This window comes from Crocuta crocuta, unplaced genomic scaffold (assembly GCF_008692635.1).
Source record: "Crocuta crocuta isolate KB4526 unplaced genomic scaffold, BGI_CrCroc_1.0 scaffold282, whole genome shotgun sequence".
NCBI classification, from domain to species: domain Eukaryota; kingdom Metazoa; phylum Chordata; class Mammalia; order Carnivora; family Hyaenidae; genus Crocuta; species Crocuta crocuta.
The window spans coordinates 1,584,613-1,656,701 of NW_027529174.1; the positions used below are offsets into that span (position 1 = coordinate 1,584,613).

The 72,089-nt window shown below is 40.4% G+C and overlaps 1 protein-coding gene and 1 pseudogene across 1 annotated transcript; one reads left to right on the top strand and one right to left on the bottom strand.

Moving 5' to 3' along the window:
• The first annotated feature begins 22,286 nt into the window (after positions 1-22,286).
• On the top strand, positions 22,287-33,297 carry SPINK2 (serine peptidase inhibitor Kazal type 2). The gene is made up of 4 exons (XM_077757688.1): positions 22,287-22,429; positions 23,497-23,549; positions 30,981-31,090; positions 32,971-33,297. Exons 1-4 carry the CDS (start codon positions 22,375-22,377, stop codon positions 33,014-33,016), a joined length of 264 nt encoding a protein of 87 aa, XP_077613814.1. The 5' UTR covers positions 22,287-22,374; the 3' UTR covers positions 33,017-33,297.
• Positions 33,298-68,958: 35,661 nt separating this feature from the next.
• On the bottom strand, positions 68,959-69,311 carry LOC144226319 (nucleoside diphosphate kinase B-like; annotated as a pseudogene).
• Positions 69,312-72,089: the final 2,778 nt, after the last annotated feature.

The window sequence follows — 72,089 nt, forward strand, 5'->3', positions numbered from 1 at the left end:
AAGTTAAGCAATTTACCCAAGGTCACATAGCTAGTGAATAGCAGAGCTTTGAATTTGGGCAGTCTGGCTCCAGATTATGCTCTTAACCGCTGTGTTTCCCTGCCTCTCAGGTGAAGTGGTTCAATCCTACCAACCTCTATGCAGGCTCTTGCAAGTGCTCAACACCCACCTCATATGCTGGTCACTATGGTCTGCTGAATGCTGGCCCCCAAAGATACCCAAATCCTAACGTCCAGAACCTGTGAATGTTACCTTATACGGCAAAAAGGACTTTACAGATGTGATTAAATAGAGATTATCCCAGATTATTCAGGCAGGCACTAACTCTAATCACAAGTGCCCCTATAACAGGGAGCCACAGGGGGATTGAATTAAAGAGAGCAAGTAGGAGACCTGAGGATGGAAACAGGAGGTTGGAATGATTTAAGGAAGAAGTCAGGAGTTAAGGGGTGAAGGCAGCCTTGAGAAGTTAGTAAAGGCAAGAAAATGGATTCTCTCCTACACCTCCAGAAAGAGCCACCCTACCTCCACCGTGCCTTTAACTCATTATCAAATCAGTTTTACAACTGATTTCAGACTTCTGACTTAAAGAAGTGTAAGAAGAGGCACCTGGGTGGCTCAGTCAGTTAAGCATCCGACTTCAGGCTCGGGTCATGATCTCATGGTTAGTGAGTTTGGGGCTCGCATCAGGGCTCGCTTCAGATCTTCTGTCTGTCTGTCCCTCTCTCTCAGCCCCTCTCCTATTTGAAGCCCCCCCCTCAAAAATACATTAAAAAAAGAAAAAAGAAACACCATATTGCAGAAATGATGAACAAAAAAAAAAAGAATTGTATGAAAATAAATTTGTGCTTTTTTTAAGCCACTGTGTTTGTGGTAATTTGTTACAGCAGCAATAGGAGACCAATACAGTCACCAGCTTCGAGGGTACTTCATTTCTGAGGTCACAGCATTAGGGCAGGTATTATAGGCAATTCTACCCCTTTGACCCTGCCTCCTATCAGTCATCTGTCAAACCATATGGCAGCAGCTTCCATTCCTTCATTCACATATTTACTGAGTGCCCCTTAGGGTTTAGGCACTGCCAGAAGTCCTGGGCCTATAATCAGTAGTAAACAAGACAAAATGTTACCTCACAGCTTCCATTCCATTCCAATGGAAAAGGAGACCAAACACGCACAAATGAAGAAATAAATTCTCTGAAGACAATAAATTGTTTAGCTTAGGCCTCAGTCATCACTCACCTGGGTAACTTCACCTGCCTTTCCATGAAAGACATCCTTGTCCAGTTTCTTTGCGAGTCAGAACCTGTGTGAGGCACCTTCACTCTTGGGCCCCCTCGTCCCAACCAATGCATTTACCACACCAGAGTTCTTTCCTTTTTACCTTTTTCAATTTTTAAAAAGTAATCTCCATGCCCAACGTGGGGCTTGAACCCATGACCCCGTGATCAAGAGTCGCATGATCCACCAACTGAGCCAGCAGGTGTCCCCAGTGTTATTTTCTTTCTTTTTTAAATTTATTTCTGAGAGAGAGAGATAGTGTGAGCAGGGGAGGATCAGAGAGAGAGGGAGGCACAGAATCTGAAGCAGGCTCCAGGTTCTGAGCTGTTAGCACAGGGCCCCATGCGGGGCTCAAACCCATGAACCATGAGATCATGACCTGAGCTGAAGTCAGATGCTCAACCGACTGAGCCACCCAGGTGCCCCGCCCCCAGTGTTATTTTCTTAAATGGCCCATCAGCTCTGAGGGATCAAGACCAAATTCCTCAGCTTAGCTCAAAAGATCCTTCTGGCTTTGGTTCTTTCTCCCCACTCCAGCCTCATCCAACCCTCCCCTTGCCCTGCCTGACCTTGCGGCCCAGCTCAGCCAACCCACTAGTGTTCTTCAACTAGGCCAGGACTGTTTTCTAGGCCTTTGCTGGTTTACTCACCTGCCTAGGATGCTCTTCCGCATTGCTCTTTCAGAAAGCCTTACCAGGACCCCCAAGTCTGGGTTGATTTTCCAGGGTTGGTTTCCTCCTTGGGGAACAGGACTGTCCACTTCATTCATCTTGGAATTGTTACTGTGCCTTACAAAGCCTCCAGGCACACAAGAAGCCCTCATAAACATTTCCTGAATGAATGAGTGTGAGTGAGGAGCTTTCGCACATCTAACCATAGGAGTGAAGAGAAAGAAGTCATTCATGAGGGCTAGGTGTGCCTTTCAGAGAATGTGAAATTTCAGACATGCTTCGTGGAAGGGCCAAGGCTTGGCAGGTCCCCAGGCTGGCAAGCTGGAGCGGGTTTTTGGAGACCAAGCTGAGCTTAGAAGGTTGGGGAGGGAGGCTGAGGGGAGGAAGCTTATTACTCATGACTGCAGGCAGGAAGTTTGAAGAAAACCGAAGGGTTTTAAAAACCACCATGGTGAGGTGCATGGGCCTTAATTATTTAGGTGTCAGAAAATGGTTAGGGGGGCAAGTTGTTGGGCTTCGATGTGCTGGACCGTTAGGAGGCCCTTCTCCAGGCCTTGTTACAAAGAGTCACTTTTGAACCCACGTCTCTGCCTGGTAAACCACCCATCCCTGAAGGAAAGAACTGGAATTGTTTCCTTTATTTGGGTCAGGCTGCTTTAAGATGGCTCAGACTGCCCCCTGGGAAGGGAGAGGAAAAAGGTAGAAGGAAGAAGTCTGGGCTAGGAGGCAGTTAAGCCCCAGAGAAGCCAAGTTGCTAGATGATCCCCAGAATCTCCACCAGTCTGCTGATTCCTGATCCCTAGGCGCTCTTAAAGCTGGGAGTGGCATTGTCTTTGTGTCTAAAGCTTGTTTACTCCCCTGGGGCTGGTTCTTTGATTGCTGTGCTTTAGAATATTTACATATCAATTAGACACAATGGGACGATAGTTACGCAAACCCCCAGGTGGGCTGGTCTCCGGACCAGAGCTGAAGGAAGATTGACCTTGAACTCATCTGGGAATCTCTACAGCAACTTAATGGACTAAAGAGTTTATTCAGATGATAGGCTGGGTGGGGCCCAAACTTGTATTCTCTTTTAACTGTTTTTAGGCTAAGATGAGATAGGAGAGGATGATATTTCTCTCTTGGACCAGCTCCCTAGCTCCGCCTCACTCCAGCCCTTCGAGCTGCCACTTTATTCCACATCCTCCACGTGCTGCCACTAAAAGGGCAGTGCCCCACCTCCAGTTGCCACCAGACGTAGAATTTTCCAAGTGGGCTAGCGAGTAATTTCTGGTGGTTCTTGATCTGTGGCTGAATCCTGATGCCAGTCTCTTCCCTGTGTCTGTGTCTTGATCTCTTCACCAACCTCACATGGTATCATTTCGCTCGACATTTCTTCAAAGACCTAGTGGTGTACCCTCCTACTGAGGTGGTTGCTGCTAATGACACTGTGGAATTTTTGCTGAAAAATAGAACCCTTCAGTGATTGAGAAATAAAAAATGCTTAACCAGCATTTCCAAAAAACTGAGGAACGTATATACGTAGATATCATGCCTCGTGTAGAAAAGACTGCTCATCACTAATCCATGCTTGGTTTACTGCCTTCTCAAAGTTTCACCGGAGAGGCATACAGGTCCCTTAGTAGCCAAGACTGTGGGATCCTTGAAGCTTGTGGCCGTGTCATTTATTCCGGGAGCTGACATTCAGTAAACACACTCGTATATTTAGGAGCGAAGCCACCAGTATTCTCTGGGCTGACTTCTCCCTTGCGCCCTGCCTTTTCTGCATAAATCATTGACTCAGGTCTCGGCCCTACAAAACCAAACCAAACAAGTATCTCCATAACCTATCCCCCACCTGACCCCACTCCCCCACTTTCCCCTGCCATCCACCTTAGCTACTGTCTTTTCCCTTTGTAGGAAAAAAGAGCATGCTTAGCTCCACTTCTATTCACTCCCTATCCCCCAGTATTATGAAATCTGCCTTGAGTGTTCATTACTCACAGAAACTGTACCCAGTATATTCGTCGGTAGCCTCTTCGTTGAGAAACCAGTCGGGCCTTGTTGACTCTCTTAGTGTGTGCTGCTGTTACCTGGTGTTACCTGGACATGCATCCATCATGGCTTCACCAATGACATGCTATTCCGGTTCTCTAAGGACCCTTTCAGGCCACTTCTCCCCTCCTCCACTTCAGAGCCTCTTGTAATTTTTACTCACTGCCTCGTAAACACAGGAGTTGCCAAGGAGTCTGATGCTGATCTCTCCCTCCCTTTCTCTCATCTAGACCATTGCTCCCAAATGTGCTCCACCTGGACCAGCAACATTGGCATCTTTGAGAGCCTGTGAGAAATGCAGAATTGTAGGTCCTACCTTCGGCTTCCTGCATCAGAATCTGCATTTTTACCAAGTGACTCATCTGCACCTTAAAGTTGAAGAAATGCTGGTCTATAGCAGCGCTGTCCAATAGAAATATCAAGTGGGCCCCATGTGTAATTAAAATGTCTAGTATCTACACTTAAAAAGCTGAAGAGATACAGGTGAAATTAATCGTAATCATATAGTTTATTTAACTCAATGTAGCCACAATATTGTAACTTCAACATGTAACACATATAAAAGTTATTGAAATATATTATGCTCCTTTTGTGGTAAGTTTTTGAAATTCAATGTATATTTTATACTTACAGCACACCTCACTTCACCCCACCACGTTTTTTAATGTTTATTTATTTTTTGAGAAAGTGAGGGACAGAGTGCAAGCAGGGGAAGAGCAGAGAGAGAGGGAGACAAGGAATCCGAAGCAGCCTCCAGGCTCTGGGCTGTCAGCACAGAGCCAAATGATGCCCAGGAGCTGAAGTCGGCTGTTTAACCAACTGAGCCACCCAGGTGCCTTCATTCTACCACATTTTAAGTAGTTTACGGCCAAATGGCTAATGGCTACAGTATTAGACAAGGCAGCTGTAGAGTTAGCATGAATATAAGAACTTAGGGTTTAAAGTGAAATAAATCTGTTTGTGAATCTAACTTCAGCACGTTCTGGCTTTGTGATCGTGGCAAATTTCCCTCTTTGCACTTTCTTTCCTTGTGTTAGCAGGGAATAATATTCAATGTCTCACAGGGTCTCAGTGAAGATTAGAGAAAAATGCATATAAGATATATGCAGCACGTGATAAATGGTGACTTTCCTCTATTTTTGGAGCCTTATCTAATTACAGTAAAACCGTGGTTTATGAGCATAATTCGTTCCACAAAGATGCTTGTAAACCAAAGCATTCATATATCAAAGTGAATTTCTAGAACCATTGGCTCATGTGACATTCGGCGTCATGTACTACTCGTATTGCAAGACATCGCTCATTAATCAAGTTAAACTTTATTAGAAATGTCTGCCTGTCTTATGGAACACTCGCAGAATAAGTTACTCACAATCCAAGTTTTGCTGTATCTGCAAGGTTTGCCTCCTTGATAGGCAACATGTTAATTATTACTATTTGCAAAAGGCTTTTTATAAATGTAATGGTTACTAAAAGATTGTTTTAGTGCTTCTTCATATGATTCTTAGTAGCTGATTCAAAATGTAAGCAATTTATTTTTTAAGTTTTTTATTTAAATTTCAGTTAGTTAACCATTCCAGTTAAATGTATACAATTTAAATCAGGTTAAATCTTTGCTTTCCAAAGTTATATAATGGCAGACTCTGGAGCCAGACTTCCTAGGTTCAAATCCTAGCTTTGTCACTTATCAGCTATGCCTCATTTTTCTCATCTAAAATGGGACTTTTGATAGTCTCTATACCATGGAGTTATTGAAAAGATTAAATATATAGAAATTCCTCACACCAGTGCATGACCCATAGGTGATGTGGGATTGTCGAGCCTACCAGTCCAAGAATTCTTGAGATGGTTAGGGGCAGAATGGTGGTTTGGGACACCTAGGTGGCTCAGTCAGTTGAGCGTCTGACTTCAGCTCAGGTCACGATCTCACAATCTGTGACTTCTACCCCCATGTTGGGCTCTGACAAGTTCAGAGCCAGGAGCCTGCTACAGATTCTCTGCTCCCTCTCTCTCTGCTCCTCCCCCACTCGTGCATGAGTGTGCGAGGGCGCGCGCGCTCTCTCTCTCAAAAATAAACAAACATTAAAAAAAAAGAATGGTGGTTTTATTATAGCACAGGGACAGGACCCATGGACAGAAAGAGCTGCATTGTGATTGTGAGGAATGACTGATAATATAGGGTTTTCTATCCTATGGAAGTGAAGACGACGTTAGGGCTACAGGAAATGAGTCTAGATTTCCTGGAGGTCTATTATTGTGTTTTTCTTGTAAATCATTAAGACAGTTACAAACTCTACTGGAGTTTCATGTCCTGCATGAGACTGTGATCTTTATCAATTGGCCATTTGTTTTTCAACTTCCTTTGTTCTTAAGCAGTTACTAGTGCCTGGGGAATGTTATGTGTGTGTGTGTATATATATATATCCCACCTTTCCCACCTTACGCGGGGAGGGGGGATTGCAGGTGTCAGTTCCTGTTTTGCCCTCAGCTTGCTTTTGCTCTCTCATCAGTAGGCACTACACATTATAACAATAATAAAGGACCGATTAACAAAAACAATTATGAAGAGTTTGGGGATATTGGAAATGCCTATGTTATGACGTTAAATAAAAGAAACAACACAAAATGGTTCTTATAGTATGATCACAACTATATTTAAAACAAAGTAATTTAGGGATTCCTGGTTGACTCAGTCAGTTAAGTGTCCGATTCTTGATCTTGGATCAGGTCATGATTTCACAGTTCGTGGATCTGAGCCCCGCATTGGGCTCTGCGCTGATGCTAAGAAGCCTGCTTGGGATTCTGTTCTTCCTTCTGCCTCTTTCCCGCTTGTGCTCTCTCTATCTCTCTTTCAAAATAGATAAGTAAACTTAAGAAAAAAACAAAAACAGGGGCGCCTGGATGGCTCAGTTAGATGTCCAACTTCGGCTTAGGTCATGATCAGTCTGTGGGTTCAAGCCCCACATTGGGCTCTGTGCTGACAGCTCAGAGCCTGAAGCCTGCTTCAGGTTCTGTGTCTCCATCTCTCTCCACCCGTCCCCTGCTCATGCTCTGTCTCTGTCTCTCAAGAATAAATAAGCATTAAAGAATTTTTTTAAGAAAAAAACCCAACAAAGTAGCTTGGAATTGTGGCTAGGGGTGAGACACTAAATGTTAATTGTGGTTGTATTTGGGAGATAGAATTTTGGGTGATTTTTTTCTTCCTGGTTTTTACAATATGCATTAATTTTATAACAAGGAGAACTAAATTAACTTTATTTCCTAAATTGCTTACTGGTTGAGAGAATGGGCTCTGGAAGAAAACTCCCTGGATTCCCTTGAGGGCATTATGTTAAGTGAAATAAATCAAACAGAGAATCAATGATCTCACTTAAATGTGGAATCTAAAAAAAAGCCAAACTCATAGTAAAAGAATAGAATAGTGGTTTCCAGGGTCAAAGAGTACACATTTCTAGTCATAAGATGAACAAGTTGTGGGGATCTAATTAATATTCAACATGGTGACTATAGTAAACGGAATAGTACTGTGTTATACACTGGAGAGTTGCTAAGAAACTGGTGCAGCCACTCTGGAGAACAGTATGGAGGTTCCTCAAAAGCCTAAAAATAGAACTACCCTATGACCCAGCAATTGCACTACTAGATATTTACTCAAAGGATACAAAAATACCGATTCAAAGGGGCACATGCACATGTTTACAGCAGCATTATCAACAATAGCTAAATTATGGAAAGAGCCCAAATGTTCATCAATTGATGAATGGATTAAAAATGTGATATATGTATATTAATGTTAATATTATTAATAATACTAATAAAAATCAATTACACATATATGCATATAATGAAATATTACTCAGTTATCAAAAAGAATGAAATCTTGCCATTTGCAACGACGTGGTTGGAGGTAGAATGCATCATGCTAAGTGAAGTAAGTCAGAGAGAAAAAAACAAATACCATATGTTTTCACTCATATGTAGAGTTTAGGAAACAAAACAGACGAACATATGGGAAGGAGGAAAAAAGAGAGAGGGAAACAAACCATAAGAGAATGTATGGTAGAGAACAAACAGTTGGAGGGAGGTGGGTGGGGAATAGCCTGGGTGGGTGATGAGTATGGAGAAGAGGGCACTTGTAATAAACACCGGATGTTGTATGTAGGTGAATGGTTATTAGATTCTGCTTCTGACACCAGTATTACACTACATGTTATCTGGCTGGAATTTGAATAAAAATTTGGAAGAAAAAAAAGTTGTTGAGAGAGTAAATCTTAAGTGTTCTTCACTACATACACAAAATTGTAATTATGTGAGGTGATGGATGTGTTAACTTTATTGTGCTAATCATTTCTCAATATATACATTGAGAATATATATGTATGTATCATATATATGTATATATAGCACATAGTATACATGTATCAAATCATCACACTGTATGCCTTAAACTTATACATGTTATGTGTCAGTTATATCTCCATAAAGCTGAAAAAACAAAATAAGAAATGGTGGATAAAAGTTTCATTTCCTAGATGTCAGAGAAGCAAATTTTAATTAAATAAAATATTTTTTAAAAAACCTCACTAGGCTCCAATTCTGCCTATGCTTTTTTCACTACTGATGACCTTGGATAACTTGCTTAACTCCTCTGTGCCTTGACTGATTTCCTCATCTATAAAATGGGAATAATAATTATACTTAACTCATAATAATTATAATAATTAAATTATATGATGCTTGTAAAGCATTTAGGAAAATGCCTGGCATAAAATCACAATGCATTGTGATGAAGAAGAAGGAGGAGGAGGAGAGGAAGATGGAGGAGGAGGAGAGGAAGATGAAGAAGAAGAGGAAGAAGAAGAGGGGGGAGTGTTGGGGTAGGGGAGAAAGTGATGATGATGGTTTGTGTTAGTGATGTGTGCCTTCTCTGGGTTTGAATCCTGATGTTCTCATTTATTAGCTCCTGGGGTATGGGCATGTTTCTTACATTCTCTAAGCCTCAGCCTCCCTCATCTGTAAATGAGAATAATAACACAGGTAATAGTATCACATAAGATTGTTATGGGTCTTAAAGAAAACTGCAGGCCCAAAACTGAGTCATTTTTACCAGGCCAAGCCAGCAGTGTTAATCCCTAATTTAACTGCAGTTTCAACCTCCCCCAGAGATGTGATATCAACTGGTCAAGCAGGAATTTTCTTTTCTTTTTTACAAGTTTATCCATTTATTTATTTTGAAAGAGAAAGGGAGCAGGGGAGGGGCAGAGAGAGAGGGAGAGACAGAGTCCCAAGCAGGCTCAGCACTGGTCAGCACAGAGCCTGGCTCATCACAACCTGTGAGATCATGATCTGAGCTGAAATCAAGAGTCAGATACTTAACTGACTGAGGCAGCCAGACACCCCAGGAACTTTCTAATCAGCACCAGAGAGGTGATCTGTCACATGGACCCTCTCTACCCCCCACCCCTTTCTGCTAAAGAAGATGAGGCAATCAGCATTATAAGACCCTTGCCCTTCCCCTTAAGCAAAGGTGACCTTGCCTAGAATAATCCTTTCTTTTCTTTTCTTGCTACTAACTCATTGCACCATCTGCTTCCTATACAAACCTTTCATTTTGTACGACTTTTCTTCTTGCTAGATGGGATGCTGCCGGATCCTGACTCACTTAATTAGCCAATTAGATCTTCAAGTTTACTCCAATGAATCTTTTAAAAAAGTTTACTTTGTGTGTGTGAGAGAGAGCAAGGGAAGAGCAAAAAGAGGGGGAGAAAGAGAGAATCCCAAGCAGTCTCCACACTGTCAGCACAGCGCCTGACACAGGAGCTCAATCCCATGAATCGTTAGATCACGGCCTGAGCCAAAATCAAGAGTCGGTTGTCCAAGCTCCTGGGCCACTCAGGTACCCTTGAATTTTGTTTTTAACATGGGGAATAAATAAGATTACTCATGCATTGTTCTTAGCTCACAGTAAGCTCTTTTTTTTAGATTTTAAGTTTATTAACTTATTTTGAGAGAGACAGATACAGTGCAGGGAGTGGGAAGCGAGTAGAGAAAGAGGGAGATGGAAAATCTCAAGCAGGCTCACACTGCCAGCGCAGACCCTAAAGCAGGGCTGGATCCCTGGAAACCATGAGATCATGACCTGAGCCTAAACCAAAGGTTGGACGCTTAACCGACTGAGCCACCCAAGCACTCCTACAGTAAGCTCAATATTACTTTTAAAAAAATGTAAACCAATTGAATAACCATATCTCCCTCCTAAGTTATTGTGAAGATAAGTGAGGGCATGTTGAAAACCACTCTGTGAGGCACTATTTATGTCAACTCATTTCCACTAGATGGCAGTAGACACCGCAAATGCAGCTTAGCTCAACTACAGCCCTAAGGGAGTACGAATCCAGGACAGTTTTCATGAAATTACTTACCCGGTCTCATCTCACTCATGTGATTATACTGGGATGTAGTGAATGCATATAGTATTTGAAATGAGTGAACTACCTGCTTGGGCTTAGGAATCGTTTTGTTTGACGTAGACTGTGGGGGAAAAAAGTGATTATTTTTAACCTTATAGACAGTCTGTTCTAGTTCTACATTCATCTCCCTCAGTTTCCGTTTTCACCTCTGGACATCCCCACATGCACCTAGGCGCTGGCCTAAACCCTCGTTCCTCCACGTGTGGTCCGTGAACCAGCAGCATCCGTTTCAACCGCGCTTGTAGAAGTGCAGAATCCTGGGCCTCAACTCACCCTAGATTTACTGAAGAAGCAAACCGAACTCTTGGATTTCTCTGAAGAAGTCATGCTGGCCGTTGAATATTCTGGTCTTGCCAAATCAGAAACACCTCCTTCCCCATCTGCTGGGTGAACTGGCCTCTTATATATTGTTTTTACTTAACCCATTAGTGAGGGAATCAGCGGGACAGTAAACCTAGTTCAAAGGAGGATGGAGGAGGCGGTAAATATACAATCTATGGAAAAAAGAACTTCAGAATAAGACTGCAAAATCTGCAGTAGATGCAACACTGCTTTCTATCATCAGAGCAATAAAACAATAACTTTTGGAGTTACCTTTCCTACCTGACAAAAGCACTTGCCACTTATCTGCCGCGAGTTAATATCTAATTTTGCAGACTCTAGTCCCCATCAACAGTAAGTAACCAAGCCAAATAAGATGACAGCCCATAGAGTCAGATGATCCTCACACAGGCTTTCTTAACAATACTCTAATATGACATTGAAAAGGCACACAGTAATATTTTGCCTTATTTTTAAGTTTTTAATAATTTTTCTTAAAAGTTTAAACTTGATGACAGAGGAGTAAGGAATATACGTGTATACGTGTTGGGTTGCCCAACTTAATATAGTAGAATATGTTCATTTCAAAGGATGAAGTGAATATCTACATTACAGAGCTGAATGGAAAGGAAAACAAGATAGGCTTGCCTTACAGTATATATATATAATATATATAATGGGATAATTCTCAGCCATCAAAAAGAATGATGGTGGCTCAATCTTGGGGTGCCTGGGTGGCTCAGGCAGTTAAGCATCCAACTACAGTTCTGGTCATGATCTCACAGCTTGTGAGTTCGAGCCCCACATCAGGCTCTGTGCTGACAGCTTGGAGCCTGAGCCTGCTTCAGATTGTGTGTCTCCCTGTCTCTGCCCCTCTTCTGCTTGTGTTCTGTCTGTCTGTCTCTCTCTCTCAAAATAAACATTAAAAACTTTTTTTAAAAAAAGAATGAAATTTTGCCATTTGCAACAATGTGGATGGAGCTAGAGTGTATTACACTAAGTGAAGTGAAATAAGTCAGTTAGAGAAAGACAAATACCATATGATTTCACTTATATGTGGAATTTAGGAAACAAAACAGATGAACATTTGGGAAGGGGAAACAAAGAGAAGGAAATAAACCATAAGAGACTCTTGATGATAGAGAACAAACTGAGGGTTGATGGAGGGAGCTGGGCAGGGAATGGGTTAAATGGGTGATGGGTATGAAGGAGGGCACCCAGGTGCCTCCCAAATNATTAGAAATTAAAATTGAGAAATTTAGAAAATATTCTTATTTAAATGATAATAGTAAACTTATTATTTGTTAACATTAATACTTTTTATGAAAGAAACTGTTTTCAAAACTTCACAGAGATTTGGCTTTGATTCAGAGGACCCAGTAAGTTTCCACAGTGCCTTTGGTGCTGCAGTAATTGCCTTTTTATTTATTTATTTATTTATTTATTTATTTTTAATTTATGTTTTATTTATTTCTAGGAGAGAGAGAGACAGCGTGAGCAGGGGAGGGTCAGAGAGAGAGGGAGTCACAGACCAAAAGAGGCTCCAGGCTCTGAGCTGGCAGTCAGCACAGAGCCCGACGCGGGGCTCGAACCCACGAACCGCGAGATCATGACCTAAGCGAAAGTCGGACGCCCAACCGACTAAGCCACCCAGGTGCCCCTCCTTTTTATTTTTTAAAGCTTTTATATTTTTAAAGTTTATTTATTTTGAGAGCCACACACATGCCAGAGAGAGAGCAAGTGGGGGAGGGGTAGAGAGAGGGAGAGAGAGAGAACCCCAAGCAGGCTCCACACTGTCAGCACAGAGTCCGACATGAGTTTGAGTCTACACACCTGTGATCATGACCGAAGCAAAATCAAGAGTCAGACGTTTAACTGACCTAGCCAGGTTTTTAACTGGTGCCCCAAAAGCTTTTATTTGTAAGTAATCTTTGTTCTCAACGTGGTGCTTGAACTCAACCATGAGATCAAGTATTGCGTGCTTTACCAACTGAGCCAGTCAGGCGCCCCTCAGTAATTTCCACTTAGGTGAGATTTGATAACATGTCCAAGATCAGCCTACGAGTGACCATGTATATTTTTGATATTTATATGGTTTGATTTACTATTCTGATTAAATTTTTATAGAAACATTCTCTGACCCATAGGTCTTGTGTAATCAATTAGGAGTGGGCTATACATTGATTGTGACCATTATTTCAACAGTTTGTAGTTGTTTTTTCAAGTGGGCCTTTTATGATAGTAACAGTACTAGATTTTAGAATTTAGTCCCTGCTTCTTGAGGGCAGGGATTCCCCACTCTCCAAAGGGTAGGGATTTTTAGTATGCTTTGTTCACTGCTAAATCTGGTTCCTGGGACAGTGCATATATAGCATTTTGTAAATATTTGTGGAATGGATGAATAAATAAAGTGACATTTCTAGAATCACATGTACCCTTCTGGATAGTGAGTGCGGTTTCATTAAAAAATACTTATCTTTAAAAAATAGGTGCACCTGAGTGGCTTAGTTGGTTAAGCATTTAACTCTTGATTTCGGCTTGGGTCATAATTTCAAGGTTGTGAGATCAGGCAGGCTCTGCCCTGAGCACAGAGCCTGCTTGAGATTCTCTCTTTATCTCTCTGCCCCCTCCCCTGCATGAGGGTGCATGTGTGCGTTTTCTCTCTCTCTCTCTCTCTCTCAAAATAAATAAAATTCTAAAAAATTAAAAAAAAATTTAATGTTTATTTTTGAGAGAGAAAGAGACAGTGCTCCAGCAGGGGAGGGGCAGAGAGTGAGACACACACACAGAACTTGAAGAAGAATCCAGGCTCCAAGTTGTCAGCACAGAGCCCAATGTGGGACTCAAACCCACAAACTGTGAGATCATGACCTGAGCCCAAGTCAGATGCTTAAACTACTGAGCTACCTAGGTGCCCCTAAAAAAAAATTTTTTTTATGTTAACTTCCAAACTGTGGGCCTGGAGGTTACTCACTTATTTTTCAGAGAGCCCTACAACTTGAATTCCTCCCAAATTAGTATCACTTAAATGTATTGATTACTTAAAATTCTGAGAATCATATGTAATGAACTGGCAAAAACGTTTCAGTTAATTCTCAGTTTTGACCACTATTTCTCTGTTTTCTAGCTTTTTGAGATCTGGTTTCTTTTCTTTAACTCAGCGTAATGCTCCTGAGACTCACCCAAGTTGTTCTGCAGAAATAAACTGTTGATTCACTTTTACTGTTGAGTAATACTCTATGGTATGAATGTACCATAGTTTAACTGTTTACTTGATGAAAGATATTTAGGTTGTTTCCAGTTTTGGGCTATTACAAATAAAGCTGCTATGAACATTCATGTTCAGGTTTTTGTGTAACATAAGCTTTCATTTCTGTGGGAGAAACGTCCAAGAGTACAATTGTTGGCTCATATGGTAATTTGTATCCTTAGTCTTTAAAGAAACTACCTATGTTGCCAGAATAGTTGTACCATTTGACATTCCAACCAACAACGATTGTTCCAGTTGCTCCACAACCTTGACAGCATTTGATGTTACTAATATTTTTTATTTTAGCCATCATGACTAAAATGTTATCTCATTGTGATTTGCATTTCCCTAATGATGACTGATGTTGAACGTCTTTTCATGAGTTAATGTGCCATCTGGATACCCTCTCTAATGTAACAGCTGCTCATTCATTTGTCTGTTTTCTAATCAAATTGATTTTTCTTTTTACTCTCGAGTTTCGAGACCTCTTTATATATTCCAGATACAAGTCCTTTGTTGGGTATGTGGTTTGCACATATTTTCTCTCAGTCTATATTTGTCTTTTCGTCCTCATTACAAGGAATTTTACAGAGCAAAAGTTTTTAATTTTGAGGAGGACCAATTCACCAAATTTTCTTTTTATAAGTCATGCTTTTAGTGTCAAGTCTAAGAACACTTTGCCTAGGTCCTAAAGATTTTCTCCTATGTTTTTCTCAAATACTTTTTTAAGGGGCACCTGGGTGGTTCAGTTGGTTAAGTGTCCAACTTCAGCTCAGGTCATGATCTCATGGTGTATGATATTGAGCCCTGCATCTGACTCTCTGCTGTCAGTGCAGAACTGGCTCCAGATCCTCTGTCCCCGACCCTCCACCCCTCGGCCCCTTCCTGGCTCTCGTCTGCTTTCTCCCCCTCTCTCAAAAAATAAACATTAAAAAAATTTTTTTAAGATTTTTTTTGAGTTCTTAAAAAAATTTATGCATTTTGAGAGGAAGAGTGAGTGGGGAAGGGGCAGAGAGAAAGGAAGAGAGAGAGAATCTCAAGCAGGCTCCACACTGTCAGTGCAAAGCCCGACGTGGGTCTTGAACTCATGAACTAGGAGATCATGACCTGAGCTGAAATCAAGAGTCATTGGATGCTTAATCAACTGAGCCACCTAGGTGCCCCAAGATTCTTTTCTTTTTTGAAGAATAATTGGCATACAATATTGTATTAATTTCAGGTGTACAACATACTGATTTGATATTTATATACATTTTTAAATGGTTACAACAATAAGGCTAGTTACCATCTGTCACCATACAAAGTTGTTATATTATTGGCTAAATTCCCTATGCTGTACATTACATCCCTGTGTCTTATTTATTTTATAACTGGAAGACTGAATCTCTTTTTTTTTTTTTTTTCTGGATTATGCATTGGAAGACTGAATCTCTTAATCCCCTTCACCTATTTCACTCATCTCCTCCCACCCCTCCCCCTGGCAACCATCAGTTTGTTCTCTGTATTTATGAGTCTCTTTCTGTTTTATTTGTTTTGTTTTTTAGATTACACATATTAGTGAAATCATATATATTTGTTTTTCTCTGTCTAGCTTACTTCATTCAGCATAATACATTCTAGGTCCACCCACATTGTCAAAAATGGCAAGATTTCATTCTTTTTTCTTATAACTGAGTCATATTCTGTTGTGTATACAATTATATATATACACACTACATCTTATTTATCCATTCATCTACCTATGGACATTTAGGTGGATTCCATACTTTGGCTATTGTAAATAATGCTGATATGAATATAGGGTACATATGTCTTTGAGTTAGGGTTTTTGTTTTCTTTAAATAAAAACCTGGAAGTAGAGTTGCTGGAACATATGGTGGTTGTTTGTTTGTGTGTGTGTTTGTTTGTTTTTTCAGGGAGAGCATGAGCAGGAGAGAGGGGTGGAGGGAGAGAGAGAGAGAATCTTAAGCAGGTTCCACACTCAGCATGGAGCCTAATGCAGGGCTTGATCCCACAACCCTGGAATCTTGACCTGATCTGAAATTCAGATTTGGATGCTCAACCAACTGAGCCACCCAGGTGCCCCAGTAGTTCTATTTTTAATTTTAGGGGGAATCTCTGTACTCCTTTCCACAGAGGGTGCACCAATTTACATCCCACCAACAAAGCACAAGATTCCCCTTTTCTCCCCATCCTTGCCAACATTTGTTATCTTATCTTTTCAATAATAGCCATTTTGACAACTGTGAGATGATAGCTCATCGTGGTTTTGATTTGCATTTCTGTGATGATTAGTGATGTTGAACATCGTTTCATGTGCCTGTTAGCCATCTATATGTCTTCTTTGGGAAAATATCTATTCAGGTTCTCTGCTCATTTTTAAATCATATTGCTTTTTTTATATTCAGTTGTATGAATTTTTTATAGATTGTTGATTTTAAACCTTTATTGGATATATCATTTATGGATATCTTCTTCCATTCTATAAGTTACTTTTTCATTTTGTTGATGGTTTCCTTTGTGTGCAAAAGCTTTTTAGTTTTATTTGTAAATAAATTTTTAGTCCAATTTGTATATTTTTGCTTTTGTTGTCTGAGCCTAAGGTGTCAGATCCAAAAAAAATATTGCTAAGACTGATGTCAAAGAGCTAACTGTCTATGTTTTCTTCCAGAAGTTTTATGATTGCATGTCTTACATTTAAGTCTTTACTCCATTTTGAGTTTTTTTGGTGTGTGTAAAGAAGTGGTCCAGTTTCATTCTTTTGCATGTTGCTGTCCAGTTTCCCCAACACCGTTTACTGAAGAGACTATTTTTTCTCCATTGTACATTTTTGTCTCCTTTGTTGTAGATTAATTGACCATGTAAGAGTGAGTTTATATCTGGGCTCTCTGTTCTGATCTATTGATCTATGTGTTTGTGTTTGTACCAGTACCATAGTATTTTGATTACTAAAATTGAAATTTGGGATTATGATACTCCCAGTTTTATTCTTTCTCAAGATTGCTTTGGCTTTGCAGGCTTTCATGGTTCCATAAAAATTTTAGGATTACTTGCCCTAGTTCTGTGAGAAATGTCACTACTATTTTGATAGGGACTACGTAGATCTCATTGACTATGTAAATTGTTTTGGGTAGTATGGACATTTTAACAATATGAACGTCCAATCAACGAGTACAGAATATCTTTTCATTTCTTTGTGTTGTCTTCAATTTCTTTCATCAATGTTTTATAGTTTTCAGAGTACAGGTCTTTTACCTCCTTGGTTAAATTTATTCCTGCATGTTTAATGCTTTCTAAATTCTTTTTGATTTATTCAAAATCTTAAAGTTTCACATTTTACATCTAAATCTGTGTTTTACTGGAACATGCCCATGTCCTTTCTTTCAATAATGGCCTGTCCCTGCTTTTGCACTATAATGGCATTGCTGATTAGTTGTGACACACTATATGATGCACAAAGTCCAAAGTATTCACTCTCTGCCCTTTACAAAAAATTGTTAACTCTTATTCCTGGCTGATAAATGCTGAGACAACTATATGAAAAGCACCATGGTATAAAATATTTTTAAGGTGCAATGTCAACTGCCCACTCACATAAATGCACCACAAATCTATCATGAGGGGGTAAATTGTTTTCTTTTTGAAGCTGAAATTCCTACTAACAACTCTAAGCATTGTTCCTGAGTCTGCTCAGATTTCAGTTTGTATTCCTGAAGCATCAGAGACAAAGATGTTTATAATCAAGTGTTTGCTATTTGGTAACAGAAATCTAACAAAGTGGAGAAAGTGTGTGTGTGTGTGTGTGTGTGTGTGTGTGTGTAATATACATACCACATACACTCTTTGATGAAAGTCTTCGGCAAAATAAGCCATCTTCATTTTATGGACTTTATTCAGAGAGCTTAAATTATGTGACTCAGAAATGTATTAACAGCTCATTCCAAACTTACCCTCTTGAGTCAGAACTCAGCCATGAACGGTGCCAGATAGAGTTTAAAACTGCACATTGTCTTCCCATCCCAGGACTTGAGTTTGCTAAAATCAAGCAGTGGCATATGTGACTGTGCCAGTCATTAGATTATTGTATGTCAGCTCTAAAACCACCCTTCCAGGCTCTGTGATGCTACAATTCATTTCTGCTTTGCCAGCTAGCTTCCTGAAATTTCCAATATGATGTCTCCCCAGCGCCCACCCCCATCCCCCTGCAACATCCCTTCACTGGTTGTAGCAGATGCTTCTCTGGCTTCATCACATGTCTCAGACCCACCAGCACAAGCCACACAACATCCCTGCTCAGAGGGCTGAGTGTCAACTTTCCAGGGCCTTGCCTCCAAATTTCTAGATAATCTCGACCTCTTCTCTCTTTTCCTGAAGACTTAGGGGTGATACTTATGTCATGAAGTTACCATCTCTGTGTGTTACCTCACTATTCCCTTGCTGCTTTTTTGTTTCCAATACTGGTCTGGTCAATCCCTTATGTTAAATTCCTAGTGAGGCATGTGTTTTCTAGACTGGACCCTGACTGACAGAGGGAATATTTCACAGCAACAACATTTGACACACAGGCATGTGAGGCAGAAAAGAAATGGATCTGACACTTTACTAATTTGTTTTCCCTCTTCAGCAAAATTATTTCTCTTCTTCACACTTCTCATTAAGATTTGCTGAATAGTTACCAAAATTTCTGTTCAGAATTAGTAAATATCTCAAATGGTGCTTGTCTAGGGAGAAAAAAAAATCAGTAAATCAATATTATTCTCTAATACTATGTTGAGCGATTGTTGGAGGACATTCAGAATAACCTTTCTTTTGTTAAATTTCTTAAAATTAAATCTTTTAATACAAAATGATATATGCATATAATTTTAATACAAATAAATAAATAACAAATATTTATTAAATATATTTTATCACATACATGTCCTGGTTTTCTAGTGCTGCCATAACAAAGCACCACAAACCAAGTGGCTTAAATAATAGAAATGTATTTTCTTACAGTTCAGGAAGCTGGAAGCCCAAGGCCAAGATGTTGTCAGATTTGGTTTCTTCTAAGGCCTTCTCCTTGGACTGCAGATGGCCATCTTCTGGGTCCTCACAAGGTTATGCCTTCATTTTGTTTGTGTCCTAACCACATCTTTTTATAAGGACACCAGTCCTATTGGATTGGAGTGCACCCTAAAAACCATCTCTTGGGTTTGAATTCTTGTTTCCTAGATCCTGTGTCTTCCTCTTTTTGGTTTATTTCCTTGTTGTGATGCCAGTTTAACATTTCAAGGATTCACTTATTCAGCACACATTTACTGAGCTTGTGTCAGGCAGAGTGCTAGGCACTAGGGACATGGAAGTAAGAGAAACAATGTTACTGGCTGCAAGGGCTCTATGACAGCACAATGACCAATGTGACCTGAAATAGGAGCAGATGCCTGCTTGCCTAGGAACAGAATAACTGCCCTTTTACAAATGTCATTATGGAGAAAATAGAAAGGGACTAAAATTTATTGAGTTCTACCATGTCTCAACACAGTATTTATATTACCTCATTTAATATTCAAGATTCTATTATTATAATACCTATTTTATGAGGGGAAGGCAACAGTGGAAGCTCTGAGGTTCAGAGCTAGTTTAGTAACTTGTAGAGCCAAGTATTCACCTACAAAACTCTTTATAGCCATGTTATGCAATGCTGCAAAAAATGAATGCATACAAAACCAAGAATCAAGGTTTAACTCCTTCTTTTTAAAAAAAATTTTTTTAACATTTATTTATTTTTGAGAGACAGAGAGACAGAATGTGAGCAGGGGAGGGGTAGAGAGAGACAGAGATACAGAATCCAAAGCAGGCTCTGGGTTCTGAGCTGTCAGCACAGAGCCCGACGAGGGGCTCAAACTCATGAACCGCGAGATCATGAACCACAAGATCATGACCTGAGCCGAAGTCGGTCACTTAACCGACTGAGCCACCCAGTCGCCCCATCTTCTTAACCAAATTAGCCATTTTACTTACCCATGCTAGTGATTTGTTTTATTCTGACTATCCTTTTAGGTAAGGTCCTGACTCCCTAGGAATCCTTCATTTATTCATTCAATATTTGTTGAGCTGCTGATATATGTGAGGTACTTTTCTAGGTGCTGGAGATAAACCAGTAAACCAAAATTGGAGCTTACACAAGTGGAGAGTGTCACAAATAATGTTAAAAAAAAAGTCAAGATAAATCCTGTTGGAGAGGGAAAAAAAGGAGGGTAAGGAGAACAGGAAGAGGGGAATAATAATTTTTTATTTATGGTCAGGGAAGTAGTTTCTGATATGGGGTCATTTGAGCAGAGGCAAAACAAATGGAAGAGGAAGCTGTGTAGATACTATGCAGAGGGAACAGCAAGTGTCAAGGCCCTTGGATGGGAACAGGGAGGCCAGTGTGGCTGGGGAAGAGATAGTCAGGTAAGAGCAGTAAGAGGCCAGCAGAGGCCTTAGAGGCCTTACTAAGGACTTTGGTTTTTACTCCTAGCGAGGTGGGAAAATATTGGAGAGTTTTGACATGCACCTCAAAAGGAATTTTGGAAGTCTTGTAGGCCCATGTCTGGCATCCTTTTTATAGCAAAACTCACAGATGTTCCCTTTTTTTTTTTTAAATAAATGTCATCACTTTATTTTTGAGAGAGAGAGAGAGAGAGGGAGGGAGGGAGCATGCAGGAGGGGCAGAGAGAGAGGGAGAGATAATCCCAAGCAGGCTCTGTGCTATCATCACAGAGCCTGACATGGGACTCGAACTCACGAACCATGAGATCATGACCTGAGCCAAAACTGAGTGGGGCACTTAACAGACTGAGCCACCCAGGCTCCCCAAAACTGACAAATGTTACGTAAACCCTTTGTCTCCACTTTCTCACCTCATTCCTTTCAACCCTTGCCATATGGGTCCTGGACTCCATCACTTCTCTGAACCAGTTCTTTTGAAGGTCATCCATGACTATGTCTTGCCAAAGCCCATCTTCATGCTCAGTCTGCCATATTCTCAGCCCCACAGGAGCAACTGACATGGTGGCAGCACTTTCCCTGTGTTCAGTAACCCCAGACTCTAGCCTGGTTTCCTTCCTCCTTCACAGGTTTATTCCCCACATGTATCAAATCTCTGCATCCAGGAGTGGAACAGGGCTCTAATCTGGATCTCTTGCCCTGAGTGTTGGGTCCATGGTTTTCAATACCATTCATATGCTGATGTTTCCTTCATTTGTATTTCCAGCTCTAAATTTGTAATTCCAATTGTTTGTACACGTGTCCACTTGGATGTCTGACAGGCATTTTCTCCAAATGTTCATCATCACAGAAATGGCACCATCAGCCATTCAGCTGTTCAGAACGAAAGTTTAGGGAGCATCCTCGGTTATTCTCTTCACTCCACCTGGTCCCACCTCCGAAAGAAATCCTGAGTCTGACTTCTCACCAGTGCACTGCTACACATGAATTTAAGCCACCACCATCTCTGGTTGATGCTGCCTGGATTACTGCAAAAGCCACCTAATTTGTCTCCCTGCCTCCACTCTTACCTATCTCCTGCCCATTCTTCATCCAAACTATTAAAACATAAGTCAGATCAGGGGCATTCCCAAGCTCAAAATCTTCCACTAGCTTCCCACTGCAACCAGAAAAAGCCCAAATTCCTTATCACAGCCTACACCACCACACCTGACATTGGCCTTGGGTTCCATTTCCCTTGCTCTGTGCCCTCTTTCCCCAGCAGCTCACGTTGAAACATTGAGCTGGCTCCTGCCTCTGGATCTCTGCACTGGCTTTTCCTTGAGCCCGGATTCCTTGTTCCCACGGTCTTCACCATGCTTCCTTCTTCTCTGCCTCCGACTTTCAGCTCAAATGCCACCTCTAAAAGGGCTTTCCTGATCCCCCGTGGAAAGTCTTCTCCTTCTTCCACCACTCTCTAGCCCTTGAGAAATTATTGCATGGATTCGCTAGGGAGTCTCCCGTGTCACCCAACACCTGCACCAGAAAACCTCCTGAGAGCGGGTTATTTGTTTAGTTTAGCGCCAAAACACCGTCTCGGACAGAGTCGATGCTGAAGATAAAGGGATTGGCTGACAGAGCCCCCAAGGTTGTTCCCCGGGGGCTCTTAGGAGGCTCTGGCTTGCTGAAGGGAGGGATCTTGTTCACTCTCTTCGCTCACACCCATCCTCCGCGGGACGCGGGCAACCGTTCCTCCTCTAGCCCCTCCCCCTCTCGTGCCTCCTGTCCCTCTTGCTCCCTCCCCCAAGCCTGTCGCTGGTCCTGCCTGGGTGAGCGCTGCGTGTCACGCGGGCACAGGAGCCGCCCGAGACGGCCCGGCGGGCCAGAGAGGGAGCATGGCGTTCTCGGCGGCGCGCTTGGTGCTGGTTCTCCTGGCCGGGGACTTGGCAGGTAANCCCCGCCGAGCGGCCGAGGGGCAGCGTAGAGTGGCTCTGGCCTGCGGCTCCCGGTTCCCGGTTCCGGGATCCTAGAGGCCCTGGCTGCCCTCCAGGCACCCGTTACTGGCAGTTCCCCGCGGCCTGTGGTCGTGTAGGAGCGCGAACTTGGGGTCGTGCAGGGCTGGGGGTGGCCATGGAGCCAGCGGACGTGCTTTAAGTTCTTGCTTGGCTTTGAGTCCCAGTTCCTTCTTAGTGACACATTGCTGTCTGCTCTTTCTCCCTTAAGGCTGATTTTCTGGAGCCCAAGATCAGAAATTGGGTTTTTATGGACACGGTGACCCTACTGAACCTCTCTAAGAGATGAACAGGAATTAGGGATGGTGAATGCCAAGTGCATCAGGCACTCTGAGGCTTGTGAGAAAGGGACTTTAGTCCACCCAGCCTTGACGCCCACTTGAAAGTGGAGTTAAAGTGGTAACACCAAATGTTAAGTTGTGTGTTTGTTACCCTAGCCACGAGGAGAAGAATATTGTAAATTAGTAAGAGTTACTTCTCTGACTTAAAAAAAATTTTTTTTAACCTTTTATTTTCGAGAGACACAGAGAGACAGAGCAGGAGCAGGGGAGGGGCAGAGAGAGAGGGAGACACAGAATCCCAAGCAGGCTCCAGGCTCTGAGCTCTGTCAGCACAGAGCCTGACACAGGGCTGGAACCCCCGGACCATCAGATCATGACCTGAGCCGAAGTTGGATGCTTAACCGACTGAGCCACCCAGGCACCCCATACTTCTCTGACTTTTATTCCATAGCTCCAAAGTCCTTTCTCAAGCAAGCCTGATAGGGTGGCCAGTTACAGAACGCATACCAAATGTTGCTTCTGTGTTCTTGCCAGGAGAATGCCAGAAAACAACTAAATACCCTCCTTGGGGGGTGTAGAGATGGGCAATGGGGGCTGTTCAAAGAAATTAGGCATCTGAGAGAGGGTGCAGCCTGGATAAATCAGAAGCTGGATTTTAAAAGCCCTTTATGAATAAGAATTGGCCTTAATCACATAGGTTAAAATGCCTGTTTTCTTCTTGCAGCCTCTTTGGACCCCCTGAGCTCTGAGTTTGGCCAAACTTCAGAATTCAGAACAGTAAGTAGAAAGCCACTTGTATTATTTCCACTAGTATAGTGAAACCCACACAGTTTGGGCTGGGGCTGTTTTTCAGGTCTGACCTGCCACTTTTGAAACTGTTGACTGCTTCTTTAGAAATCAGATTCTAAGGCAGACCTTTTGATACAGAGCAAAATTACAAATTTTGGTTGAAAATAGCTCAGTCCTTGAAGACCTCAGCACATTGTTTCCTTTAATAGTTTCTTTAATGATTCAAGATGTCCTTGATCTAATGGTTATGTCCTGTACTAGAAGTTTTATGAACATTATCAAATTGAAGTCTGTGGAAGCAAGTGAAGCCCAACTAAATGAGAACAAGCAAAATGCAAAATTCAGAGTTTGATGTAGCAAGGGAGTCAGCCACACTTGTCACTTGTGTTTTGGTGGAAACTCAAAGACAGGCAGAGGAGGGGGGAAGCTCTGCAGCGGGAACAAGAGAAAGCTTTAGGTATGCCCTGATTTGAGACAGTTGGCCTGGGGAAGCTGTATGTGGGCTAATGAGAAGCAGGCTTCCTGTGTGATTGGTAAGGAGTGCATATTTGGCTTTCTCTGGTTGATCCTAAGTTGGATGTGGGGACAAACATCAGGGAAACTGGAAGATATTAAGCAAGTCTTGGCCATTTGGGGCCAGTTGTTACCGAGGTTATTGTTTGGCTTCCTAGACTGTTATTAGAGATGGCTGTCTGACTTCTTACAAGTCTGAATTATAGCAGGCTGGGTTCCTGAGCTGGTCATTGTATATAATGAGATGGTTTTCTGGGTAAGTTGCTGCAGGTTCTATTTTAATAAATGGTCTGACATTATCCATTTGTATATTCAGTTTCACAATCCTCATAGTGACCTTGTATGATAGATATTATTTTACATATGGGGATATTGACCTCAGGGGCTTAAGAAACTTTGAGCATTCAACTTAGAGTAAACCTCTTCCAGGAAACTTTCTTATCCTATTTTCTAACTCCAAGAATATTTAAATGCACTTTCTCTTTGTTTCCATTCAACCTATATGCATCATCATCATCATCACAATGACAGTGTAGGGAAGGATTAAAAGCTTTCCTCTACCCTTCTAAGTTTTCAGCTGGGGCCTCTCGAACAAAAGACAGTTTAACAAGAAAAAAAAAAAAACCGGAAAATTTATTAACATGTGCATGGCACATACACATGGGAACATTCAGAGATGAGTAACTCAAAGAGGTGGTTTAGAACTCTGACTTATATAGCATCTTTAACAAGAGCAATAAATTGTATAAAGAGAATATATAAATGGACAATGTCAGTCCACTTATTAAAATAGAACTCTGACCCACAATCTGCAGCACCCTACCCAGGAAACCAACTCATTATTTAGAATAACCAGCCCAGGAAGCCAGCCTACTACAAGTCAGACTTATAAGTAGACATGTAGAGACATGACAGGGAAAGTAAAAGGGTTTTAGGCTGCCAAGGGTGGCATACTATGAGAAGGTAAAGGTATGAGAGGAAACTAATGGAGTAAGGTTTGTTTGCAGGTTCCTCTGGTGCCACCTCTGGGCTGAGTCTAGAGTTGTCTTCAATAAAGGAGAATTTATATCCTGCCTTTAGGTAGAAAAGGGGGTAAGGTGCTCAGGGCCTGGAGCCTGTTTCAGTCTGTGACTCCCTCTCTCTCTGACCCTCCCCTGCTCACGCTGTCTCTCCCTCTCTCTCTCCTAGAAATAAATAAAACATTTAAAAAAAAGAGAGAGAAAGAAAAGGGGGTAAGGTACAGAGCACTTTTCTTTGGTTTGCTACTTCTTAGCTTGACTTTAACTCAAAATGCTTATGTCAGAGTCATATTTTGGGAGTGACATATTCTCGTTTCCTTCAACAGTTTTATTTCTTCCTTTCCTATTTGGATGCCTTTTATATTATTTTATTGCCTAATTGTCTTTGCTAGGATATTTTGTACAATGCTGAATAGAACAAATGAAAATAGACATCCTTGTCTTTCCTAACGGGAAGAAAGGCATTCAGTCTTCCACCATTAAATATATATCTTTGTAGATGTTCTTTATCAGTTTGGAGGAAGCTCTCTTTTATGCCTAGTTTGTTGAGTGTTTTTATTATGAAAGAGAGTCTTGGATGCTCCTTTAAATTAACTTACCTTGCTCTCAGGTCAGATACTTCCCTCACCACTGTGCCTTTGGTTAGTCTGTTTTATTTCCTTGAGGTGAACATTCTTCCAAACCTCTTTAATCTAAATTCTGTCCATCTTTAAGACCACCACATATATTTCTTGATTTCCTAATGATGTACTAAACTTCTTACAGATAGGACTCAATTTGTGTCTTTGTAGTTCTCTAACATCTATCTTAAAATCTTCATTTATTGAATAAACAAATGAGGCAATATATTTGATAAAGTATTTAAGAACCTTTCAAAACAAAAGATTCAGAGTATAGACCTCAGAGAATCACTTAAAAGCTTATCACATCCTTCTAAAAAAATTAAATTGATTCTAAGGAATAAATAAAAATGCCAGGTGACACTATTCCAGAATGAGAGTGTCTTGTAAAGCTCTGAGGAGCAGTCTGCCAGTGGTAAACCCTCTTCTCTAGTTGGCATGATGTGGGGTGTAATTTAGAGCCTCCATAGATGGTGAACCTGTTCTGAATTTCTTTTCCTTTTCCATAAATTTGAGTAATTGTATAAAACTAAGGGTTAATGGGAATAACTTATTAATGAAATTAATTGACCTCATTGATAAGAGTGAAACGTGTTTGTTCATAAAGCCTCATGTCTCTGCTCAGAGAAAATCCAGGAAATGAGTTACCTGAATTTAATAAAGTTAAATGGTGGCTAGCCAGAGCTGGCTTTGAAATCATGAGAATTAGACTGAAAACAGACTGGAATACCAACATTGCCTTCCAGCTGGGTAGATCCCTTGGGAATCTGAGAGACATCAAAGGTCTTCTGCTTAAACAAAACAAAACAAAACACCAAAACTTCCTTACCAGCCTATTAGTGCTCTTCAAAATTCATTTGTTAGTCATTCTTTGACATGAAAGCATTTGAAAACTGCTGTTGAATATTAAAAATCGCTAAGATCTTTAGGTTAAATAGATTAATTTTTATTAGTTAGTTATTTACCTAGGTAGTCAGAGAGTGGGCATAGGTAAGATATACTTTGCTTAAAAAAGAGGAGGTAAGAAAGGTCTAGAGAAGGGGACCCCTGAAATTGTGTGCCAAACTGTGTGTCTTGGTGCATTCACCTAGCTTCCATACATAGTAAGTGGATTGTATGTCAAAATGATTGGGAATAGCCATTTCTAACCCCAGTCCTAGCTGAATCAGAATTGAGGGGCCTCTAGAACCTTGGAGATTCTAATTGAGCAGGTCTGGAGTGAGGCCCCAAATCAGTGTTTTTTTGTTGTTGTTGTTGTTTTGTTTTTTTTTAGTGTTTATTTAAATTCCAGTTTGTTAACATACTAAGTTCGGGTGTACAATTGAGTGATTCAACACTTCCATACAACACCTGGTGCTCATCATAGCACTCCTTAATACCTATCACTTATTTTACCCATCTCCCCACCTACCTCCTCTCTAGTAACCATCAGTTTGTTCTCTATAGTTAAGTCTGTGTCTTGGTTTGCCTCAGTCTGTTTTCTCTTTCCCTTTGCATGTTTTGTTTCTTTTTTTTTTTAATTTTATTTTTTATATTTTATTTATTTCTAGGAGAGAGAGAGACAGCGTGAGCAGGGGAGGGTCATAGAGAGAGGGAGATACAGACTCTGAAGTAGGCTCCAGGCTCTGAGCTGGCAGTCAGCACAGAGCCCGATGCGGGGCTCAAGCCCACGAACCGCGAGATCATGACCTAAGCGAAAGTCGGATGCTTAACCGACTAAGCCACCCAGGCACCCCTGCATGTTTTGTTTCTTAAGTTCCACATATGAATAAAATTATATGGTGTTTGTCTTTCTCTGACTGGCTTATTTCGCTTAGCTTACTACTCTCTAGCTCCATACATGTCATTGTAAATGCACTAAATCAGTGTTGCTAACAAGCTTCTGAGGTTGTATGCACAGGCAACCCTGTGTAGGTCCACCAGGGCTAGTTATTAACACTAAACACTCACTCAATACCTTCCACTTCAGCGACTCACAAATGACCCTTTCCCCTCTCTCTGAATGATTTCCATAGTGTGTTGATCACTTACTGGCTGTAGGTACCTACTCTCTTTTGTATGCTGATAGACTGTATTTTTTAAAAGATTTTTTAAAGTAATTTTTTTAATGTTTATTTTTTATACCATTTTTAAAAATTTATTTCTGGGAGAGAGAGAGAGAGACAGCGTGAGCAGGGGAGGGTCAGAGAGAGAGGGAGTCACAGACTGAAATAGGCTCCAGTATCTGAGCTGGCAGTCAGCACAGAGCCCGACGCAGGGCTTGAACCCACGAACCGCAAGATCATGACCTAAGCGAAAGTTGGACGCTTAACCGACTAAGCCACCCAGGCGCCCCTTTTAATGTTTATTTTTGAGGGGGCAGAGAGAGGGAGTCACAGAACTGTAAGCAGGCTCCAGACTCCATGTGGGATCTTGAACTCACGAACCGTGAGATCATGACCTGAGCCAAAGTTGGACACTAACCGACAGAGCCCCCCAGGCATCCCCTATTTTTAAGTAATTTCTACACCCAGTGTGGGCCTTGAACCTACAATCCCAAGATCAAGATAAAACTCTTAATTAACACTTGACCCTTGAACAATGCAGGGGGCTAGGGATGCTAACCCCTTCCTATTGTAAAAAATCTGAGCATAATTTTTGACCCTCATATTTAACTAATAGTCTACTGTTGACCAGAAGCTTAACTGATAACATAGAGTTGATTAATACACACTTTGTATGTTATATGTTACATCCTTATCTTAACTTCTTATCTTCATGTAAGTTAGGGAAAAGAAAATGTTATTAAGAAATCATAAGGAAGAGAAAATACGTTTAAACCCATGTTGTTCAAAGATCAGCTGTGGTTGAAATATTCAAAGGAAAGTTCTCATGTCTTGTATCAGTTGGGATTAGATTCAGATGCAGGTAACAAAGGTTCAAAATAGGAGCACACATTGTTGCCATCCTAGAATGTGGCCTTTATCCTCCTGGTCTGTACAATAAAGATCAGAGCTCCATGCACCCTGCAGCAGGATGGAGGGATGGACAAAGAAAAAAAATTGGGGGGGGGGGGGGGGGGGGGGCAAAGGAAAGGNAAGATAAGCACTGCTTTCTTTTAAAGGAGGTTCCCAGACGCTACTATGCAATAATTCCGTTTATATCCCATTGGTCTTAACTTAATCATATAGTCATACCTAGTGACAAGGAAAGTTATCTTATAATAGCATTACAGGTGATTACATGCCCAGTCATCATCTTACGTCAAAAGATTGGCAATTTTGTTTTTCATCTATATGTTTTATGATAAAATGCTTAGGATATATACTTTTTTCTTTCCTTTCCTTAATTGACTTTATCAGTTAAATGACCAACTAACATTTATCTCAATCTCAGTGGATAAGAGGGCATATACTCTGCTTGTGAGAGCAGCCTATAAGGCATCATTTTAGTGAGTCTTGGGCAGCATATCATGCTTCTCAATGAGGGCTGAACAGAGGATGGAAAGGGTCAACAAAACCTCTTTTACTTCAGAGTTTGGCCCATGGCCAGCCTTGTTTAAGTCTTTATAAATCCAGATAATATCAGTAAAAATGTGTGTTGCATTTATTCAGAGTGCTAAACAGGTAACATCTTTCACTCTGAAGTGAGGAAAAGTGATCACCATTTACTAAAACAAGTGTGTGTGTGTGTGTGTGTGTGTGTGTGTATACATATGTATATAAAAGTAAATATATATATAAAGTGTATATGTATATAAAGTGTATATATATATATATGCATGTATATAAGGAAGATTCCTATCAAACCTACCATACAACATAAATGTGTAGGGATAGGCCTCTTTTTTAAAATTTATGTATTTATTTTGGTAGAGAGGGAGTGGGGGAGGGGCAGAGAGAGAGGAGGAGAGAGAGAATACCAAGCAGGCTCTGCACTGTCAGTGCAGAGCCCAATGTGGGGCTTGAAGTCATGAATCGCGAGATCATAGCCTGAGCCAAAATAAGCCTCCCTCACTTAACCGACTTGAGCCACCCAGTTGCCACTAAATGTATACATATACAACACAAATACAGTGGGCCTTTTGTTAAAGTGAGACTCTGCACATCATAGTCTGATCACTGACCAGGTCTAGTAGTGGTTCTGCTGGAGACTGACACCTGTGAGCAAGATGTATTACCTGCCTGGCCTCAATTCCATCAAATCACAGGATTGAGTTCCATGACCCTGTATCAGCTTCTGAGGGCTGCTATAATAAAGTACCACAAACTGATAGGGTTAAACAACAGAAATTGATTGTCTTTCAGTTCTGGATGCTAGAAATCCTAAATTAGGATACTGTAGAATTGGTTCCTCCTGAGGGCTGTGAGGATGAATCTGTTCCATGCCTTTCTCCTAGGGTCTGGTAGCCCTAGGTGTTCCTTGGAAATTCTTTGCCTTTATGTGATGTTCCCTCTGTGACTCTGTCCAAATTTTCCGTTTTTATAATATAAGGACACCGGTTTTACTGGGTGTCCTTATAAAAAGGGGCCCATTCTACTGACTTCATTTTGACTTGATTCCCTATACAAAGACTCTTTTCCCAATAATGTGACTTTTTGTGTGGGTACAATTCAATCCATTACAGCCCCTAAGCACCAGTGCTGTTTTCTTTGTTGCTGTTGGTTGAATGCCAGTAACTTAAAGATCCAGACTAAAAGATTAGATTCCTGAGTCTGTCTTGACATCATGCCAAACGATTAAGGTGGAATGTAACAACGTTCATGTGGAGACAGTAGTGAAGTATCAATTATAAAGCTAGAGGGTTGGAAAGTGGGTATGGTGGCCTGTCTTGGACTTTCATTTAATTTTTTAAAATTAATTTATTTTTGAGAGGGATAGCATGAGTGGTGGAGCAGCAGAGAGAGAGAGAGTGGGAGACACAAAATCTGAAGCAGGCTCCAGGCTCTGAGCTGTTAGCACAGATCCCAACGTGGGGCTTTAACCCATGGATCATGAGATCATGACCTGAGCCGAAGTCGGATGCTTAACTGACTGAGCCACCCAGATGCCCCTAGACTTTCATTTCAAAATCAGCCTGGCTGAGATCTTATATAGTAGGTATTGAACCATTGCTTCAATGTCGCATCTGATTTTTGCATTAGAAAAATCTTTTGTGTGTGTGGAAAATAGAAATATTTTGTAGGGTATTTCTAGGAAATCTAGGAGCCTTAGGACTTTGTCCCCCAACTGTTTTGTGATGAGGATGTCTCAGTTCTGTAATTTCTGTCTTCCTTTTTCTTTTCTAGCCAAACTGCAATCAGTATAAATTACCAGGATGTCCCAGAGACTTTAGCCCTGTGTGTGGAAGTGACATGTCCACTTATCCTAATGAGTGTACTCTGTGCATGAAAATCAGGTAACATAATTGTACAGTATAGACTAGTCCTTTTCTTGATTTTTGATTACTTAGGAAGTAGTGACTCTTTTCTTGGATGTAAGAATCAAATGTGACATAGTAATTCTGTTTTCAGACTGACACTTAAAAGGACAATCCTTCCTTGCATTTTCCAGGTCAAAGTTAGAGAGTGTCATTTTGATTAACCAATTCTACATCTGGTAATCAGGTTATGTTACTATCCATGGATGGGCAGTTTCCCCAAATTAAGAGTGTATTAATGGTTAAACTCTATGAAATGTTAAATATTCTTTAAAATTCAAGGGGCATGTGCAGGTAACCTGTACAACCTGCAATACTAGTTGGGTTGAATTATTACTGGGTAATAATTCTCCCTAGTCGAATGCTAAGTAGTGTATTACACCTGATGCCCTTCATGTAACCCATAGGTGACTGTGACTTCTCCTGTAGGTATGAAGCAGGGAGAATCACAGGATTAAGACACATTTCAAAGAACCAGGTAGTGCCAATATTAAATTCATGAATTACTCGGTTTATCACACACTTTATCACACAAGGTAGTCACAGAAGAAAATTAGTGGAGGGAATTAATGAACCACTCTGAAGAGGATCCAGGAAGGAGATGTCACAATGTGAGCAGTGACGCACCTGTCCAGTCGTTGGTCCCAAGATAAACTTTGGCCTGGATTTCAGTCAGGTCACCTTCTGTGCTGACAGAGCCTCCAGCACCATCTGTCTTGACACAGAATCTTTACACCTATAGCTTGGGTGGCCAATCAGCCTTCAAATGTCTGCTAGACAGCTCCTTCATTTAAGGGTCCATTTAGTTGGGTGTAACGGTTATACTCAAGAGTCTTTGCCACAAGCACTCAGTCCACTTGGTCTCACTGGTCTTCCTGTGGATGTTTTCAAATAATTTTACTTATCTGTTGGTCACACAGCTAATGCGTATAAGGCACACTCTAAGTCCTAAACTCTGACAAACAACTAATACGGGTGTTCACATTGGCCACTGAGACTCCATCTTGTCTTACTCTAACTTAGCTTATTGTCTACTGTGAGTAGGAATCGCGTACAAAGTATCACACCATGACAAGGTATGCTGCTTTGTATTTCAGGGCTCTTTCTCTGATGTCAGTCTTCAGTGAGTTATCTAGGTCTTCTCACAGTGTTTTTTTTTTTTTTGAGGTTAGTGCCCTGTGCCTTAAGGTTAGGGAAAAATGGCAGAATTGGGGCCCTATTGTTTACCAGATTTAGCTTTAGAAGATTAAGTAAGCATCACCTTAGAATCTAATGTATAATGACATGGGTCTCTTTGGTCCAAAGAGCGTGACAGTTTCAGTATGGTAGTATTATGCCAAGAGATGCAGAGACCAACCGAGACCACTGAAGCCGAATTAAGGGGAGTCTTTATTACTGGCCAGGACCGCACAGAATTAACACAGAACTCTACATTTGCGGCCCCGAGTCCAAGGACTTAGGGCTTTTTATAACAAGCAAGCAGGCAATTGGGCAGTACAGAAACAGAATTGAGCAGTTATTGTAAAAAGACTACAAAGTGATAAAGAGAGCGGCCCTTATCCTGGGATGTAGGAAAACATTTGTTATTTTGAAGGCAAGGTTTAGGGTTGTAGGGGAGTTTCAAGTGAATAGCCATTATCTCAAGGACAAAGTATGCAAACTGTGTCATAAATAACCATTAATAGGTAACATTAACCCTTGTCTTTTTACCCTTTTCCTTGCACCTGAGGATAGTCATGTAGCTCTCTGAGTGTAGGCCCAGAAGGCAAACTCTGGGTCAAGATGGAAGGACTGAGGCTAAATTCATGTGCAACAGTAGGTAGGTAGTAAATGTGTCTTTACGGTTATTCAATTTGCAGGGAAAGTGGTCATGACATTAAAATAATCCGGAGTGGACCGTGTTGATGGAGCAGTTTATAGAAGAGAACTTGGAGAAACCACCTTCAACAGTATGCTAGATGAATTCCATTTTCCCTTTTTCTCTTTCCTATGTTCCTTTGCATGGGATTTGTTAGCCCACATTTTCTGAGAGGAGGTGTGGAAGAGAGCTATGTGCAGAGATTGATAATTAAAACAAACACACACAAAAAAAATCCTTGTTTCTTTGCTTTTGCCGCTTAAGTTTATTGCCCAGGTGACTTGTGTCTTGCTTTCTTTATCTGGAATAAAATCAGCATTGTATTCAAGTACTGTTGTTCTCTGTTGAATACCCATTCTTAGCAGGCAACTGGTGACTCTTCCTTTAAGGCAAAGGTGAATTTTGTAAGGGAGAAGTGAAGTCATTGTTGAGAGGGCCAGATTTATGCTATTTTCTCTTCCCCCAAACCTACATAGTTAATGTATGTGTAACTGACACATTGTTCTACACAAGCAAATAACAGTGAGACACTTGGAGCTGATTTTAGCCGGAGCTGATAAAGTGGAGTCATGCAGGTAGAACCATTTACTAGATTCAATGTCTCCTTTCAATAGCTGCCCATCAGGGTTAATGTAGAAAGAAGGCTTTTCCCTCCTTTTAGAGCAGTGGGTCTCAACTCCCGGGGTAATTTTTCCTTCAGGGGACATCTGGCAATATGCCTGGTGTTAGAATAGAAGGGTGGGCACTACTGACCTCTAGTGAGTAGACACCAGGGGTGTTGTCAACCTCGTTCAGTGCCCTNGTTGATACAATATAAAGAATAGACATTAGCAATAACAAAAGTGATGGGCGGTTACTTTCAAATGATGTTTCCAAGTAGAGGATTTTGAGTCAAGTCCTGGGTGTAAGTGCTTTCTAGCACCAGGAAACCATGAGCCATGAAGCAAGAGGTAGCTGAGAGTATGTGGTGGAAAGAATATGGCTTTTGGGGTCAGCTAAACCTGAACTTGGATTCTGATTCCGGCACTTATACTTCAGGTTTCTTTTTTTTTTTTTTTTCCTTTTTTCTTTTTCAGCATGTTTTTTATTTTGATGAAGTCTTTGGTGAAGCATACACCAATTGGGATGTATACATGAAGACTACTCACCCACTCATTCAGCATATTTTCAATGGGTATGATAGTAATTTTTTGTTTCTCTTCATATTTTCTATTCTCCATAATCTTATTTCTTTATAAACATCACTTACATTTTTCAGTTTTTTTATTTGTTTATTGTCAAGTTGGTTTCCATATAACACTCAGTGCTCATCCCAACAAGTGCCCTCCTCCATGCCCATCACCTCCCTCCCCCTCCTCCCCACCCACATCAGCCCTCAGTTTGTTCTCAGCATTCAAGAGTCTCTCATGGTTTGCCTCCCTCCCTCTCCCCAACTATTTTTCCCCTTCTTCTCCCTCATGGTCCTGCGTTAAGTTCCTCCTAATCCTCCTATATGTACAAACATATGGTATCTGTCCTTCTCTGCCTGACTTATTTCGCTCAGCATAACACCCTCTAGTTCCATCCATGTTGCTACACATGGCCAGATTTCATTCTTTCTCATTGCCATGTAGTATTCCATTGTATAGATAAACCACATCTTCTTGATCCATTTGTCAGTTGATGGACACTTAGGCTCTTTCNTAATGTTCAACTCGTGGAGCTGTGGAAAGGAAACTGCTTAGCACAGTGCTAGGACATAGAAACCAATGAAATAGTAGCTGCTGTTATTTCAAGTACCTCTCTTAGAAAGATACTGAGGCCCACAGAGGCAAATCAACTTGCCCAACATTATAGAACACATTCAAAGTCTGGAATAGAGACATGGGTCTCTAAATTCCCAGTCCTGGTTTTTATGTGGAAAAGAGACAATATAGTGGGGAAATTCTATAATATAAATGGGCTACAATTAATGTTCTGTAGTTATTTTTGGCTTAACATCTTTATTAAAGTAGTATATACTCCTTAGAAAATTAAGTATATTTAAAGTACATTTAAAAAGTGAAAGTCATGCCCATATAGCCTCCAGAGGTAACCAATATTAACCTTTTGGAACATAGTCTCCTTTTCAGTCTCCCTAAGTATGTAAGTGTATATCAAATCTTACAGACACAGAAACACAGACATGCATACCCCTGTCCCATAAACTTGCTTTTCTCCTTATGTTGTTTTTTTCAATGTCAATAGTGTTCTTTTAAAAAGCTGCATAGTATTTTATTATTGTGCCATAAGTTATCCAGCTTCTATTGATATGTATTCAGCTTGTTTATTAGGATTCTCTTGGTTGAAATTGGAAGAATCCCAACTCAAACTAGCCTTAGCTAAAGAGGGAGTTAAATGGCCCATTTAGTCATATTTGCAGAAGAGCGGGGGTGATGTTAGCTTCAGAGGTGCCTGCAACCAGAGACCCTAATGAACCAGAAATCGCCATCTCTTCATGTCTCATCTCTGTTTATTTTAGTATAAGCAGGTTTATTCTTCATAGACTAGCTTCATCTCCCGTGTGAGAGACAAAATTGGAAGTTCCAGATTCTATCCTAGCAACTTCTTGACCTAACAAGAAGTAATTCTTTTTTACCAGTTCCAGGTGAAAATATCTCCTGGAGTCACAGCCCCAACAATCTTACTACCTGAAAAGAAAATGACTCTTTCCTGGACAAAGACCCTGATTTGTTCATGTTAGATTATGCATCCACCCTTCAGAAGAAGTAAGGTGATGTAGGATTAGTTAAGCTGAGATGGGACATTGGGTCCATTGTTTCCCAGAGGGAAAAAAGGGGGAAATCTAAGAGGGAAAAAATCGATAGATGCTAACTGTAGGTTGTTTGCAACTTTTAATGATTATAAAACTGTTTCACAGAATATTGTTGTACATACATCCTTGTCTCTTGAAATATATGTGTGTGTGTGTGCATGTATGTATATATACACACATACACAAGATGAGAATAGCTTTAAAAAATTTTTTTTAAGTAGGTTCCACACCAAATTTCTAACTAGGGGCTTGAACTCATGACTCTGAGACTGAGTCAGATGCTCTACTGACTGAGCCACCCAGGCACCCCTAAAAAGAATTTTTTTTAATGTTTATTCAGATTTGAGAGACAGAGAGAGACAGTGAGAGTGGGGGAAGGGCAGAGAGAGAGACACACACAAAATTCGAAGCAGGCTCGAGGCTCTGAGCTGTCAGCACAGAGCCTGATGTGGGGCTCGAACTCATGAACCATGAGCTGAAGTTGGCTGCTTAACCTACTGAGCCTCCCAAGTGCCCCTAAACTTTTTAAATGAGAAGTTTATGCTCATGTAGTACACACTAGTCATTTGGTGTACCCAGCAACTTTTCCTTCCTCTGCCCTAAAGTAGTATTGCTTCTGCCTTCCACTCTCCTTTTCCACTCTGCTCCTAACTTCTGTCTGAAAGGAGTTGCTGCCTTCTTACATGATAACCATATCCCTGACTCTAGAGGTAGATTGAAGGGTGAGCACTTGTTCCAAATTAGACCAGTGATTATCTGTCATAATTCCTACTACACTAATCACAGGGTTGGTCTGCAGTGGGTTTGTGACTGTTCAGAATCCATCTTCAGGGAAGAGCCCTCTTCCTTTTAGGTGGTGAGATTGAGAGGCTGTGCTCCTGGAATCTGCTGGAAACTGTGACCCCTCACTATGGAGAAAGACTGTAATAGGAGAGCATGAGGCCAACATGCTGAGGGAAATGGAGACAGAAGACCCAGTGCGTCTTGGTGAAAGTCAACATTCTGTTTCCAGGGCTTGGGTGTCCTGTTTCCTGTTTTGCCATAGCTTAGGCTTAGTGGGTCAGCTTTTCCTTTGATTCTGTGAGCTGGCCTGCTGTCCATTCATTTTTAAAAAGTGTGTTGGGGTGGAATTTTTTTTTTTTTTTTTGCTTATAGCAGTTTGAATTGGGTTGTTATCATATGAAGCCTTTGACTAATACATTTAAGCACTTTGGAAGTGTGGGAAGTAAAAGGATCTCCCCATTTTAGTCTCATTCTCCTCTCCTGTCCACTCCGACTACAATGAAGTGGAAGGCTTTCATAGTCAGTAAGAACTGTTAATAATGATATTTCAAAGTAGATTCAAAAGTGTAAATGTATTATAAGAATTTCATTACAGTATTGTTTTTATGACATTGAACTATACTTCCATGCTTTTATGTATAAATCTTTGTCTATTATTATAAAACAAATATCTCTCTCTATATATAGATATGTATAACTCCTATAAACTTGCTTTTCTTTTAGGTTGTTTTTGTATTAATATATGTAGTTTCTTTGTTTTAAAAGCTACATGGTATTCTTTTAAATAATAGGGGTGTGCTATTATTTATCTAGTCTCTGTTGAGTTATATTTGGATTGTTTATTAGAATTTTCTTGGTTGAAAGTGGAAAAATCCCAACTTAAATTAGTCTAATTAAAGGAAGAATTGGTTCCTGGATGTAGCAGTGACAAAGCACATGAGCTCAAAGTCACATATATACATTCATGGAAACTCTGTTCCTCCATCTGTAAAGTGAGGACAGTAAATAGTACCTATTTCACAGTTTTGTTGTAAAGAGTAAATTCAATAATACATGTAAGGTGCCTAGCAGACTTGAAATGTTGGCTATTTTATAGAAAACTGTACCTTTAAAAAAAGCTAACATGGCTTTTTTACTTCTCCCTGGTCCTGTAAGAATATATGCTATGTATTTTCCCAAGTCACTACATATAGATCTATTTCATTGCACTCTATTATATGGGCATACCATAGTTTATTTATGCAATTCCCTGGTGATGAACATTTAGGTTGTCATTTTCTACCTTCAAAAATCATGTATGTAGTACCATCTTTGCACATGTATCCTACTTTATTTGTGCAAGCATTTTGTAGGATAAACTCATAAGGTTGGAATTACTTGGTTAGAAGACAGACATTTAAAATATTGAAAGAGGGGTGTCTGCCTGGCTCACTTGGTAGAACATGTGACTCTTGTTCTTTGGGTTATGAGTTCAAGCCCCACATTGGTGGTAGAGCCTACTTAAAAAAATATTGAAAGAGGCTGCAAAATTTCTCTCTGAAAAGGTTGGACCTATCTATGCACTTTTTGTGGCAAATGAGTACCTGGTCTTCTTTTCACTGCCATTGTTGTGTAATAGAAGCAGGGCTGTCCCATATAGGCTCAGAGTTGTATTACAAATTCAGATTTCTATCTGCCCTTTATTAAATAATTCCCCCTTTCCCGTCCTAAAAATATTCTGATTATAAAAGTGATATGTACTAATTATAGTCACCTAAAGTAAGTGGTGAAAAGAATAGTACAACTGTCTTTGGAGAGTTCTAGAATAGAAGCTCCCAGAGAATAGAGATCTTTCCAGTCTTACTCATCATGATCATGGTATCTTTAGTGCTCAGGACAGTGCCTAGTACAGGGCACATTTGTTGATTGAACGAATGAATTCTTAGGAGGTCTCACAAAATAATGACAACAAAACCACTAACATCCCCTTAATTTCCTTCCTTCCCTTCAAATAGGCAAGAAAACTCAAACACACAACCACACACCTCAAGAGAAATGGGTTTTCACTTTTGCCTAACAGTGAGTTAATTTCTTTCTTTTCCTTCTTTCTCTCTCTTTCCTTCCTTCCTTCCTCCCTCCCTCCCTCCTTTCCTTCCTTCCTTCCTTCCTTCCTCCTTTCTTTCTTTCTCTTTCTTTCTTTCTTCCTTCCTTCCTTCCTTCCTTCCTTCCTTCCTTCCTTTCTTTCTTTCTTTCTTTCTTTCTTTCTTTCTTTCTTTCTTTCTTTCTTTCTTTCTTTCTTTCCTTCTACTATGTATTCACGTATGTATTTTGAAAGAGAGAGTGAGCGTGAAAGTGGGGGAGGGGCAGAGGGAGAGAGAGAATCTCAAGCAGGCTCCATGCTCAGCACAAAGCCTGGTGTGGGTTCCAATTTTTAGACTGTGAGCCGAAATCAAGAATGGGGTGCTTAACCAAGTGAGCTACTCAGGTGTCCCCCAACAATGAATTTCATTTGTGTTCCTATGTTACAGAGAACAGCACTGAATGCCCAGGTGATCTCGAGCAATTCTAGGACCATACCTTAAACTTGATTTAAGTTTTTTAAGTATCCACTTTATATCTGATCATTCACTCATGTATGCCATGAACATTTGTGGATATCTATTACAGGCTGAGCACTGGGTATACAATGATGAATAAAACATACCCCTGTCCCTGCAAAATCTATAGGATCACTCTTTTAAATTTCTTTGAAAAGCAGAGCAACTCTGACTTCTGGAAACCCAGAATTTGATGTCTGCTATAGACTGTAAGTTCTCTGAGGTTTGGACCCATATTTGTTATGTTCTTTACTACAGTCCCTGCCTGGCACACAGTAGGTACTTTAAAAGTACTGTGGGCTCCCTACTAGCTAAAGTCAGTTCCATTCTGTTGGCTTTTGCATTCTATGGCCAAATTTAGGATGGCAAGAGTATTTTGAATAGGAGAGCCCGAAATTTGGACAGCAAAGCAGGTTGAACAGTTAAACATAAATTATTCTCATTCAGCCTTCAGGGATAAGCCACTTTCTCAGTAGGTTCTGAAGGCACATTCTCCCAGACAGTGAGCCTTGAAATACGAGGATCTGTGTTCTGGTTCATTGGAAGATTTGCTGAATAACACTTATTTTTAGAAGAGCACTTTGTTTTTCTTTTTAAAAAATGTTTCTTTATTTATTTTGGGGGGGGGGACTGGAAGCAGGGGACGGGCAGAGAGAGAGTGAGAGAGAATCCCAAGCAGGCCCAGCTCTCAGTTCAGAGCCTGACTCTGGGCTTGATCCCATGACCATGAGATCATGACCGGAGTTGAAATCGAGAGTCAGATGCTAGAGAACTTCCCCAATCTGGGGGAGGAAATAGACATTGAAATCCAAGAGGCACAGAGAACTCCCCTCAGACGTAACTTGAATCGATCTTCTGCACGACATATCATAGTGAAACTGGCAAAATATAAGGACAAAGAGAGAATTTTCAAAGCAGTTAGGGAGATAAGGGCCCTAATATACAAAGGGAAACCTATCAGAGTAGTGACAGACCTATCTGCTGAAACTTGGCAGGCCAGAAAGGAATGGCAGGAAATCTTCAATGTGATGAACAGAAAAATTATGCAGCCAAGAATCCTTTATCCAGCAAGCCTGTCATTCAGATAGAAGGAGAGATAAAAGTCTTTCCAAATAAACAAAAATTGAAAGCATTTGTCACCACTAAACCAGCCCTACAAGAAATCCTGAGGGGGACTCTCTGAGGGAAATGTTGCAAGGAATGCAAGATACCAGAGACACCACCACAGGCATAAATCCCACAAAGGACACGATGACTCTAACCCATATTTTTCAATAATAACATTGAATGTAAATGGGCTGAATGCTCCAATCAAAAGACATAGGGTAGCAGAATGGATAAAAAAACAAAATCCATCTATTTGCTGTCTACAAGAAACTCATTTTAGACCTGAGGACATGTTCAGATAGAAAGTAAGGGGATAGAGAAATATATATCATGCTACTGGAAGTGAAAGGAAAGCTGGAGTAGCTATACTTATATCAGATAAGCTGGACTTTAAACTAAAGGCAGTAACAAGGGTTGAAGAAGGGCATTATATAATAATTACAGGGTCTATCCATCAGGAAGAGCTAACAAACTGAAAACAATCCAGTGAAGAAATGAGCAGAAGACACGAACAGACACTTCTCCAAAGAGGACATCCAGATGGCCAACAGACACATCAAACGATGCTCAGCACCCCTCCTCATCAGGGAAATAGAAATCAAAACCACACTGAGATACCACCTCACACCAGTCAGAGTGGCTAAAATGAACAAATGAGGAGACTCTAGATGCTGGTGAGGATGTGGAGAAATGGGCACCCTCCTACACTGTTGGTGGGAATGTAAACTGGTGCAGACCCTCTGGAAAACAGTATGGAGGTTCCTCAAAAAAGTAACAATAGAACTCCCCTATGACCCAGCAATAGCATTGCTAGGAATTTACCCAAGGGATACAGGAGTGCTGATGCATAGGGGCACATGTACCCCTGTACACCAATGTTCATAGCAACACTGTCAACAATAGCCAAAACATGGAAAGAGCCTGAGTGTCCATCAACTGACAAATGGATCAAGAAGATGTGGTAATATTTATATAGTGAACACTACATGGCAATGAGAAAGAATGAAATCTGGCCATGTGTAGCAACATGGATGGAACTTGAGGGTGTTATGCTGAGCGAAATAAGTCAGGCAGAGAAGGACAGCTACCATATGTTTGCACGTATAGGAGGATTAGGAGGAACTTAACGGAGGGCCATGGGGGAGAAGAAGGGGAAAAATAGTTGGGGAGAGGGAGGGAGGCAAACCATGAGAGACTCTTGAATGCTGAGAACAAACTGAGGGCTGATGGGGGTGGGGGAGAGGGGAAAGGGGGTGATGAGCATGGGGGAGGGCACTTGTTGGGATGAGCACGGGGTGTTATATGGAAAACAACCTGATAATAAACTATTTAAGAAAATAAAAAGAGAGATGGTCAACTTACAGCCAATTAGGTGACCCAGCACTTTGTTTTTCTTATTTGTTTTTTAACATATAAAGTTATTTTGACACACTGAGGTTTTTTTCCCCTGTTGGCTAAACCAAACATTTTGCTGTATATGAAGCCCAGGTATAACATACAGACTCCTAGTGTTTGAACGGGGGTAGGGTTAGGTATATAACCGATCCAATGTTCTCATTTCACAGATGAAAAAACTGAAGAGCAATACTCAAAATGACATTGTCTCTCTGGGTCTGATAGGTGGAGATCAAGATAATAATTATCACCAAATCCTAGCTTGGCATTAGCTTTCAGCTTTATAATTTCCCCCCTCTCCTTTGGGAGCAGGCAAAGCTGGCAGAGAGCTAGAATAGATAGATGGGAAGTATAACTGCCACATTTCCTTGGGGCAGGAAGAATTCTAACAGTCTCTATCAGAGTGTAGGTGCTCAACTGAAATGGTAAGAGAAACCACAAGCCAGAAAGATTAAAGCTATGAACATCATCCAGGTACCTGTGGCCTGGTTGGCCTTCTGTGTCCTCAGCTCCTAGAGAAATGTGGCTCCACCTTTTACACTGCCTTCATGTGCCCTAGAATAGAGCACCCTATATTGCTGCTTTTGTAAAAAGCTGGTCAAATACATCTCTGGATCCTTCAGGTCATCTCTATAGACTAGTCTAAAATGCAAATCCCACTAAAATATACTGGATATCTATGTTTCACCATGACCTGGATGTGAATATATTTCAAATAATAAAAATAGATTTAGAAAATAGAGCACAAAAAAACAGGGCATAGATTGCAAATGTGTTAACAAATAGAAATGTATAATAACAATGATCAGAGACTTTGGGATATTATAAATGACAGTTTAATATTCAGTCATCTTTTTGGTAAAGTTGTTCAAGTTTATGCATTATTATTTTGCATGTATGCTTAATAACGGCCATTTGCAATCACCAATGACTAGTTCATTTAAATAACCAAATTACATAATTCCCACAGGTCATCTTTATAGGAGGAAGTTTTATTTTTCTGTATTGAAAAATGATAAAATGTCTATATACATTTTTTAAAAATGATATACAGGAAGTAGGTGTCTATTCCTGTAGAATTAAGATGATTTGTGGGTCAAAAAAACAGGGCTCCTTTGAAATATCCTCTTAGCCACAAGGTCTCCAAAGACAATAAAGGATCAGATAAAGCAGCTAAAGCTACATTAAACTTCTCAGTCCTTTCCAGTTCTTGGCTACAGACTCTCCCTGACATCATATGTCCATATTTATATTGCATTGTATGCACATCTAGATGATACAGACAACCATTAAGATACAGAAGAAAAGGAAGTTGGAGAAACAAATGACCTTCTCAGCTCCTCCCTGCATGACCAGATGTAAGCCTTTATTTCTATATTCTACAAAGTGGGGAGGAAGCAACGTTATCTATACAACATTTAGAAATCTGATACGTTGCTCTTAAAAGCAGTTGCCAATGACTGGATTATTTAGAATATGAAATCTCCTAATTCCACAGGCCATCTTTAGAGCAGAGAATTTTATTTTTCTGTCTTAAAGATGAGATAATATTCAATTTAATGTGTCTAATAGTCGTAATCACTGTAGTATTCGTAATTCATAGAATTGAAATTACAGGCAAATTTTATAAGGTTCTGTGATCTAAAGAACCTTTATGTCTTATATTTTTTGATAGAAAAAGGCCAGCTGTTTCTTAGTACTCTAGCAAATTCAAAAGTTGATTTTCTTGTTGTGGAGAAGAGATCATGTTTATATAACATTTATGATAAAATTAGATTTCATAGTTCTGTGGCTTTTTTTTCTACTCCTAAGTAAAATTAGGTTTCCTTGTATGGATAAAGAAAAAAACATGGAAGAAAAACATCAAAACGTTAACAAAATGAATTTTATATGAATTTTTCCTTAAGAAGTATATACTCCTTTGATAATTATAACAAAATATGCCTTTAAAAAATTCAGGGAAAGGCAGAAAGATTATAATTTAAAAGTTGAAAGGAAATCTTATTTGAACCAATCTAAGAGCCAGAAATAGGCCACCAATAATCTTTTACAGATTTTTGCCACATGTTCTTCCCCATCATGGGGTAATTCCTGGCCAACGCTGAGACACCAGGGGGCAGTGGCTTCCTGGGAACTGCCAGAGTTCTGGAGCTCAGCCTAAAACCGGCTGAGCGATGGCATCTCTCATTCATTTCCACTGACCTGGGAGAGTCACATTTCACTGCAGACTGCTTATTAAAGCCTCTTTTTCTTTGATTCTTTGAAGACACCATTTCTTTGAAAAACTGAACGACTGGTCCAGTTGGGGTCAACATGGGGTCAAGGACCTAAGTGAAAAGATGGGAAGTGAAGACAAATAGAAGCAATTTTCTCCTCCAGAGCAGGAGTTAGGGAAACATTCTCAGGTTGTCTGGAAAAGTTGGAATTTGGAAAGCTGCCAGAGGAGAAGGGTTCAAGCTTAGCTGACCCAAGCAAGCAGCTCTGACACAGGAACTAGCAAGTGGCCTAAGAGAGTATTAGGAGACCCCCTCTGTGGTGGGCAAGTTTACAAGGAAGCTTCCAACCTTTCTTCCCAAGCTTTTCTGGCTCACTATCCCCCCTCTGGTTCATTGTCTTTCATCTTGACTAAAGCTTCTGCTCTTGTGAGCTTATGCATTACTTCAGATAAGGTATACTATATAATATTTGCTTGGCTATTTTCAGTTTACAAAGTATTCTATATTTTAGGGGGGGCCTGCCTGGCTCAGTTAGTAGCACATGTGACTCTTGATCTCAGGGTCATGAATTCAAGCCCCATGTTGGGTTTAGAGATTACTAAAAAAAATAAATATAAAAAAGTAAGAGCACTGGATATTATATGTAAGTGATGAATTGCTAGAATCTACTCGTGAAGCCAAGACTGTGTGTTAACTAACTTGAGAATAAAAAAAAAGCAAACCTCATAAACCTGAAAAAATAATAATAAAATAAAGCCTTTTATGTTTTATTAAGCACTTTCATGTAGTTTTTCACCCACAATTTGAAATGTTTTGACTTTTGATCCTTACTTTAATGAATTTTATTACTGGGAATAACTTTACCACAGTGACCAAAGCTAATATAAAAAGCCAGTGAGGGCACCTGAATGGCTCAGTCAGTTGAGCATCTGATTCTTGATTTTGGCTCAGGTCATGATCTCACAGTTCGTGGGATCAAGCCCTGTGTTGGGCCCCACCCTGACAGCACAGAGCCTGGTTAGGATTCTCTCTCCCTCTCTCTCTGCTTCTCCCACATGCACACACTCTCTCTCCTATAAATAAATAAATAAACATAAAATAAAATAAATAAAATTAAAATAAAATAAATTAATTAAATTAAATTAAAATAAGAAAATAAGAAAAATAAAATAAATAAATTAGATAAAATAAAAAATAAATAAAATTAAAAATAAATAAAATAAATAAAATAAAATAAAATAAACCAGTGAAAGGCTGGGGACTAAGTGCCAAAGACATTGCATTGGCCCGACAACACAGACCAAGCTGCAAGTTAAAATCTAGATACAGACAGACTGGAAGTGTTAGAATCTTGGTTATAGAGCTCAGCAACAGATTCTCCTCTGAAAGGGAGGAAGAAGGCAACACTATTAGAAGCATTTTCCACTCAAAGACCTTCAGAATCATCCATGCACATAAAATCGGAAATGAATATTTGCAAGACAGATAACCCTAATTTTCAATGTGTTATGTTTGTCTTTGGAGGAGTGAAGAAATCCTTTGTTTTCCATAGGGTGATTCCTTAGGAAAATTGTCCTCATAAACCATATATTTTGATAAGCTGCAAAAAGTCTAAGCCATGCAGAAAAATCTCTCAAATGGAGCATTTGCTATGAAATTTTTAGGGCTGTACGGTTTTACATATTTAATAAAAGCCTGTAACTATATTTGAATTTGCTTGTTCTACTGTATGTGATCAATTGCATAATTTTTGTGATAAGAAATAACATTGTGCTTGTAGGAACTCAGGGTTCAATTCATGATGGCTCCTCTTGATTGTCAGCCGGCAATGATTTGGTTGTAAATTGGGGCTTGTTGTGTCTCTGTTTTACGGTTTAGGAAACTGTAAAATAGGTTAAAATGACCATGTTCCTGGTTAACTAAAGGGCACAGCAGGTCTCCTCACTCCAAATTTTGAGTCTTTTTTTTTCTTTTTTAAATCATTGTGCTCTCAAAATATGTTAACTCTGTTAAGGAAGTCCTTTTACCAGCCCACCTCTGCTTCATCTCTCCATAGTGGATTTGGTGGCTGCTGTTTTCCGTTTGAACATACACACCTAAGGCACTGAAAGAATTTGGTCTTTGCAGTGCTGCAGAGTGAGGAGCTTACTACTTACCCCATAGAGGGGAAAAGTTTGTGTCTACGGTGGTGGCAGCAGTTGGGTTGGTTGTTGTTCATCAAATGCTTAGGGTGTGTTTGATCTAGTAGGAAAAAAACATATGCTCCATCTGTGCCTTCCATCGGCTCACCTTCTCAAGCTCCTTAGCTCATATCACAGAGAATAAAATAAGCAGCAGACCAAGGAGAGTAATGTGAAGCATGGAAAGTTGTTGCTAATGTTATATGGAAACCATATTAGCAGCAAAAGAAAGCACAGCACCTTGGGCACATTTTATATATTTAAATAAAATTCAGACTTAATATTAGGTCCATAAAATGGTAGTTTGTAACACTAAGGTTAGTACTTTTCTGCAGTCTTTCAAACTGAGTCTCTCTTGGAACAGATCTCCCTTTCATTGTCTCCTGCTCTCTTTCTATGGCTTCCCCCAAATATATGTCTCTCTTATCTCCTACAAATGTCTGAATCTCCATTGATCATCAGCATTTTATTTATTTTTTTATTTTTTAAAATGTTTATTTATTTTTGAGAGAGAGAGACAGAGACAGATTGGTATCAGGGGAGGGGCAGAGAGAGAGACAGAATATGAAGCAGGCTCTAGGCTCTGAGCTGTCAGCACAGGGTCCGACACTGGGCCTGAACCCACAAGCCATCTTGACCTGAGCTGAAGTTGGACGCCCAAATAACTGAGCCATCCAGGCGCCCCAATCACCAGCATTTTAATAAACTGTTGTTGCTTTCACATTCCTCTTCTAATGTGCAAATATCCCATAATATGTTAAAAAATTTTTAAATGTTTATTTATTTTGAGAGAGAAAGTGGGAGTATGTGTGTGCAGGGGTGGGGCAGGGGCAGAGGTGGGGGTAGAGAGAATCCCAAGCAGGCTCTGGGCTGTCAGCACACAGTCAGATGCAGGGCTCAAACCCAAGAACTATGAGATCATGACCTGAGCTGAAATCAAGAGTTAGATGCTCAACCGACCAAGCCACCCAGGCGCCCCATAATCTGTTAAATTCTTAACACAGGGATGGCAAGTTCTAGGCAAGTTTCTTGGCATGCTCCCAATCTATGCTGGATGTTACCAATCTACGTAGCATGCTTTCTCACAGAGTCTGGAGTTAGAATCCTCAACACAGTGCTGCTGGCAGCCTCTCCAGGCTAATCAAAGTTGGCACAGGAGTTGAAGCCTATTTGGCATCCCAGTCTTAGCAGTGTGATCTGAATGAGTTGATAATATAATATCCCCTTGGTCAGGGATCTAGAAACCAGGAAACTGTGGATAATAAGGGCATGAGAGCAGCTATTAAGGTCAAGCTTGTTCTATATGACAAATTCACTTCAGGCTCTTTGCCTGATACCATTTAATAGCAAAAATAAGAAATCAGGTTGGCAGATTTACAACATAATACTTTTAGAAACACATACTTTACAATAGTGAAATATTTTCAGGATTATCTGTATGGTAACTATCCATCTCCAATTAGCTCATTCATCAAATCCTGCATACTTTTAAAAATTCACCTATCTCTAAGCCAAGTGAAGACCACACACAGTGGGCCTGAAATTGTTAAATGGAAAAATGTTAAACAGCTACTGCCAAGGGGAGTTTGATAGGGTTCCCCAGAAAATAACAAGTAAATATCTCCTGCACATTGAGGGAGGCTTTCCAGGGACCTCAGCGTTGCTTGCAGACTACCTCGGACTTGTTCTCTTCCTACTAAAAAGTCAGTCTACACAACCCCCAGACTAGAGAAGCAAGGAAAAATCATACAGAGAGAGACAAGTCCTTTTAAGAGAGTGGCAGCTGCAGCTGGCCTGTAACATACGACACCTTGAAAGTGAATAAAGCTCCTAATAAATAATAACAGCAGTAGGTAAAGTTGGGAGGGTGTAGTCATTTCTACTCTTGGTCTGACATTTGACCTATTGCAGAGAGACAACATTTTCAGTGGTGAGTATAAAAGTCTTTGAAGTGTTCCTTTCAAAAAAAGATTTGTGTAGCCACTGAAGAGTATATAAGCAAAAATATAGACTGAGGTGACAGAAAATGGGAGGGGGACATTAACACTGGATCGAAGCGGGGATATGTACATTACCTTCAGCTTACTAAAGTTTCATTTAGTCCTTGGTGATGGGTAGCCATATTTTATAGCACATAAAAATCATATTTTTGAGTCATATTTTATAGAATTTGGGTTTTTTTATGTTCTGACATATTTATACATACTGATATTTTAAAAGACTGGTATTTTCTGTGCATGTGCCTATGTGTGTTTTTGGATGGATGGACAGATGAATGGATGAATATGTCTGGAAGATCATTTAAGGCTAGTTAAGGCTAGCACGTGAGATTAGACAATACCACTCTACACCCTACACCGTACACTGACTACAAGACCCCCATGAAGTCTAGACAGGTCAGTTTCCTGACTGTTGGAAAATATTCTGAGAGCTTTTAAACCATTTTGTCATGTTCAGGGATACTGATCAACACAGATGTCCAAACATACCTCTTGCTTCACACAGTGTTCAGAAACCCAACGGAAAGGGAGTGGAAGACTGTGACCCTCAAAGAAAGGACTGAAAGGAGGAGTGGTAGGACCTTCTCATAGAACCAGCTGGACTGAGCCTGGGGACTTGAGACTGTCCCAACAGAGCAGTGTTTTGGGGCCTGGTGTCAGCCCCTTCAGAGACATCACATGTGCCTGGGGAGAGGAGGGTCATGGTGTAAAGAAAAGAAAAGAAAGAACCTTGTCATCAGGAGCCATGAGATTTCTCTTGGGAACACTTTCCCCCTTGGCAGGGCAGCAAAAGTAGTAGGGTCAATGAAAGAGATGGATGACTTTTGCTGCCTCTGATTAAATGTGAGCTTAACAGCCTCTCAACCCTATGGGGATTTCTGAAACTTGGGTCACACTTGTCACATGTACATGTGTGTGTATGTTTAGCTTACTACTTCAACAATCCTATATTTAGTTCATAGTATCATTTTACTTGTTCTTAAATTATCTCTTTTTTTAAAAACAAACCAAATTTAGTTATTATAGATTTGTCAAGCTTGCATCAGAGTCACTTGGAGGGCTTGTTAAATGCATGGATCCCACATTCAGAGTTTCTGACTCAGTAGGTCTAAGGTGGGCTCAAGAATTTGTATTTCTTTCTTTCTTTTTTCGTTTCTTTTCTTTTCTTTCTTTCTTTTTCTTTTTTTTTTAAGTAGGCTTCACACCTAGCCCGGAGCCCAACCTGAAGCTTCACCTCACAACTCTGAGATCAAGACCTGTGCTGAGATCAAGAGTCAGAGACTTAACCAAATGAGCCACCCAGGTGGCCCAAGAATTTGTATTTCTAATAAGTTCTTTGGAGATACTGATGCTGCTGGTTAGGGACCATACTTTGAGAATCACTGCTGTAGATAACCTTCTGGACCTGACAGTCCTTAGCTGAAAATATTTCGGAAACTAGACTGTAACATGAGATAGCAACCTCTTTCATAAAATTTTATCCTGTCTAACAAGGTGCATTCCTGGCTAGCCACCCCCTCTAAGATTTTCCAAAGGTTTTTTTTTTTTTAATTTTTTTTTAATGTTTTACTTATTTCTAGGAGAGAGAGAGACAGCGTGAGCAGGGGAGGGTCAGAGAGAGAGGGAGTCACAGACTGAAACAGGCTCCAGGCTTTGAGCTGGCAGTCAGCACAGAGCCCGACACGGGGCTCGAACCCATGAACCGCGAGATCATGACCTAAGCGAAAGTCGGACGCTTAACCGACTAAGCCACCCAGGCGCCCCCAAAGGTTTTTACATCTAGTAATAACAGGTCTAAGAAGACTCCTTATACTTTCCCTCAAATCCTTTGTTTGACTCAAACCTTACAGAACCATATAAAATGGATATCGTTAGGAGTGTTCCAGCTTCAAACTTAATCATCTTATTAAAAAAAACAAACCAACAACACTTGATATTTTTGCAGTGCTTGGTATTTGAAGCCCATTATCCAGGGCACCCCTTTCCTGGGATCAAGATTTATTGGACTAAGAATGATCAATGTGAACAAAGAATCAGAGTAAATGAAATTGATAATCTTACAGAAACCTTGCCACAGTTTATGACCCCCAAATCTAGATGCATCATGTGATGCATGGTTTAATACATAGTTTGAAAACAGAATGTTTAAAATTAGAACTCTCCATTCTTCTGCATGTTGCTGTCCAGTTCTCCCAGCACCATCTGTTAAAGAGGCTGTCTTTTTTCCATTGGATACTCTTTCCTGCTTTGTCAAAGATTANTTGAAAATCCAGTTTGGCAATGATTCTTCTTTGAATATATATTTCATAATATGTATAAATATTGTATTATATATAATTGAGATATAATTGACCCATAATTCTGTGAGTTTAAGGAGTACAAAGTGTTGACTTAATAAATTTACATATCACAATGAAAAAAATTACAACTCTCCAAGAATATCCTGGACATATGATTATCTTACATATGGGAGTTATTCACTTATTCATTTTTTAAATAAATATTCATCGAGTTTCATGCCAGGGTTGGGGCTAGGTACCGTGGATGTAACAATAAATAAAGACTAAGCAGGATTGTGTCATGGTTGAAGAATATTCTGGAGCCAGATTGCCTGGATTCAAATTCTAACTGTGTCACTTTTTAGTTTGTCAGGTTGCTTAATTGTGCCTCATCTGTAAAACGGGAATAAAAATTGTACCTATCCAATAAGAGAAAAGTAAGAACTAAATGAGTTAAAATTTGTAAAAAGCAGTGAATCAATCTGGCACCTCATATGTGTTTTATAAATGTTGTCAAATAAACACACCAGTCTTTTTGTCTTTGATGAGCTCACAGTAGTGGGAAGGAAAGAGTGACATGTAAAGAAGCAAATCACAATATATGTAATAGGTGCTAGGAAGACATATAGTGAAGCGCCCAACTTTTCTTTGCTACATGACAGACTAGTAAACTCTCTGGGGTCTGGAGGGGATGTGCTAGTGACATAGAAAGCTTCCCTCTGTAGAACCACGCTGGAGAGAATCCAACAAATTTCTATCCTTCCTTTCTAGCTGCTACCATGAATACAACTTCCACTATGCTAATGTATAATGACCACAAATGATTTTCCAAAAACGTTTCTATCAAATTTAAATGGTAGTGAAACTTGTTTAGGAGACCACCTGCTTGCACTTTACTGGGCACAGGTGCAATTTATGTGGAAACGGGATTGGGCAACCATTCTGCAGTTTCTGCAGTTGGAGCCCTGGGTGGGGCACCATGTGAATTAGATGTGGCAATAACCTATAGAAGTAGGGTGGCCAAATTGTGCCAGTTTGCATGAGACATTCCCAGTCCAGGCACCTCAAGGTAAGCCACTTTGGCATGAAGGTTATTTTGAGCAGAAAGCTATCAAGACCCTATGAGCTCAAGAGAAACTTTTTCCCCCTCCCTTAATTACATAGAAGTATCTAAATTGGGGGTCTTTCCCAGAATAAGGGTTATCAGCAGAAATAATTTTTATCTGAGTGACCCATCTGTATGGCAGGGCAAACATCTAATTACCAAACATCTGCTCTTCTTCTAATTGCCATTTGAAGGGCACTTCTTTCCTCTGGAGTCCCAGACCCCTACCTCCTCCTCCTTAGTTCAGTATAATATATACACCTTTTTGTCTCTCTTTGGAATTTCCATGTCTTTGTGGATTCCCCAAATGTACACTATTACATTTCATTTTCTCCTGTTTATCTGTCTCATGTCAATTTGATTCTTAGTCCAGCTAGAAGAAGCACTCTTGAATAGGACGAAATTCTTGCTCCCTGATATCAGTTTTAAAATGGTAGGTTCCACTCTCCAGAACCCTCTCCATCTTGGACACTTAAAATCATTACAGTGTTTTGATAGGAAATGAAAACTTTACAAAAGAAATAAAATACAAGGGGAGCCTGTTCGGCTCAGTTAAGTGTTTGACTTCAACTGAGGTCATGATCTCATGGTTCGTGGATTCACGCCCCACATTGGGGGCCTGCACGGAGCCTGCTTCAGATCCTCTGTCCTCCTCTTTCTCTGCCCTTTCCCCACTTGTTCTCTCTCTCTCAAAAATAGAATTTAAAAAATTTTAAAAATGAAATACAAAACTAATAGAAGTTTATATGCCAATTGTATCTCCATAAAAATAAATTTAAAAATGCATGTTGCCAAAGCACTATTTCAGACGAAAGAAAGAAAGAAAGAAAGAAAGAAAGAAAGAAAGAAAGAAAGAAAGAAAGAAAGAAAGAAGAAAAGAGAAGAAAGAAAGAAGAAAAGAGAAGAAAGAAAAGAAAGAAAATTTAACTATTGGGTCCCTTGGATGGGTAATAACTGGAAAGTACAGTAGAAATCAACAGACATTTACTGACTTTCTACTGAGGGGAACACATGTGTCCCTGTGCCTGAGGAGCCACAATCTGATTTGGGGAACAGGAAATAAACTGGTAAGAAGCTAAATCAAAATGCATTTACATATCACTTCAAGACAGTAAGAGAAATGATGTTACACAATGGCTAATGGCCAAATGAGTTTTCTGTTCCAGAAATGCTTTGGGAATGGAGGCGAGAGGACAAGAAGAGCCCTCTTGGGGGCTGCAGCCTTCATGGGAAACTCCACAGAGTGGTTCCACTTCACGGTATTTCAGGAGAACTAGTGGGGCTTTGATAAACAGAGATGTGAGGGAAGCCGTTACCCATGGATGGCAGAGGCAAACCCACAGGAGTGGGAGAAGCATAAGGTAAACCCAGGGGACAGGAGGCAGTGGAGGGATAGGGGAGACAGAGGAGGAGACTCACAGTGGGATGAAGTTAGGAGCCACACAAAATTCTGCAGTAACACACTTTTGATCTTCGATTGGAAGATCATCTGTCAAAAGACTACTCCTTGTGTGAAGAAATACTACCTTTCCCCTTAAATCTATTTTTATTTTATTTTCTTAAATAGTTTATTGTCAAGTTGGCTTCCATATAACACTCAGTGCTCATCCCCACAAGTGCCCTCCGCCATGCCCATCACCCCCCTTCCCTTCTCCCCCACCCACATCAGCCCTCAGTTTGTTTTNTCAAATCTATTTTTAAACCCTAAGTACAGTATGAGTACAGTAGCTCTTTGTTTGGGTAATCTAGTGTTGGATTACAAACCACCGGAAAACTTTCTGTGGGCTTCCTGACAGCGTGGTGGTCTCAGAGTGGTCAATCTTCCTACATGGCAGCTGGTTTCTCCCAGAGGGTGAAGTGTGAAAGCAGAAGCTTCCAGGCCTTCTTAAGTTCTAGGCCTCAGACTGGCCCAACATCACTTCTGCCTCATTCTAGGGTTAAAGCAGGTCACAGAGACATAAAGAATCAAGGAGAGGGTACCATACAAGTATATGAATGCCAGGAGCATGGTTCATGATGGGTTACCAATGCACAGCCTACCACACTCCCCCTTAGGCTTCTACTGCAAGGCTCTTCAGTCAAAAACCTTTCACAGAATAGAGGTTTTACTGAACATTTAAGTTTATGCACCTCTGCTCAGAGGAAGAAGGCAGCCAAAAATTTCCCCCCAGGGAGGACAGAACCTAAACAGGAAATTAGGTCAATTGAGTCCTAAAAGGGACAGCTGTGTAAAGACTGATCAAAGGCCTGAAGCTGGGTAGGATCCCAAGGCCAGGACAGAGTATCCGGAAAGGGAATCCAGTGTTTGGATTTGAACCATGGGGTTCCTGTTCGCATCTGCAGGGAAAGGTACCGCAAGCTGAGAATTCGCCTTAGTCATCCACAGAGCCCTGGCTGCTCTACCACTGGACATGTGAGACCTCCCAGGTGTGAAGTCAGACTGCACAGGACTGAGATTTGAGGCTAGACGTGTTTGTCATGGTTTCCTGAGTCAGTTGATGCCAGGTGAATGTTTTCCATATGTCATATTGCAGAATTTTATAAGATTATGGACAATAACATTTTGCAGTGGCTCCTTTTTTTTTTTTTTTTTTTTTTTGTCTTCCTCCTTCACCCCCTCCCTTTTTATTCAAGATACCAGGTGCAGAGTTGAGTTAAACAAATACCAATCTCAGAATACATTTTCATCAGCAGTCTGTACAGGGCCCTTCTCTTTTTAAAAATTTACTTTTCCCCACCCACGCCAGCCATTTCCTTGGCTTAATTGCAGGCCTCTCACTCTGATGTATTTGAGGTGTGCTCCTAAATACACACATCTCCTTGAAACACATGTAGGGCTGTGTGTTTGTGCTTAACATACACAAGCAAGAAAGGGGAAGGGGAAAGTATTAAGGGGTCTGCCAGGTGAGCCCTTTCCTCCTTTTGAGCTTTGCAGATGTCCTACTCAACTTCCTCTTCCATCTTGCCAGACTAAACTTTGCCATTCACCCACTCCCATCCATACACCTGAGAGGCTGGGAAAAGTAACTGACCATAGTTACTGAACTGAACATACCAACATTTGCAGTAAAATAAAAGTTTATTAGTGAGGAGGAATGGGGCGATGGCTTTGGGTAGACATGTAGCTACTTCTGTAAGAATGAAGAAGGGACTGGCAGAGATTTCCTGGTCTCTGGGGTCCCTGTGCAGGGACAGAGGCAAGGAAACAGGAGGGCTGGAGAAAGGCGGCTGGCTCAGCCTCATTCCATTTGCATTCACTTCCTTAGGAGCAAAAATCATAAAAAGTGACCACAGAAGACATTCACTATTAATGCACTTTCATCCTAAAGGGAACATGGCCAGATGATCTTAAGATAATTTTAGGGGTGCCTGGGTGGCTTAGTCGGTTAAGCATCCGACTTTTGCTTAGGTCATGATCTCACGGTTCATGGGTTCGAGCCCCGCGACGGGCTCTGTGCTGACTGCCAGCTCAGAGCCTGGAGCCTGTTTCAGAGTCTGTATCTCCCTCTCTCTCTGACCCTCTCCGTTCACGCTGTCTCTCTCTATCCTAGAAATAAATAAAAATATTTAAAAAAAAAAAGGATAATTTTAGATGCAAGGGAAGAGCAGAGAAGTGGTAGGATGGACAAGCCTGTGAACATGAACTGCAAGTGAGAGGGAGGGGAGATTTGCCTTCATATTTCTCTTGCCTACACTGAAAAATATCCCCATTATGTTGTTTAAATGAAACTGTTTATAAGTTAAATCACAATTTAAATATAATGAAGAAAGAAACTTTTGATGAATACTTTGTAAAAAGTCACCATGTAAGCCCACATGAGGGAGGAAATAGCTAAACATTGCAAGGTGCTAAACTAAAAAATATCTATATATGAAAATCTCTCATGCATTAAATATACACATATGTATGACACGTTTAAAGACTGTGATTGTGACAGTTCACTTAATGTGTCCACTTGACTGGCCATGGGTTGCTGGGATTAAACATATTTCTGGGTGTGTCTGGGTGTTTCTGGATGAGATCAACATTTGAGTTCGTGGACTCAGTAAATTGACTGCTTTCCCCAGTGTGCATGAAAGTCATCCAATCCATTGAGGGACTGAATAGGACAAAAGGCAGAGGAAGGACGAATTTACTTTTTATTTATTCTGCCTCTCCGAATAAGCTGGGGCATCTCCTTTCAACTTCTCCTGTCCATGGACTGGATTTTACGTCATTGGCTCCTCTGGGTCTAGGCCTTTGGCCTCAGACTAAATGATGCTGCTGGCTTTCAGTCTCCAGCTTGTAGACAGCTCCATAATCATGTGAGCCAATTCCTCATAAGAATATTCCACAAATCTATATCAATACCTATCTTATTGGTTTTGTTTCTCTGGAGAACTTTAATACAGTGATCTTTGGGGTAACTGATGATATATTTATTATTCTGATTCTAAGATACCATTTCCAGCATTACAAATGACTTTTGATTTCTTTTCAGTATTTTTTCAGTCTTGACATTAGTGTGGATTTATTTATTTATTTATTTATTCATTTATTTGAGAGAGAGAATGAGCAGGGGCAGGGCTGAAAGAAAGAGGGGGACAGAGGATCTGAAGGGCCACTGTGCTGACAGCACATGGGGCTTGAATGTGGGTCTCGAACTCATGAACCATGAGATCATGACCTGAGCAGAAGTTGGAAGCTCAACAGCCACCCAGGTGCCCCAGTGTGGATTTATTCACACTCTTATTTATTCTTGTACCTGTAGTTGTCTCTCAGGCACAGTGGAGGGACATTTCACTGTGGCGCAGTTTCTCCCATGATGAAAACTGCCAAGGGGAATCCTTGGGGGCACACTTACCCACTGCATTTCAAATTCCAGCAGCAAAGAACCGCTAACCCTATATTGAGATAAAGTGGTGATAGACACTCAACAAGCATTTCCTTGGCTCCTGACAAAAGCTACTTTACCATGCTAACCAAGAGGCTGAGCAGTTGGAAGAACCACTGACAGAAAGGGTGAAGATTATAGAGGATGTAGAAGTAGGAAGTTACATCTCTCAAATCTTCTTCCTGACTCCACTTCATTTTGAGGTGTTAAGTGTCCAAAGACTCAAGTTACCATCAACGACTGCATACCTGTTTCTCAGCTACGCTGAGCAGGTACATAACTTGTTCAATAACTGGACAGAAGCACAGCTGAAATGAACGTAGAGAGAGACAGGTCTTCTTCGCCCCATTTGAGAAGACAGTTAAATGAGGACAACAGTGGACTGCTCTGGCAGTCCATCCTTTCAGGAAATTCTGAGATACACCTTCAGATCCTGCCTGCCACAGCCTTTGCCAGAGCCATCACTATTTCTTTGCTTGGAGAGTGAGAGCTACTTCTTGCAATAATTGGATTTCATTCAGCAATAGCTCCTCATCAGAAAACCCAAGTCTCTAGATGGCGTGCCTCTACAAAATCCATTTGGCTCCAACAAATCTATCTTATCTCATTGCTCTTGGCAATTGGGTGTATGTGTCTAATTTTTTTAAGCCAACTTATATGTATCACAGTCTCATAATTACATAGTTCTCTGAATCCCAAGCCCAGGAAACAATTTGGAGAGTTGGCACATGTCCCAGGGTTTACTCCCACTGTCATCCAACTGAGTTATCTTCTTCCTTAGAAAAGTATCAACTAGAGGTGCCTGGCTGGCTCGGTCAGAGGAGTGTGTAACACTTGATCTTGAAGTCATGGGTCTGAGCCTCACGTTGGATGTAGAGATTATTTAAATAAATAAACTTAAAAAAAAGTGCCAATTAGGCTAAGGCAGAAACCACTGCCAAGCAGGCCGGGCAATTCCTACAGCGCCAGTGACTACTGTGAGGAAGGGAGCGGGGAGGGGCAGTCATCTTTGTTCTCTTTTTCCAGTCTTCCAGGATCCAGAACCATATTCTATTCTTGTAGAGGTACAGTAGGCCAGAGGCAGAACTACAAAGTCCACAAACAATCTGCATCTCAGGCTTTTCTCTTCTGTCTCTTTCTTCTGGAGCTTCTTTCTCAAGGTACCTGTTACTCTCTTCTGCACCTTATCACCTCTTATTTTATTTTATTTTATTATTATTTTTTTAAATTTATTTCTAGGAGAGAGAGAGAGACAGCGTGAACAGGGGAGGGTCAGAGAGAGAGGGAGTCACAGACTGAAACAGGCTCCAGGCTCTGAGCTGGCAGTCAGCACAGAGCCCGACGCGGGGCCCAAACCCACGAACCGCGAGATCATGACCTAAGCGAAAGTCGGACGCTTAACCGACTAAGCCACCCAGGCGCCCCTATCACCTCTTATTTTAAAAATTCCTTAACTCAGGGCACCTGGGTGGCTCAGTCGGTTGAGCATCCAGCTCTTGAATTTAGCTCAGGTTACAATCCCACAGTTTGGGTTGGAGCCCCGTGTTGGGCTTCACACTGGCAGTCCAGAGCCTGCCTGGGATTCTCTCTCTCTCTCTCTTTCTCTCCCTCAAAATAAATAAAGTTGAAAAAATTCCTTAACTCTTTTGGTCACTCCAAGCATTCAGGAGCAGATGTGAGGGATTTCCATAAATCCCTTGAGTCCATAAAATCACACCTTGGAGGCAAATGTATAATCTACTTGCACTAAAACCGACCCTGCTTTCAGGCTTTGGGGCAAAAATGCTCAACTTTGCTTTGGGTTAGATCCCGTACTGATTACTCTGCCCCTAAAGGAGTTCTCTATGATCTTGTAACCTTATAATTTCCAGTGATTAATAAACAAAGGTGTCTATTGGTATTTTCCACAAGTTGCTTCCCCCTTACCTTCATTATCTCTTCATCTCCAATACAAAATGAAGTCCTAGTTAAATGAATTGGACTTATGGATTAGTTTACCCAAGGGAGTTTGTCATCATCGAATATGTAGCTCAGCTAGGCATCAAAATAATGAATCTGCTGAACATATACAGAGGTGCTCTGTATTTCAAGCCCTGTGATAAGTGCTGGGGAGATAGAGATGAAAAGATATGGTCCTTACCTCAAGGAGTGTATAGTCTACTGTGTAGAAAGATACATGACCAGTTAAAAACTTTTATAGCCTGCTGTTGGCTCATATTATATGTCAACTTGACTGGGCCATAGGATGCCCAGATATTTGGTTAAACATTATTTTTGGGTCTGTGAGGGTGTTTCTGTAAGAGAATAACATTTGAATTAGTAGACTGAGTAAAGCACACTGTTATCCCCAATGAGAGTGGACCTCATCCAATCACTGAAGGTTTAAACAGAACAAAGGCTGAGAGGAAAGGAGAGTTTGCTTTCTCTGTCTGTCCTTGAGCTAGGACATTGGTCTTCTCCTGCCTTTGGACTTGGATTGGAACTTATACCATCAGCTTTTCTGGTTCTTAGGCCTTCAGACTCAGACTGCAAATGTACCATTACCATTGGCTCTCCTGGGTCTCCAGCTTGTAGACTGCAGATCTTAGATTTATCAGTCTCCATAATCACATAAGGTAGTTCCTTAGAGTCAATCTTTTTATATATATCCTGCTGGCTCTGTTTCTCTGGAGAACTCAGATTAATATATAGTGCCAACCCAAGTTCTTGTACACATTCTAGTGTGTGCAAGCAACAAAACTTTTCTAATTTTTGCTCTAACTAAACTTAACTTTTAGCTTTAAGCCTCCATTCTGATGGGTTGTAGAAATATAAAGTTCTCTCTTTTTAAAAATGTTTATTTTTGGGGCGCCTGGGTGGCTTAGTCGGCTAAGCGTCCGACTTTNTTTTGAGAGAGAGAAAGCATGAGGTGGGGAGGGGCAGGGAGGGAGGGGGACAGAGTATCTGAAGCGGGCTCTGTGCTGACAGCAGAGAGCCAGATGCGGAGCTCAAACTCATGAACTGTGAGATCGTGAGCCGAAGTTGGATGCTTAACTGACTGAGCCACCCAGGTGCCCCCAGAAATGTAATCTTAATCAGCCAGTCAGACTCTTGTCTTTTTCCACTTCACTCTAGGGCTGCATGTCAATTCTGAAGGCTAAGTCAGGGCATTCTGATGAAGAGGGGGAAGAGCAGTTGGTGTCTGGGACTCAATGGCCATATTCTACCTGGTTTGGGGTTGTTCTTCACCTTTCCCACTGGAATTTCCTGAGGTGATTTTATTTCCCCATCAGATCATTGGTCAGAAGGTCCAGACAATTATCTATGTTTTTTCTTTATAATCATAAGACTTCCTAAGTCTCATCTGCTCTCTTCCAGGGTATGGGAAATATTTGGCTCTTGTTCAACTGACTCTATGGCTCTGGGAAAGTCAGCGGGGCTGCTCCAGGTGCTCTTGTTTTCAAAGCACCTTCAAGCCATTTATACTCTGTGTCCATTCGATGCTGGGTGCAGTCAGGTACTATGATACTGGTGTTTAGGAACAAGTTCCCTCTCTTCTGGGAGACCTCAACCAAAGTGGAGGTTCTATCATTTCTCCTCACTCCACCCTCAGACTTGGTCTGGAGCAGGACACTCATCAGAATTGTTTTTGATTCTCACCTCTGTTCCAAGGATCTTTACCAACTCTAGAGTGGGAAAAATTCATTGTTATACAAGCATGCAGTCGTCCAAATTTATTGATGGTAGGAATACTTACTGCCCTAAATTATTTGAGAGTTTAGCTTCTGATACTCAAAATCCAGATACTGAGACTCCAAAGAATGATTTTTGAGGCTAAAAACATTTTCTCTCAAGCTATAGCCTCTAACACGAGTTACCTAGTCTATTTTTATTTTATTTTTAAACGTTTATTTATTTTGAGAGGGGGTAAGGGCAGAGAGAGAAGGAGACAGAGGATCCAAAGCAGACTACATACTGTCAGAGCAAAACCTGATGCAGGCCTCAAACTCATGCTTAACAAACTAAGCCATTCAGGCGCCCCCAGGCTCAAAATCATGAACTGTGAAACCATGACCCGTGAGGAAGTTGGATGCTTAATGGGACTGAGCCACCCAGGCATCCCTCATAGTCTATTTTTAAATTGAAAAACTAGGAGGTGATTCTATCTTTTCTTGTCTGCATTTCTACTCTTGTTGTGAATACAGAATATTCTCACTACTGCCCAAATAGGAGATAGATGGAGGTGGCAGGAGATCCTAGAAACAGAAAATGTCAGATAACCACAATGAGATCTATTAACACCTTCACTAGAAGAGTTAAAATTAAAAAGACTTACAATACTGAGTTGCTGAGGATGTTGAGTTGTAGCCATTAGCTAGCTAGCTAGCCAGATGATTATCTGTCTATATTGCTTTGGGGAATATAAATTGGAAAACTGCTTATTTTAGACTAAATCTAAGCATATAGTTCATGAACCAGCAATTCTACTCTTGGGTCTATATCAACTGAGTCTTTAGATTCACCAAAAGATAATGCAGGAATTTTCATAGTGGTGTTTTTATAATATTAAAACAACAACAAAACACCCTGGAAAAATCCTGATGCCCGTTAACAGTACAATTGTTAAATTATGGTAGTCCTGCAATGGACTACCACTCAGCAATTTAACAAAAATATACCTGCATGTAATAACACAGATAAAACTTAAAGATAAAATGTTGGGCAAAAAAAGGAGTCAGACATAAAAAGATATGATTTTATATCATTCCATTTATATGAAGTTCAAAAGCAGGCAAACTAATCTATGGTAATAAAAGATTAGTGGTAATTAAAGATTAACCTTTGGGGTTGATCTGGGTAGGAAGGTACATAAGAGAGCTTGCATTTGTGCTAGATAGTGGTGCTGCAGTAGTGCATATATAAAAATTCATTGAACTGTACACCTTAGGTTCCTCAAAAATTTTAAAATAGAACTACCCTATGTCCCAGCAATAGCACTGCTAGGAATTTATCCAAGGGATACAGGAGTGCTGATGCATAGGGGCACATGTACCCCTATGTTTATAGCAGCACTTTCAACAATAGTCAAATTATGGAAAGAGCCTAAGTGTTCATCAACTGACAAATGGATAAAGATGTAGTTTATATACACAATGGAATACTACTCGGCAATGAGAAAGAATAAAATCACACCATTTGCAGCAATGTGAAACAAGTTTATGGAGGGTATTATGCTAAGTGAAACAAGTCAGAGAAATACAGATATGTTTTCACTCACATGTGGATCTTGAGAAACTTAACTGAAGACCATGGGGGAAGGGAAAAGGGAAAAATAGTTAAAAACAGAGAGGGAGGGAGGCAAACCATAAGAGGCTCTTAAATACAGAGAACAAACAATACAGAGGGTTAAATACAGAGGGTTGATGGGAGGTGGGGGAGAGGGAAAAGTGGGTAATGGGCATTGAAGAGGGCACTTGTTGGGATGAACACTGGGTGCTGTAACCCTATTTGACAATAAATTATATTAAAACAAAAGGTTTGTTCACTTTTCTATCTGCAAGTTATACCTTGATATCAAAGGGAAAAATTCTATAATTCAATGCATGAGATAATAAAAAATATATATATGTTGGTGTCTGCCCTGGCTCCTGGGACAGTGCTCCTGAAACGCTTGCAATTTCCTAAGTGATAAGAGTGTCTTTTGTTCCAATGAGGCAATTCTAGGTGGGCTCCTGGATGGGGGCTGATCACTTAAAAGACCAAATTACAATTAGAAGCCTGGAATTTTCAGCCCCACCTCTCATTCTTTTGAGACAGGAGAAGGACTCAAAATGGAGTTAATGATCAATCATGTCTGCACAATGAAGCCTCCATAAATATCCTAATAGTACAGAGTTTGGTGAGCTTCCAGGTTAGTGAACAGGGAGGGTGATGCACTCCAGCTCTATGGGGACAGAAGCTCCTGGATTCAGGACCTTATCCTATGTATCTCTTCATCGGGCTGTTCACCTCTATCCTTTATCATATCCTTTAATAAATTGATTAGCCTAAGTAAATGTATCCCTGAATTATGTGAGCTATTCTAGCAAATTAATTGAACCTGAGGAGGGGGTCATGGAACTTTTAATTTGTAGCCAAACTGGGCAGACATTATAGAAGACCTACTACATGATTGTAGGGGACCTACTACTTGTGATTGGTGTCTGAAGCGGGGAGGGAGCAGTCATGTAGGACTGAGCCCTTAACCTGTGGGATCTGACACTATCTCTAGGTAGACAGTGTTAGAATTGAATTAGATTTGGAGGGGGTGGAGGGCACCTGGCTGGCTCAGTCAGTAGGGCACACAACTCTTAATCTTGGGGTTGTGAGTTTGAGCCCCACATTGACTATAGAGATTACTTTAAAAAAATCTTTAAAAAATAAATATTAGGGAACCCCACTGGTGTTACAGAGAATTGCTTGGTGTGGGAAGAAACCTCCATACATTTGGGGACCAGAAGTGCTCTATGAGTAGTAAAGGAGACATATAGGAGGGAAAGATTGTTTTTTTCCATTTCATCAAAGTATGATCCTGCCTCACAAATATATTGTCCAAGCTTAAAGAGTCCAAGCATATGGATGGTGCAATGGACATGGAGGAGGAAGGACAAAACTTGCTTTTGGGAGTCAGGGAAGCTTTCAGAGAGGAAGTGATGTTTGAACCAAGACTTGCAGGGCTTGTAGGCATTGCCAGCTAGACATCAGGGTAGGGCAGAAAAAATAGAACATGCAAAGGCAGGGAGGTCTAGCATATTTGGAGGTTAAACATTTTGGTATTTCTAGAGCATAAAATACAACAAGGAAAGATTTATAAAAGTATGAAATTGGTGTAGAGTAAGACTGTTTATACAGAGAAGGAACAAGTTATATTGCCCTGGATTTGGATCCACTGAAGAGGAACAAAGATTTGATGCATTAGAGATGCTTTGTTGGGGGGCACTGTGGTAGATTGGTGGCCAGAGACTGTGTCTGAAGTCAGAGATCAGTAATGGAGGCTGGTGTCTTATCTATGAAAGAAATGAAGAAAACTTGGGGGAAAAAAGGCAGCAACAGTAGGGATGGAGAAGCAAATGTAGACCTGAGAAAGCTTTCAGGGGCTGATGGCCAGGACTTGATTGTTTAGATGTAGGGTCTATGGGACACAAAGGAACCTTGGATGATTCCCAGTTTTCTGCAACATTTGAGTAGATGGATATGACATCCACTGAAATAAGGGAAAATGAAGGGGAAGTCTTCAGTGGAAGATTTGGAACTCTGCTTTGCGTATACTGAACTCCAGATAATACTCAGTAGACAGTTGGACACAGGTTGAAGTTCAAGAGAAAAGTTGGTATTGGAGATTAAAATGGGAACACCTCCACATATGGTTGGTAAATGAAGACATGGGGAAAGAAAATTTACTGAGGGGTAATGAATAGCATCAAAAGGAAAAAGGGCCATGGACAGGCCAATAACTAAAACTTAGGGGATATCTAGTCATAGAGAAGCCTACAGAAGACTGAGAAGTGACCAAAGAGATAGAAAGAGAATTGAAGTGAGCAGAGACATGAAGGAGGACACTGGGGACATGAAGGGGACACACAGGCAATACATTCCCAGCATTGAGGAGCTCACAATCCACTGAGTCAGTTAGATCAGGAGGGAAATGCATCTCAAGTTACAAGGAAGGTGTAGTCTGAGCCAAAGAAAAGATGTAGGGGTTTCTTACTGGTTTTTCCACTTTTGCACAATTCTTCTCCAAAGGCTTGAATTCTCTTTCTATAAAACAGGCAACCATGAGATTAACTTATTATATATAATGATATAATTATATGTAATATAATTAGCAGGGTTGTTTTCTTAGATGAATGAAGCTATATCTATCATATTCTTTGATGTCATAAGGAAACAGGGCACTCTCATTTTCTTTCTCATCATTTTTCCATCATCTGTAAAATTAATAGCTTTCAACATTTAACTTCACTATGGTCTGAAAAATAAAGCTAGATCTTAAATTTCTTGACCTCTAGATATAGCCTCTGAGGAACAAGTTTCAAATGACCACTATCATTCAGCTACCCATATCAAATATGTTCAAATTCTTTTTCACATATTGAAAAAAATAAAATTTTAGCGAATACAATGCTCATGGCCACATTTTAAGTATTAGAAATACACACTACTCTTTGAATTGTGTTCTTTTTTAGCCCTGAAGCTTCTAGAACTCGCCTATTTTTAGAAAATATTGCCATGTGTTCAAAATGCTTTTCTTGGTGCTGGTAAAATATTTAGTAATATCGCCTGCCTGAACTTATTCAATAAGAACTTATTCAATGTCCACCTAAAGAAATCTGAACATTGTCCTAAGGCCTCTAGTATAAAACTGTCTGACTACCTTTTGAGGAAAATTCTGAGACGTACTCAGGAACCAGAGAGAAACACATGTGAGTATAGCTTTTTTCCCCTCCTAATTTTCCACCCAGGTTTTGGCATGATGTAAGTTGGTATTTATAAAACACTTATCATAGTACACTGTCCATCTATTTCTCTATTCAGCTTGCGTCACTTCTGTTATTCAGAGGTGCATTTAGCTTTTCAGTGCATTGTATTATTTATAAATGGTGATTTTGCAATGGCATTATCACCTACATTTATGACCACTCATCGATAAGAAATTGCTATTAGGCCTCTCTCTGCAGAGATGTCATCACTGTCATCATTTATGTTTGGAGATCCAGTGCCACAATAGCCCTGATTAAATGGTGCTGAAGTTCTGAAAACAAATCCTACCAACCTAGAGATGAGTGGGTGGAATTAGCCTCATCTTCTCTGAGAGATTTAAGTGTTTGGTCACCAATTTAATACCACAGGAGATAATGTGTTTGAATATACTTTGTGAACTTACAAAATGTTCTATAATTATTGTGGCAGTGATAAGGCAGCTAGAATTCAGTTTTTACCCTGTTTTCAGTGTTTTGAAGGTTACCTATCCTATAGTAAGTACTCACTGAATATTTGTTGAATGAATGGATGACTGAATGAAGAGATATAAATTGTCTTCCTATAGACCTTGTGAATTGTGGGCCAAGAATAGAAGGCCATTATGAAGACCAAATAGTGAACTGAGGACTGATGAGAGGGAGCTAACTGGTGGAAGACAATTTGTCCAGCAACCTATGGCATACCCCTGCTATCACTTTTGGGTAATTGAGAATTGGTTATTTGGATAAATTGTGATAAAATACTATCCTCTTGCTCTGTATTGCAAGAATATATTTTAGGCAAGACAGCCACCAGATATAACCATTGACTGAGTAATGATTCCCTTAGGTAGTGGTCAAGGTGGACTTGCCTTATACCAAATGCCATGTTGTAAGGTCAGATTAGAACAAAGATTTAATTTGCTTCTAGGTATACTATGTATTCTATTCTACTACATTTACATCTCATTTCATGCCTACATCTCTAGCTTAATATTTTCAAATTTCATACCTGTGTGCTTAGTTTCTTTCTTTTTTTATACTTGTAAAACTTTTTTAAAATGTTTATTTATTTATTTTGAGAGAAAGAGTGTGTGTGAGCAAGCAGGGAAGGGAGAGACAGAGAGGGAGAGAGAGAATCCTAAGCAGACTCTGCACTGACAGTGCAAAGCCCAATGTGGGACTCAATCCCACAACCCTGGGATCATGACCTGAGCTGAAATCAAGGGTCGGACGCTTAACTGACTGAGCTTCCCAGGTACTCCAATATACCTGTAAAACTTTTAACATAATACATGCTCTTTCATAAGTGGGTTTGTTTAACTTAACCAATTCATTTACTGTAATGGAGAATGCCTTGATACTTGGAGTTAAAGATGGAAGGAAGAGAGAGATCTTCCTGTACCCTAATGTCAAGGGCAAACTTCCCTATGAAGGTTATGAGCCACACTGAGATGGCTAGGGGGATAAGAAAATGATGGGTACTTTGAGCTTGAACTGTAACCATAAACTGGCCCTAACACATCTGAAATAGCAAAAGGAAAACAAATACACGTTTATAACCTTAATCAGATAAAGGATGAGGGGTAGAAAGTTCTCCTTTGGGGAAAACGTTTTTTTCTGTGAATTTCATGTGGGGCAACAGGCTGTATTTAAATTATTTATAGTTGTGTAACAATGCACTTTTTAAAAATGTTTATTTATTTTTGAGAGAGAGAGAGAGAGAGAGATCACCAGTGGGGAGGGGCAGAGAGAGAGGGAGACACAGAATCCGAAGTAGGCTCCAGGCCTGACATGGGGTTTGAACTCACAGACTGCCAGATCATGATCTGAGTCAAAGTAGGACCCTTAACCAACTGAGCCACACAGACGCCCCAACAATGCACTCTAAAACATAGTGGTTTGGTGCCACTCAAGCAGTTGCAGTCAGATAGTGACCTGGCTGGAACCTTCTAGATGGCATCATTCATAGGTCTGGAGCCTATGGCAGATTTGACTGGAAGTCTGGGACCTCTATCTGTATGACTTCTGTATGTAGTCTCTTCAGGAGGGTAGCCTGACTTCTCATGTGGTGGCTCAGAGCTTCCAAAAGTTCAAGTAGAAGCTAGTAGGTCTTCGTTATGTGTAGGCCTAGATCTGGTACAATGTCACTGCTGGCACATTGTATTGGATACATGGGTCATGGGGCCAGCTCAGATTTCATGTTAGAGAAGACTACACTAGTATTTACTATCAGGAGGTATGGTTCTTTGGGGACTATCTTCAGCACAGGGCCACCTGTGCTCAGACTGGCCACTACATCTTTTTCTAGAATGGATAGATTTGATATGTGTGGCTCCAAGGAGCTAAACTGCCATGAATGATCATGTGTAAGGAATAGACAGTATATTATTTTTAATTTTTGGTAAAGGTATGCATGTGCTTTAATAGCTAGAGGATTGTTCTCTTGAATGAACAGGGATTATAAAGAAAACTAAACAGATTGGGTTTGTTATGCCTTGAATCTCGGCTCCACTACTTGTTGTGTGACCTTGGAAGGCTATTTAACCTTTTTGTTCTTCAATTTCCTCATCTTTAAAATGGCCATCTCTGTAAGGACTGTTAATAGAGTAAAATGAGGTGATGCATGTAAGGCTCTCAGGACAATACCTGGCACCTAGTAGGTGCTCCATAAAGAGTAGTCATGACTATTAGTATCCTGGCCAAAACCTGGCTCTGATTAACTTCTAGCCTGCAGTTATTTGGGAAAAATATTCTCCTAAATTAAAACAATCACCTTGAAGAGGTCAGGTTTCCAAAAATGTGTTCAACAGGACACTGTACAAGAAATAATTCCCAGATATGACTCAACAACAAAGGGAGAGGGTGGATTTCATGGACAAATAAGCCTAAGAAACTCCATGTGCTGTAATCCACCCCTTTCAAAAATCACAAAGCACATACCTCTGTGATGGTGTTGTAATAGGTCCCATCATGGAGGAACGCAATACACATCATCATAGAGCACAGAGAGTGTTCTAACACATTTATGGGAGAGAGCCTCTCCCACACATGCAGGTAAATGTCTCAAAGGACGATGAAATAATTGGCAACTCTCCTCCCACAGAAGTAACCTGCAGAACTTTAACCATTAAGTCTGGGAGTCCTTCTGGGATAAGAAAGGAAGCTGCTATGCAGAAGTACTCCCATTTCTTATTTTGGTAAGCATAGTACTTACCACATGCTGGTCACCTCTCTGTGCTTCACATACACTAACTCATTGAATCTACACTGCTTGAAGAGTTTATTTATTCCATTTACAGACAAGGAAAGAATTCTTTTCCAAAGAATAAAGAAAGTGTTCCCTTTCCTGATAATAAGGATCTACCTGAGGAGAGTTGTTGAAAGAGGAATGTTGCCTTTCTAGTGTGGGTGTAAATGTTATTGGTTTAATTTAAGTGCTCACTGGTAAAGTAACCAGTGTGTATGCAGCTTACACTGGTAGAATATTGAAAGAAAAAATCCTATAAGGACAACCTTGGTCCCACTGACTTTGGGATCTAGAGGCCTCAGCTACCTACCCCTTAATGCCTTTGATGTTTTACAATAGGAGCAAGAAGTATCACTAGCCAAATGCTAGTGTGTGTGTGTGTGTGTGTGTGTGTGTGTGTGTGTGTGTGTGTAGGACATCACAGTAGTCTTTGGATCAACACCAGGGTAAGGGAAGGAAAGGAATCAGAATTGAACAAAGAAGTAGAGTTGTGATGCAGACACAGCAAAAAGCTTCAGGCCAACCCCACAGGGAGATCTGGATCTGAAATGATTCTGGAGAGCTGTCCCAAGTTGATGTGAGGGGTTGGGCCTTGACACCCCTGTGTTGATTAGTCATTGAGTGTGGGCTGTCCTTTAAAGAAGCTGACTTTGGGCAAGGCAGTTTTTATCATCAAAGACAGTCCCCAGAGACGGCTGACAGTTGAGCACTGTCTTCTTGACACATTTCCAGCAATTGGGAGACTAAGTCCTTCAATCTAGGAGGGAAAACTTCCTAGATAGGAAGTTTTAATGCACTTAATGTGGAGAGCTCCCTCCCAAGTGGTACTACAGAGGACTGATGCTTTGTCCACTTCTTATTCGTAGATCCAGTCAAGATCACAAGACTTGTAGTCAACTGATTCTTTAGGCTTCAACCATAGGCTGATTTATTTCTCAGCACTTTTTACTGAATCATTGCCATGAGTGATGTTCCTATCAACTTGAATGCAGAAGTCTTTGTGAATGGTGCCTAGCTTAGAACCTGCTGCATTGATCTTCCAAAGAATTACTCACCCCTTCTTCACCACATTCAGCTTGCCCAGACCATGGTCACCACCAGTCTTGAGTTCATGTATTTCACCAACCCAGGGAAGAATGGGTAATCTTCCAGGTCACTGAAGTGTTGCTTCCTCAGAGGCCTGAAGGAACATGATGGCCACAAAGTGGAATCCCTTCTGCTGGAAAAGCTTGATGAGCTTGCCCACCAGCCTATGCTGCATGTAGACTGGCTTGATGGAAATGAAGATGTGCTCCCTGTTGGCCATGACAAAGCTGGCAGGGCTGGAACTGGTTCAAGAGAAGGTAAAAGTTTTTACTTTTGATGAAGTCCAGTGTATTTATTTTTTTCTTTTGTATTTTTGTTTCTGGTGTATATATAAGAAATCATTGCAAAATCCAAGGTCATGAAGATATGTACCTGTTTTCTTCTAAAAGCTTTATCTTTCTTCTTATTTTTTTAAATGTTTATTCACTTTTGAGAAAGACAGAGACAGAGTGTGAGGGGGGGAAGGCAGAGAGAGGGAGACAGAGAATCTGAAGATGTGTCCAGGCTTTGAGCTGTCAGCACAGAGCCTGATACAGGGCTTAAATCCACGAACTGTGAGATCATGACCTGAGTTAAAGCCGGACGCCCAACTAACTGAGCCACCCAGGTGCCCCAAAAAAGTTTTATGGTTTTAGCTCTTACATTCAGGTCTTTAATCAATTTTGAGATAATATTTGTAGATGGTATGATGTTGGCGTTTTTTGTATGTGGATATCCATTTGTCTCAGAATGATCTGGTGAAAAGATTATTCTATAACCATTGAATTGTCTTGGCACCCTTGTTGAAAGTCAATTGACCATAAATATAAGCGTTTTTCCTGGATTCCCATTTCAATTTCATTGATCTATATATCTATCCTTATGTTAGTATTATACTGCCTAGGTTACTGAAGCTTTGTAGTAAGTTTTTTAAAGTTTTTAATTCAAATTTCAGCTATTTAACATACATTTTATATTAGTTTCAGGTGTACAATATAGTGATTCAACACTTCCATATAACACCTGGTGCTCTCCTTAATCCCCATCACCTATTTCACCCGTCCCCACCCACCCACATCCTCTCTGATTAACCATTTAATTTATGGTTAATCAATTGTTTGCTCTCTATAGTTAAGAGTCTGTTTCTTGGTTTGCCTATGTTTTTTTCCCCCTTTGCTCATTTGTTTCTTAAATTCTGCATATGAGTAAAATCATATAGTATTTGTCTTTCTCTGACTGACTTATTTAGCTTACAGATACTCTATAGCTCCATCCACATCATTGCAAATGGCAAGATTTTATTATTTATTTTATGGCTGAGTAAAATTCCATTGTATATATATATATATACACCACATCTTCCTTATCCATTCTTGAGTCTGTGGACACTTGGGCTGTTTCCATAGTTTGGCTATTATAGATAATGCTGCTATATACATTGGGGTGTATGCATTCCTTTGAATAGTAATTTTGTATTCTCTGGATAAACACCTAGTAGTACAACTGATGGATTCTAGGGTAGTTTTATTTTTAATTTTTTGAGAAACCTCCATACTGTTTTCCAGAGTGGGTATACCAGTTTGCATTCTCACCAACAGTGCAAGAGGGTTCCCCTATCTCCATATTCTCACCAGCACCTGTTGTTTCTTGTGTTGTTGATTTTAGCCATTCTGACAGGTGTGAGGTGATATCTCATTGTAGTTTTGATTTGTATTGCACTGATGATGAGTGATAATGAGCACCTTTTCATGTGTCTGTTGGCCATCTATATGTCTTTGGGAAAATATATATTCATGTCTTCTGCCCATTTTTAAACTATTCACTTTTTGAGTGTGGAAATTTGTAACTTCTTTATATATTTTGGATTCTAACCCTATCAGACATTTTTTTGCAAATATCTCCTCCCATTCCATAGGCTGTCCTTTAGTTTTGTTTATTGTTTCCTTTGCTGTGCAGAGCTTCTTATTTTGATGAAGTTTTAAAAGTTTATTTTTGTTTTTTTTCCCCTTTCTTCAGGAGACATATATAGAAAGTATAGTAAGTTTTTAAATCACTGAGTCTTCTTTGTTCTTCTTTTTCAAGGTTGTTTTGGATATTTTGAGTCCCTTGAATTTCCATATGATTAGCTTACCAATTTTTGCAAGAAGGGAGCCAGGATTCTGATAGGGAATGGGTGGAATCTGTAGATCAGTTTGGGGAGTACTGCCATCTTAGCAATATTAAGTGATGTTGAATAGAGGTAGTAAGAGCAGACATTCTTGTGTTATTCCTAAACTGAGGGAGATAGCATTCAGTTTTTCACTATTAGATATAATATTGGCTGTGGGTTGTTTTGTAATACTCTTGCATTATTTTGCCTTTTTAAAAAAAGTTTATTTACTTATTTTGAGAGAGAGGGAGGGCAGAGCAGCGGAGGAGCAGAGAGAGAGAATCCCAAACAGACCCCATGCTGCCAGTGTGGAGCCCAATGTAGGGCTCAAACCCATGAACCAGGAGATCATGACCTGAACCAAAACCAAGAGTCAGTCACTTAACTGACTAAGCCATCCAGGTGGTCCTATTTTGCTTTTGTTTTTTAAAATAAGTCTATTTATTTAAGTAATCTCTACACCCAACTTGGGACTTGAACTCACAACCCCAAGATCGAGAATCACATGCTCTTCCAACTGAGACAGATAGGTGCCCCTATCTTGCTTTTGACTGTAAGATACAGAAGACCCTAACTTAGACTGATTAAAACGATAAGAGATCTCACCGTGTCCCTGGAGGGTAAGTCTAGAGTTAGGATTGACTCCAGTAATGGTGTGGACCAGTTTCTCAATGATGTCCTCAAAAACTCACTATGCTGTCTTCAGCTTCATCCTAATGTAGATTTTCCTTAGGGTTTTAAGTTATCTGCCAGAATCATCAGAGTTACACAGCAGTTCTTCCTTATTAAGGCTTACCTAGTGTACCTTAAAGAGAGGTGTGAAAATGTCTCTCCCAAACATGTACTCATAATCCCCCACTCTGTTTGATT

Coding starts and splice junctions, on each gene's coding strand:
- SPINK2 (XM_077757688.1), top strand. CDS start 22,375: ATGGCGTTCTCGGCGGCGCGCTTGGTGCTGGTTCTCCTGGCCGGGGAC. Junction 23,550..30,980: donor AAACTTCAGAATTCAGAACA/GTAAGTAGAAAG, acceptor TTTCTTTTCTAG/CCAAACTGCAATCAGTATAA. Junction 31,091..32,970: donor ACTCTGTGCATGAAAATCAG/GTAACATAATTG, acceptor TTCAATTTGCAG/GGAAAGTGGTCATGACATTA.